The sequence below is a fragment of the Orbicella faveolata genome, unplaced genomic scaffold, assembly GCF_042242905.1.
Source record: "Orbicella faveolata isolate gen_17 unplaced genomic scaffold, um_ofav_v1 contig_34, whole genome shotgun sequence".
NCBI classification, from domain to species: domain Eukaryota; kingdom Metazoa; phylum Cnidaria; class Anthozoa; order Scleractinia; family Merulinidae; genus Orbicella; species Orbicella faveolata.
Genome location: NW_028301563.1, coordinates 26,840,351 through 26,912,439, shown reverse-complemented (window position 1 = coordinate 26,912,439; position 72,089 = coordinate 26,840,351). Strand labels below are relative to the sequence as shown.

At 39.6% G+C, this 72,089-nt stretch overlaps 1 protein-coding gene, 8 long non-coding RNA genes and 1 pseudogene across 20 annotated transcripts in view; 4 read left to right on the top strand and 6 right to left on the bottom strand.

Moving 5' to 3' along the window:
* LOC110055372 (uncharacterized) overlaps positions 1–1,843 on the bottom strand; it is a 5,819-nt gene extending 3,976 nt beyond the window's left edge. The window contains exon 1 of the mRNA XM_020761757.2: positions 1,537–1,843. Coding sequence (XP_020617416.2) covers positions 1,537–1,625 — 89 coding nt within the window. The 5' untranslated portion in view covers positions 1,626–1,843. The remainder of the gene's footprint in view (positions 1–1,536) is intronic.
* A 10,327-nt stretch (positions 1,844–12,170) lies between these two features.
* LOC149105516 (uncharacterized) lies at positions 12,171–13,513 on the top strand. Its single transcript, XR_016201557.1, has 3 exons — positions 12,171–12,334; positions 12,603–12,751; positions 13,139–13,513. It is a non-coding gene; the product is annotated as an uncharacterized LOC149105516 (long non-coding RNA).
* Positions 13,514–14,933: 1,420 nt separating this feature from the next.
* Positions 14,934–16,343, top strand: LOC149105515 (uncharacterized). Its single transcript, XR_016201721.1, has 3 exons — positions 14,934–15,026; positions 15,476–15,624; positions 16,057–16,343. It is a non-coding gene; the product is annotated as an uncharacterized LOC149105515 (long non-coding RNA).
* Positions 16,344–21,624: 5,281 nt separating this feature from the next.
* LOC110055460 (uncharacterized) lies at positions 21,625–22,499 on the top strand (annotated as a pseudogene).
* A 994-nt stretch (positions 22,500–23,493) lies between these two features.
* Positions 23,494–34,800, top strand: LOC110055461 (uncharacterized). Of its 3 annotated transcripts, none has more exons than XR_016201526.1 (4): positions 23,494–23,587; positions 23,664–23,806; positions 24,511–24,564; positions 34,460–34,800. It is a non-coding gene; the product is annotated as an uncharacterized LOC110055461 (long non-coding RNA). The 3 variants fall into 3 exon arrangements; XR_016201527.1 differs by lacking the exon at positions 34,460–34,800 and adding an exon at positions 25,215–25,666; XR_016201528.1 differs by lacking the exons at positions 23,494–23,587; positions 23,664–23,806; positions 24,511–24,564 and adding exons at positions 33,498–33,590; positions 33,677–33,834.
* A 2,758-nt stretch (positions 34,801–37,558) lies between these two features.
* Positions 37,559–42,745, bottom strand: LOC110055380 (uncharacterized). 2 transcript variants are annotated; one of them, XR_016201575.1, is made up of 3 exons: positions 42,614–42,745; positions 41,976–42,145; positions 37,559–38,498 (listed from the first exon to the last, which is right to left on the bottom strand). It is a non-coding gene; the product is annotated as an uncharacterized LOC110055380 (long non-coding RNA). The 2 variants fall into 2 exon arrangements; XR_016201574.1 differs by lacking the exon at positions 37,559–38,498 and adding an exon at positions 41,120–41,696 and having other exon boundaries at positions 42,614–42,714.
* An 8,329-nt stretch (positions 42,746–51,074) lies between these two features.
* On the bottom strand, positions 51,075–56,401 carry LOC149105514 (uncharacterized). The gene is made up of 4 exons (XR_016201519.1): positions 56,319–56,401; positions 55,906–56,043; positions 52,577–55,460; positions 51,075–52,130 (listed from the first exon to the last, which is right to left on the bottom strand). It is a non-coding gene; the product is annotated as an uncharacterized LOC149105514 (long non-coding RNA).
* A 5,800-nt stretch (positions 56,402–62,201) lies between these two features.
* On the bottom strand, positions 62,202–63,971 carry LOC149105513 (uncharacterized). The gene is made up of 2 exons (XR_016210103.1): positions 63,290–63,971; positions 62,202–62,795 (listed from the first exon to the last, which is right to left on the bottom strand). It is a non-coding gene; the product is annotated as an uncharacterized LOC149105513 (long non-coding RNA).
* A 3,498-nt stretch (positions 63,972–67,469) lies between these two features.
* Positions 67,470–69,126, bottom strand: LOC149105512 (uncharacterized). The gene is made up of 2 exons (XR_016201529.1): positions 68,861–69,126; positions 67,470–67,785 (listed from the first exon to the last, which is right to left on the bottom strand). It is a non-coding gene; the product is annotated as an uncharacterized LOC149105512 (long non-coding RNA).
* A 2,904-nt stretch (positions 69,127–72,030) lies between these two features.
* Positions 72,031–72,089, bottom strand: part of LOC110055462 (uncharacterized) — a 4,253-nt gene continuing 4,194 nt past the window's right edge. For all 9 annotated transcript variants that reach the window (XR_016201545.1, XR_016201546.1, XR_016201537.1 and 6 more), the window contains one exon: positions 72,031–72,089. This exon is cut by the window's right edge and continues 265 nt beyond it. This is a non-coding gene — a long non-coding RNA (uncharacterized LOC110055462).

The window sequence follows — 72,089 nt, the reverse complement described above, 5'->3', positions numbered from 1 at the left end:
ATATATAATACATAATCAGTCAAATTATTCTTGAACTTTTATTGGTTCTTATTTTTGATCTATTGGAGTCCTGACAGATGCATAGACGATGTCATTAACAATTTTTGTTTCTTTATGTATAAAACAGATAGATTCCATTTTGCCATGCGTCTGTTCAGTAATAGCTCACAGGAGACGTCAAAATGTGGTAAAAAAAAATACTGACACACTCTGCTATCGCCTGGTGTGCCACTTTTTCTTATTACATTTTGACGTTCTTATTTTGTGATCTATCAATGAACAGACACACGGCAACATGAAATCTATTTTTTTTTCTTTTTTTTCTTTTCATTTCACACTTATTAATATATTAATTAATTTATTAATTATTCCGAATACGTCAGCTAGCTACAAATTTTTCTGACAGTGAGTAGCTCATTTCAAATAGGCTTTCAAAGCAGCTTCATGTCGGCAATTTAAAAAATCAATTTTTTTTTATATAAAGTGTATATAATATTATGTTGTGGTTCAATTTTTATCATGGTACAATTTGTTTTAGTGTCTGGTATGTAATGTACTATAATGCATATGAAACAAAGGAAAATACCGAATTGTACCAAGCTTAACCACAACACCTCAGTATGTTGCATTAGAAAACAGCCCTAAGAAATTGCGTGGGAAGATTGGTTAAAAATCGTGCTTCTATAACTCGATGGAAACACAGAGCTAGCACAAGCTGTTGACGTAATGATGGCACGAGCAAAGAGAATTTACATTTTGATGAACAAAGTAAACAAGTTGTTTCCCTTTTTTTTTTTCGTCCATTGTTTTCTAAAAGAAATAGAAAATATGTTCTCTGTGTTTCTATTGAGTAATAGAAACACTCATGAAAGTTTGCGAGAGCTCGAAACACTCGCCCGTGGCTCGTGTTCCCACAGCATTTGTCCTTCTCCCAAACTTCCACTCGTGTTTCTCTAACTCGATAGAAACACGGTACGTGTTTTTTATTTCGTAATTAGTTCATTGTTAAGTACAGTGAAATGCGTCTAAACCACATAAACTGTACAGCATCAAGCATCTCGTGCATGTAGATGTATTAAATAACAGTTCATTTCAAACTAATTCCCTCATCCAAAAAACTAAACTAAAGCTCGTATTACGAACACTAAGCAGTTGATTATAGCTTACGTTTACCAAGGTCATCACAATTGTTCGATTGATTAAGCTTATATTATGCTCTCGCTTATTAATCGATTTTCCCATAAACATCAAAATCTCCGGCTATTATAATGATCAAACCATTTTATCCAACACAATGAGTTCGATAAACTGGCAAAAGGAGTTAAGCTACACACTACTCTCTCATGAAGGATGTTATTTTAAAACGACGGTTGCAACGAATTCAATTCTGTATCTCCTTTTTAAGTATTTCGCTCCTAATTTTTTTTTTTTTCAGACATGCTCATATGCTTACTGACGAGCATTAATAAAATGCAAGCCGTGTGTAAAGCTTATTGAAGACATCAACACATTTGGATTCGTCAATATTACACTCACTTCGAATCGTCGTTGAGTTCATCCTCGAAATCTGTTGTAAAGTCGAACCATTTTGGAGCTTCAAACTCGTAATCTGGATCGGTTTCCATCCAGTAATAGGTAACGCAACAGATATAATCACACTGGTTTACATCATCTTGCTGCAAAATGGAGTTTCAAATGAGGGAAGAAGCGTTCTATGAAGGTTTCTTCAAAAATGGCGCCTGAAGCCTGAGTAGATTTGGTAATTTGGGCCCAGGTTCCGCAACAGTTGTGGTTTTTCTCGGCGGGGGAGCATGGACAAGAGAGCAAAATTCAACGTTCTTGGTAATGACTGCGAACTACCAGGCTTTGCTACAAATAATAACAAATGGTTTCAGAGATAGATTTTAAATAAATATGCAAGTTTGAAAAATAGCGCAACTTTAAGCAACTGTTTTGATAGGTAACGTTTTTGGTGAACGTCGAACAACTCCTAAACAGCCTTACCCTAACAACATAGAGGCTTAACGAGGCGAAGGGACCGGTCATTATTTATCACCTGCAGGGGGGTCGGAAGAGTTTCGGCTAAAGACAGTAACATTTAACTGATCCCCCTTTAAATGCTATTTTATTGAAGTGATCCCCCCTCATAGCTATTGATAAATGTCGTGATACCCCCCCCCCTCCCTGTCCCATGCCTTCCCACACACATCCAGCTTTCGACGTTGTATGTTTAGTGCTTTTAAGACCTTAAACGGCGACATGAAATTATTCTAACTATGATTTACTTACAGTATAATGAACCCCCCATATGGTGCAGTCTCTTGGTCCGTGTCTTTTGCTAGTCTGGATCCCGATATCTGATCAGGGCTCTTAGCAGAAGTTTTCACAGGCATCCAATAAAGCATAACTGGCGGCGTAAATGCAAGCGAGGCCCGAAGGGCCAAGCCAACCTAGGGAGGTCCGAGGGCATGCCCCCTGGAAAATTTTGACATTGTAGGTTACCAAAGATGCGATTTCATGCATTTGGGAGGGCGGCAAAGACGGGCATAAGCGTACGGGCACCTACGGACTCGGGCGGGGAAGGGGGGGGGGGGGGGGCGCTGTGACTTCCTTGCCCGAAAAACATATACGTAACGCCCGAATACGTGAGAGTTCAGTGAAATCGGGATGCAAACGCACTCAAATTGCATGAAAAGCAAAACCGTTCACAGCGCTCACATCTAAGGGAACTACTATAATTCCCCCCCAAAAATAGTTCTATTGAAAGCTTGCTTACTCAATGAAAAAGGAAAAGATCTTCCTCTCATGGCACCTGATATGGCGTTCGTTCAGCGACATTTTTGTTTCAAAATGCACCGTTTGGACGTGATCAAGAAGCTGGGGACTCTATTCGACACGAGCGTCCCGATATACTCGAGAATTTCTAATAACGAAACGAGGCATTGCTAGACGTACTTCGAAAGAGTCTTCTTTTGGCCACAGGAGACTCGTAGCGTACAAAAGGCTCTTTTCAGAGCCACTACAAAAACCAAAGTCTTGGTCTTCGTTCGTAATTTTGTAATGCTTTATCTTAAGTGTCGTTGCCCGAATCATGAGCCTTTTGCCCGAAAAATTACATAATTTACGTAGCTGGGGGCTGCAGTCCCCCTCCCCCACCCCCCCCCCCCACCCCCAAGCTCGTACGCCTAGTGTTACGGAAAAAGAGTTGTTTATGATCATAAAATTAGACGTAGCAGGTAGCGCTGTTTCGATTCACCTTTTCAAATACTATTTTCCTCTTGAAACGTCTCAGTCTGTTATGTCTTAAGTTATCGTTGTGTGTGCGCAAGTTTTAATAACCGGAACAGGTGGCCAGCTACATTTGATTTTACAGCTGGTGGAATTCCGCCGTTCTACCTTGTGACTGATGTCAGTTGACATACCAGCAATCTAACCATCCCAAGTGCTTGGAAACTGCTAAGTTACTTTTTAAAGTGCCAAATAACCGTCCACTAAGCCTGTGTGGGCAAGTGGCATTTAGCGGTCGGCCCCCCTTTTGGGCTCTCAGTTATGACTTATCCCCCCTTCTGTTATCCTAAGAATCAAATGATCCCCAAGAATTCACTGACTGCCCCCCCCCCCCTCCCCTCCCCTTTTCCCGACGATAAATAATGACCGGTCCCTAACCTCGCCCTGAGGTCGAGATTTAACTATTGAGTCGCGGTGTTGAATCCACCAACTTGAATTTATAACATCACATCACTGTAGAAAAATATGAGCCAGTAGTGGAATTATAGAGGAAAAGGTTAGTTAAAAATCTCAATCCGACATCTTGTAATTTTTTTACAAATTTTGAGGCAAAAACTGACAATTCTGTCAAACATAGCTGTCTCAAACCATAGTTAGTTACCACTAACTATATGCTAACACCGGTTGGCACGAAACAACAAAATTTGGTGCCGAGGCACACACCAAACAAACGTTTAAAATTTCAAGACATTCCATTCAGTTTTAACTTAATCAGTGAAACATTTCACATCGTTTTTGTTTCATACAAGCTAAATGTGGCCTCTCTCTAAAAAAACCATGTGGATATCATGGCCGCTTCCATTCACTTCTGAGTTTTTCAGGACGTGGAAGGGGAGGGAAACTGAGAGGTTTAGTGGGTCAGCTGGACAGCTGTAGTCTAGTAAGTCACTGAAGACTTCTATAACAAATAAAACCTGCCACTTGTTTTTGTACACAATATTAGTCTCTGTACATATCTGACTGAACAGTTTCTTTGCGTGGGATACCTGTGGTATCCCACACTATTGTCATCGGCTCGTGTCCGTTAATGCAAATGAGGTATCCAACACATGTACCCTTTGGGTACCTATTATTTTAATTACCATATTTCTTCATCGTCTTCTTCATAAACTTCTGCACAGAATATGTGAATGGTCATGAATATATGAAAGACTTTTCTTCAACTTTCACTTTATACAATAACTTCCAATGTCTTAATAGGCTAATTTCGATATCTTAAAATTCTAACTTGTCTCCGAGACTCTGAGGAATAAACAAACAAACGTAGTCGCATCAAGCTGAAAGGTAAATAATTAATTTATTTTGTTTTATTCCCCCAAGCCTCGGAGCAAGTTAAAATTTAAATATATCAAAATAGCCCTTTTCACGTTTAATTTTTCTCATTTGCATTACAATGTAATCCAACGTGTATGCGAGGCAATTTCGGCCTAAAACAACAAAGTAGCCCGAAGTTGCCTCACATACACGCTAGATTTTATTGTAATGCAAATGACAAAGTTAACCGTGAAAAGGGCTATTGGCAACGCCTCCTATTTTTATTAGCAGTTATAAAATAACTGAGATACTACGCGCGCTCCGATTAGTCAAAAACCTATCGTCTTTTATACCGGTAAATGTATGGTTTCCGATACGCGGCACTTCGAGAGAACAATCGAAAAACTAGTAAACATAGCCAAACGGCTCAGGATTTACAAGGTTTTTTTTCGTGTTCTCCCAACATCCCGCGTACTTTATTGCGCCGGTAAACAAATAGAAACAGTGGTCTCACGTGCTGAGTTGTTCTGTGTTTCAGGATCACTTTAGCTTTGAATAAAACTCGTTGACAAATCATGCAGCAGGGACCTTGTACAAACCACAACGACAGCGAAGACGTCCCAAAACAAAGGGTTTAAATGTGGAGTGGTACAATGGCTCTGCACTCGTTATAAAGCTACATACATTTCTTAGCCAACCTATGCAAAAAAAGAAAAAAAAAAAACGAAAAACAAACAAGTACATCACAGGGGCATACTATTTTATTGGAATTAAACGCTTTGTTGACGTATCTAGCTGTGTTCCTCGACAGGCAAGTGTCAAGATTCTAAAGCAAAATGTTTATCCATTTTGGAATATGCGTCGCCGTCATCTTTGCGTGTGATGTCCAACTCGCTCCCCCGGATCGCGACCAGAACAACTAAAATATAACGCTGAATAGGAAAACTGCGAATTTTCATTATTTCTGAAAAAAAAAGGGTAACTTCTTGAGGTATACCCACATTTTTTAAAGAGATTTTACTAAAAAATTCCGTTTCATTTGATTTTCATTTGATTTTCATTTGAGTTTCATTTCATTTTCATTTTCGGTTAAATGGTTCGCTTCTCGGAAATTCAAGAATTTCCGGATTTTTAGGAACCTTTCCCTGTAAATTTCCGTGCCATTTGTCCCCGCGTCGAAAATTTCGGAATTTTTGGTTCAATGGAAAGCACGGACGTCCAGTGTTCGATTCTCTTCCTTAGCAATGAGCACAGATCAGCGTCTGATCATGCAATGCCTGTTTACCAGTCTTGTGATCACTGAAAAGGATTCTATTTATTCCCCAGATGCAAGAGAGAAGTTGCAAAGACAGCGAGTCAGCCCAGCAACAAGATTAAACGAATGCTGGTTTCGATGCTGCAAAAGGTTCATCACTCGATCCCTACTATAACCCGCTAGCTAAGTAGAAGATGACACAACTCCATTGAAATAAATCCGTGGTGATGGAAATTTACATTAAGGTAATTCCTCTGAAATAAAAGTGACAATAGATTTTTCGTCAAACTTTGTCCACTGAATATTTGTCATATGGTAACTTCAATTTTGAAATAAAAAAGGGGGGTGCCCATGCTCATTAAGGAGCAGTGTGGCATTGAAAATGCCCCATTTTGGCATTATTTAATGCTTATTATAAGAACACATTCCCAGTAATCGTAAAATCTTTGTGAACCCAGGCTTATAAGAACACGCATTAAACTACAGTCAATACATTGTGTCGGACACAAATAAACATTTTAAGTTTGATTCAGGCAGAAAGCTAAATCCTTGATTAAAAATTTGAACCAAATTTCTTGACGTGGTTACTGACTGCAAAATAGAAAAAACCCCAGTGTATCTGCTATTTTTCTTATTTATTCAATTTTCAGCAATAGAAATTAGATCAGTCTTTTCTCACGCAAAGCTTATGATTAGTTGATTACATTGACTGGAAAAAAAATTGGGGTGCCCGTGCTCGTTGATGAGCTAAAGCCATTTTTCAACTGACAGAGCTCAATATCAAGGCAAATCCGTCGTGTTTTCAATATGCGCGTGCACGAGCGCGCGCTAATGACGCCATAAATTATGCGCAGTAAGGATGCGCAATGCAAATGTGAGGAATGACCTTAAACCATCAGCCTCCGGTTATGCTTTAATTCTCTTTTGGATCATTGACATTTCTTGTTTTAACATTCAAACTGGTTATTTGATAGCCAGAAATTCGAGGATTCGCTTGCAGTATCAGTGTATTTCGAATGCTTTTCCTAAGTAAGCCCACACGGGTCCCTTCCGTGGCTATCGATAAACTTGGTTACTGGTAGCCAGCTGAAAACTAACACCTTTGGCGGAGTGACTTGCAGCTCGAGATACTGATATGTTCACGAACGGAGTGGCAGCAAATATGTATTCTTTTAGTCAGATTAGAAGCCTTAACCGCAACTATAACGAACTCAACATTTCTTATTTCAGAGCAGCCTCTAGCAAGCAAGACCATTTAAGATTGTTATCGCCATGCATTGGTTCAAGTTCTTCCTTGTATTTTCGCTGCTTCTCTGTTTAATGGAGCCGTGCTTCGTGGCAGCACAAGGCTTGCGGCACAAAGGCCACCGCGGCTGCTACCGTTGCGGAAGGTTGGCAATTTTTTTTAGGTTTTTTTTTTTCATACAAGTACTGTAGTTTACAGTAGTTTATTTCGTACCTAGTTCTAGTTTTCTTCCCTCAGCTCTGCGATACGTTTCGCTTCGCCCTCTCAACGAGTTGACCTCTTTTCTATAAAAATAACGTTTTTCCGGTCAAGGCTGAATATTCTTATTTTTCTGCCTATTTTAGACTGAAAAGTTCTTGTAAATATTCTTAAATTATAACATATGACACTTCTGTTTTCGAATGTACTTGGTGTCTCTTGAATTGATTTTGGAGCCAGTCTGCAAGTATTGAAGTCGGGAATCACGCATAAAATTTCTCGTAAAAATGTTATTAGCATCAAACATACGGCTGGCGCTGTTTTTGTTGCTTTTTAGCCAGTCTTTTTCTTATAAAGTTTAGTTTAAAAATATAGTTGTACTATATTTATAAATGTTTAGACGCAAAGCTATCTTGTTTTCAAAATCTCAGCCTTGGGTTTATTCTTAAAATATTCTTAGAATTGCAGAAAAAGTTTTACCTCGATATTCTTATAAAACATATTCTTATAAAAAAGAAAGCGTGTACATCCTATTAAGGCCTCTCAAAACAGTTTCCAGTGGTTTCCAGTACTTAGATTTACCCTATGTGTATAGGGCTCAGAGCCAACTTAAATTTCAAAACTTGAAGGTGACTCTGAACCCTATGTACAGACTTGTAAAACTTTGCCAAAAGTTGCGTCTTATCATGCTTATTTAAATTTAATAAAATTAAAAAATTTCACCGAGCCATTTTTGAATTATAAGCCCTTATAGCTGTAATTAAGGATGTTTTTAGCAGGTCATACTGTTGCTCTGTTAACCTATTGCGTCATGAAAATGAAAACAACGTGTTCACCAATGATTGGGCAGTTTTTTGATACCATGATTGTGGCATCAAATGATAAAGAATTGTTATAAATGACTAATCAAAATCTAAGTGCTGGAAACTGTTTTGAGCCACCTTAATGGAGGCGTTAGGACAGGAAGCCACAACTGTATTACATAAAGCGCTGGACAGAACTGTTCTTTATCGACATTTTAGAGTAAAAAGGATTATTTTTATTCCTTAGATGCGAGAGAGAAGTTGAAAAGGAAGCAGACAAACCCTACAACAAGATTAAGCGAATTTTACCCCCTGGATCTCATCGCTAAAGAGCACATGACACGATTCAATTCAAGTGAATTCATGGTGATGGAAAAGGACCTCGAGCTACCCATTTCTTATTATCTCTTGTTTTAGGACCATGAAATAGACTAGATGGCAATATAACGAATAATTTTCATTTTTTTTAAAAGTGAAGAATAGTTACTTTGAAAAGATAACAGCTATAATAGGTAGCAATCTTGCTATATTTTAAAGGTACATATGTGTTATTTGCCGGCTGGAAAGTCTGTATGGTGAAAAACTGTGACCGAGGTCCTGAAAATGCTGCCCGAGGCCGCAGGCCTCGGGCAGCATTTTCAAGCCCGAGGTCACAGTTTTTGCACCATACGCACCGACCGTAAGCCGCCAAATAACATGTTTATTTTTTTTTTTTCCTGCAGTAAATTGGTTTTACAGATTACAAATGGGTTTCTTTACGCAAATCTTGGCATTGAATCGGCTTGCGCGCCGTCTACCAACGATTTGTAATAAATCTCGGCAACGAGCGAGTAACTCAGATAGTAGACAAAGAAAGATGTATTAAAAAACAGACTTTTTTCGAACTACTTTGGGTTAGGTGCATTTATTTCACCAGTTAAGTTCTCCAAAATTGTTTTTGCGGTGTGAAATTTCGTGCGAAGTTTGAAGTTTTACTACGAAAACAATTTCTGTCAGTCGTTGCTTTTAAATTACTTCGTCACTTTTCTACCGTAAATTTAATAGCAGAAAGCGAGGAAATTCGTTGAGTGTATTCCACAGAAATTCTTCTAAATACAGCAACGATCAGAGAGGTAAGCTCGACTGAAATTGACTCAAATTTTACGGCGAGAGAAGGACAGGATTATGCGGCGTCGACAAAATCTGGATCGGACCGGACCGGACCGGATCACAGATCGGATCACGGATCGGATCACGGATCGGATCACGGATCGGATCACAGAAAAAAAAAAAAGTTTTAAAGAAAAAAAACAATCAAATCGTTTATAAGATCATAATAAATAAAAAAATAAAAGTAGAAAACTAAAATACGTTAAATAAAAATAAGAATCCCGAATTTGACGCAATGACATGTTAATTACAGAGAATGACAAGAGGTCATTTAAAAAGCCACATAAGCGCCTAATTTAGGACAAATTTAAATTGTAATGAACAGGCAGATGTAGTTATATTTGAACGTTAGTTGGCTCAAAGCTTGGGTGAACTTCCCATTCTCGTTTTTGAAATTGCTGTTAGTATCGGTAGCTAATTCTCGGCTACTTTTTCGTGTCAGATGTGAGTGTTACAGTTAACGTTACAGTTAATGAGAAAGCTTACGTACGAAAGCTTAAGGACATGACTTGCTTTAAAGGAGCTACGTCACGATTTGCGCATCTTGTAAAAACTAGCCTTGTTTTTCAAGTTCGTCATTTGCAGTCCTCGTTAATCTTTGCCATCCTTAACGATCCTCATTCCGTTTTGATTTGTTCTTGCCTCTTAAGTGCTTTCTATCCTAGAACACGATCATTTTAGGTTTTATTCCACATAAAGGCAACTCTTTACGACCCTAAAAATGACTCTAAAACACGTGACGTAACTCCTAAAATGTTGTTTATTCTCGGGTTGCGTTATCGTTCACACTATCGATGTTATTCCTATAATTTTTTGTAATCAAATTCGAGGATTTAGGATTCCGGCCCGCTCAGATTCTTGAGACAAAAATAATGTATATTACTACAGCCTTAGCTTTTAACGAAATAAAATAAATTACAATATATAGACAGGAAGTCACATCAGCCTTAGCTGGTTTTTATGCGTGTACTCTATCCTGGTCGAGTTGGAATTTAGAAATCGGTTGGTTTTGGTGGAGGGAGGAAGACCGGAGAACCCATAGAAAATACCTCGGGCAAGGCAAGAACCAACAACAAACTCAACCCACGTATAATGACACTGGAAAGAAATCAAATCCGGGACACATTGGTGGGAGTCGAGTGCCCTCACCACTGCGCCATCCCTGTTCCCCAAGTTCTTATGGAAATTACAAGACGAAAGAATCTAGAATATATGAAATTTTCGACAGGAAAGCTTCGTGGCCAAGTTTGAATTTTGATGCATCGATCCGTAAGCTATTACCACTAAACAGAAAACAAATAAGGCACATCTGGCCGAAGGACTAAGAACTTTTAAAACTTTCAAAAGATGGAGAGAAAAGAACTTTACTCGAAACAGGTCAATTAACGAGCCTATGCTTTTATCCTACATAGAATGTGCAAGAACAGGCCAGCTGGACAGCTGTAGTTTAATAAATCACTGAAGACCAGTAGATCTAGAACAAGTAAAACTCTTCACTTCGTCTCGCGAAATTAATCTTTGTGCAAATCTCTAAATGAACAGTTTTTAAATTACCACTGAGATATCCAGTTTCATTATATTCTTTATGAACTTCTGCTCAGAATGCATGAATAATTCTTGTATTCATTCTTAGACAGTAGATGACGATTGCTTATCAGTCCACAAGCCTATTTTTACCAGCAATTAGAGCACAGACGCACGAACAGTGTCAACACCTTTAGAACTTGAAATTTTGCCAAAATGTTTACAAGTTGTTTAGCTTCTTTAACTTTTATCTAAGAGAAAAACCGCAAAGCTTCAGGGCCAAGTGTGAATTTCGACGCACCGAGCGTAAGCTATTACTACTAAGTAGGAAACAAATAAAGCAAATTTGGCCGAAGGACTAAGATCACTTTTAAAACTTCCAAAACATTGAGAAAAAACTTTATTCGAAACAGCTCAAAAAGCCTCTGCTTTTACCTTATATAGGCTGTGCAAGAACGAGTACAACGAGTAGAACTTTTCACTTCTTCTCGCCAAATTAATCTTTGTGCACATCTCTAAATGAACAGATTTTAAATTATCATATATTTTCATTATCTTCTTTATGAACTTCTGCTTAGAACGCATGAATGACTATTCTTGTATTCATCTTTAGACAATAGATGACAATTGTTTATCAGTCCACAAGCCTATTTTTAGCAGCAGTTAGACAGAGACACACGAACTGTGTCAACACCATAAGAACTTGAAACTTTCCCAAAATGTTTACAGGTTGTTTAGCTTTTTAACTTTCATCTAAGAGAAAACGTGCATAACCGTACTGCTTTAGTGATTTACAACATCAACATCGGTTTAGATGTTTTTGTTTTACTTAGACTAGATTCGACTGCTAAGCGAAAAACACACATGGATAGAGTTTGTTTATTTGCAGTCCTCAAAAAACAGATGCAGTAGACCTGAACTCGGTAATTATTCAGTTGGTTTTTAATCATTTCCGTTAATACATAAGGACTGAAATATTTATAGAAACACTTTTCCTAGTCACGTTTTAGATATTTGAGTTCCTTCACGTACTTTGAATAAGACGTCATCTCGTACTGTGTGTTTCGAGATCATTTTGCCTGAATGAATTTAGAATCAACGTTCTCTCCAACTTTTGCCTAACGTTCTATCTCGTCTTATCTCAAGCGTTGGTCGTTTGCTTCTTTTCTGCTGTTGTGTACCAATGAAACATTGTTCAAGTAGTCGGCAGATACAGTTGACTGCGACTCGTTCTCCCAAGCCTACTTTGACAAAATAAATTTATTTTTCACTGCGCATGAAAAGCGACATTGCGGTGAGAACACCCACTTCGTAGAATATGATTGGTTTTCGCACCAATAGATGTTCAAGTAGTCTGTAGATACAATTGACCGCGCTTCGTGGTCCCAAGCCTACTTTGACAATGTTACGACACAATTTATCACTGCGCATAAAAAGCGACATTGCGGTCAGAACGGCCACCTCGTAATTCCATAATAGAAGTATATGATTGGTTTTCGTACGAATAGATAATGTTAGGCGCTGGATTATTAACAGTAGCTACTCCTCCCTGTTGGTCATTTCTGTGTGAAGCATTGAAATCGGTTTTATAGCCGAAGATTGGACTCATTCACTGCAGTAAGTATTTTTCAAATGCTCTTCGCAAGTGACCCAACATATACAGCTTCCTTCCTTGGCTAAAGATAAACTTATTTATTAGTAGACATCTAAAAACTGGTATATTTGGTTGCATGCATGGGTAGCTTGCAGTTCGAGATACTGAAGTGTTGTCTCTTGTAAATAAAATTCAGTGATGAAACAGAGTTACAGCAAATATCATTTTTTAAAAAGTTTAAGCCAGGGCTTTGACCCACTATTATAATGAACTTGAAATGTCTTATTTCAGACCAGCTTCTAGCAAGCAAGACCATTTACGCTTGTTGTCGTCATGCATTGTTTCAAGTATTTCTTTGTGTTTGCTTTACTTCTGTGTTTAATGGAGCCATGTTTCGTGGCAGCACAAGAAGGCAAGGATAATTGCCACGGACGCATAAGGTTTGAAGTCCATTTCTTGTCTTCATATATGTAGCGAAGGGTTCAGTTTTTAGATACGCATTATATTTCCTAGTTAGCTGGCGGTCTAATTCCAGGACTCTGCTGTCTGTTTCGCTCCGTCCGCTCAACGAGTGGTGCAACTAATTGGGCCGTAAGGTGACAGGAACGGCACAACTTGGCAAAGTTGCCTTTGATTCGGTTTAGCAATGAGCTTTTCAGTCCATGAAGTGTGCTTTCTTGTTGTATAGCGTTTCTAGTTTATTTGCCTGTAGTGACCATCTCTATTACGCGTGATCATCTTTCTCAATTGATTACCTAGAATGAATGTTCTGTTATGTCCGAGTTCTGTTCAGGGCATCATTGAAAAACATTATTTTTATTTCTTAGATGCAAGAGAGAAGTTGAAAAGGAAGCAGACAAGCCCTACAACAAGATTAAGCGAATTTTACCCCCTGGAACTCATCGCTAAAGAGTATATGACACAATTCGATTCAAGTGAATTCATGGTGATGGAAAAGGACCTCGATCTAGCGACTGCTCGTTATGCTTCATTTCTTATTATTTCTTGTTTTAGGACCACCAAATAGACTAGATGGCAATGTAACGAATAGGTTTCATTTTTTAGAAGTGAGCCAATAGTTACTTTAAAAAGATAACAGCTATAACAGATAGCAATGTTGATATTTTTTCAGGTGCTGTATATTACTATAACTACAGCCTTTAACGAAATAAAATAAATTACAATATTTGGACAGGAAGTAACATCAGCATTAGCTGGTTTTCATGCAGTTCCTTTAGCCTGGTCGAGTGGGAATCCCTCGGAACATGGCGAGAACCAACAACAAACTCAACCCACATATAACACTGGGAAGAAATCAAATCCGCGACACATTGGTGGGACTTGAGCGCCTTCACCACTGCGTGATCCTTGCTACCAAGTTCCTCTGGCCGGGAAATTACCAGACGAAGGAATCTTAAGCCCCGGCAAACGATCGCATTATATCAACACAGCATATCGCAACATTGTTGGCCTAGCATTTGCAAGCTCCGGCTAAACGATCGCAACATTTCAGCACAACGTATCGCGACATTGTTGGGCGCAACATGTTGCGTGCGTTTTTCCACCCTGTTGCGACGTTTTGTACGCGACGATTGCAACATTGTTGCACGAACCTAGCCAAACGATTGCAACATCATGAAACATCCACAAATGATGCAAGAAAAATTTGACCAGTTTGAAATTTAAGCCAACAACACCCAACATGTCGAAACACGTCGCAACAGTGTGGCCAAACGCACGCAACATGTTGTGCTTAACAATGTTGCCATATGTTGAGTTAAAATGTCGCCATCGTTGGGCCGGGGCTTTATAGAATATTTGAAATTTTTGGCAGGAAAGCTTCGGGGTCAAGTTTCAATTTTGATACACTGACTTTAAGCGTTTTGCTACAAAGTAGAAAAAAAAATATGGCCCATTTTACCGAAGGACTAACATAACTGTTAAAACTTCCAAAACATTGAGAAAAAATAACTTTACTCGAAACAGCTCAACGAGCCTATGCTTTCACCTTACATAGAATGTCCATTTGGCCGTTAATACATAAGAACTCAAATATTTATAGAAACACTCTTCCTAGTCACGTTTTAGATATTTGAGTTCCTTCACGTACTTTGAATAAGACGTCATCTCGTACTGTGTGTTTCGAGATCATTTTGCCTGAATGAATTTAGAATCAACGTTCTCTCCAACTTTTGCCTAACGTTCTATCTCGTCTTATCTCAAGCGTTGGTCGTTTGCTTCTTTTCTGCTGTTGTTTACCAATAAAACATTGTTCAAGTAGTCGGCAGATACAGTTGACTGCGACTCGTTCTCCCAAGCCTACTTTGACAAAATAAATTTATTTTTCACTGCGCATGAAAAGCGACATTGCGGTGAGAACGCCCACTTCGTAATTCCATGACAAGAGTAGTATATGATTGGTTTTCGCACCAACAGATGTCCAAGTAGTCTGCAAATACATTTGACTGCGCCTCGTTGTCCCAAGCTTACTTTGACAATGTTATGAGCCAATTTATCACTGCGCGTGACAAGCTACAGTGCGGTCAGAACGCCCACTTTGTAATTCCATAACAAGAGTACATGATTGGTGTTCGCACAAACGGTTGACGTAAGGCCTTTGATTATTAAGCAGTAGCTACTTGATCCCGTTGTTCAGTTGTGTGTGAAAAGTTTTCAAAACGGTTTTGTAGCCGCAAATTGGATTCGTTCGCTGCAGTAAGTATAGCACAAATGCTTTCCCTAAGTGATTCCATACAGGTCGAACCATTATCGTTACACTATAGCCGGACATAAGTAGGCATCCGAAAACTGACATATGTTTGGTGGGATGGCTTACAGATCGAGATACTATACTAATATTTTGTTTCTAGTACTGATAACATTCAGCCGATGAAAAGAAGTTGCATCAAATATGTTCTTTTAGATTAAGGGTCTTGACCCAGACTATAACGATTTTATATGTATACGGGTCGAACCATTATCGATATACTATAGTCACAAGTAGGCATCTGAAAACTGACATGTTTGGCGGGATGGCTCGAGGTACTAATATTTTTTTTCTAGTTCATAACATTCAGCCGATGAAAAGGAGTTGCAGAGAATATCTTCTTTTGGTTTAAGGGTCTTGACCCAGACTGTAACGAATTTAAAACGTCTTATTTCAGAGCAGCTCCAAACAAGCAAGGTCATTTACAGCTACTATCGCCATGCGTATGAATAAGTTCTTGTGTGTGTTTGCTCTGCTTTTGTGTTTAGTGGAACCATGTTGGGTGGTAGCACAAGGTGGAAGGCGCGATTGCGCTGGTCGCATAAAGTTTGCAGTCATTTCATTTCTTCATTCTCATATATGTGCCAAAGGGTGTTATGATATACGCATTATATTTCCTGCTAGCTCGAGTTCTCTTCCTTGAGCTCTGCTGTTTTCGCTCCGCCCGCTCAAGAAGGAGTGATGCAGTTAGTGGCGACGCAGGCGAGAGGAAGCTATAATAACATTACAAAGTTGTCTTCGGTTCTATGTCGTAATAAAACTTTACAGTGAAGTCTTTTGTCTTTGTTATATACGGTTTCTAGTTCATACGCTAGTTAGGGATCATCATTATTACATGAAAATAGTTTCTCATGTGATTATCAACAGCGAATAGTGTTGAAGTCTCCATCTTAGCAATGGTCACAATTAGGCGCCTGATTTTCCGATGTTTATATTCAACGTTGGTGATTACTGAAAATGATTATATTTATTCTCTAGATGTAAGAGAGAAGTTGACATGAAAGCGGGTGATCCCTACACCGGGATTAAACGATCGTTGTTTTCGATGTTGAAGAAATATCCACCACGGCCCTCTGCCTAAGAAACTGAGACGACGCAACTTGATTAGAAAGAATTCATGTTGACGGGAAACTACTTCAAGATACCAACTACCAAATGGTTTTGCTTCATTTATCGTTAAAATGTTTTTTCTTGTTTTTGGATCCGTAAAATAGAACAGATGACTTTATACCGAATAGTTTTTAATAAATGAACCGTTAGTTGTACCGTTGTAAATATTGTCAAAACAACAGTTGGAAGAACTATGCTAATTTATCCCTTTGAACAGCTTAGTTGACTTGTTACCCGCCGGTATTCTGAATAACCAATTGTCAAAAAGACTTTCTTTCAAATTTGCATTTGAAAATAGTTGCTGGAACCATGGCGGATTAACTGGTTTTCGCTGTAACGGATGACGTTAGCGAGCCGCTCACTGCAAAGCATATATTAGACACTCAGTCCCTCATGTTGTTCAGTTGCTCATGTTCCTGTCAGAGCATTGAAAGTGGTTTTATAATCGCAAATTCGGTTGGAATCGCTCGCAGTAATTATATCGCGACCTTTTTTTTTCTTTGTGATAGCGTGACTATCTTATTTCAGACCAACTTCTACCAAGCAAGAATAGTAACGATTGTTATCGCCATGCATGGGTTCAAGTTTTTCTTTGTGTTTGCTTTGCTTCTGTGTTTGATAAAACCATCTGATGCTCGGGCGGTCTGTCGTCTTGATCGAAAAAGCGGATTAAGGACGGTGCTTACTAAATACAAAGGTTTTTGCCCTAGGCAAGGACCACGAGGAAAAAGTAGACCTTTCCAAGGGCTATTGGAATCCACAAAGGGCTATTGGAATCCACAAAGAAAAATTGGGGTAGCCACACATTTTTCCGAGATAATTAGCCTTCAATCTCAAGAAAAATGCTGACATCAGCATTTTCAGAAAAAAGAAGGAGAGGATATTTCTTCGCAGATTTCCTTCGAATTCCCCTTTACAAACAAAAAAGCAAACACATTTAAAAAGATCTTAAAACTGCATGGTAAATGGTAACATGAAAACCATATTTGGTATGTTTTTAATAGCAAAATCGTTGAAAAAGCGCTTTTAGCGTCTCTGACAGCCTTCCTCTGGTTCAGCCAAAATACAGTCTAAATATCTTGTGCTCACAACTAGAAACTAATCACGTGTTGAAAAGGCCTGCCACTTCCATTTCATAACATAAAATATAGGGGTAACCACGCGTTTTTTAAAGTCATTGATCTTTTTTGAAAACTTTCATGGTCACCATGAAAGTCATGGTCACTTCCCCAGTAAGTAAAGCATTTGCGTATTTCGCACTTGCTTTGCGCGCGCACTACGCCATCTGCAGGTACATGTTTACAGTTGGATTTCAGTACAATTTTCGACAGATAACAGCTAGTTATTCAGCTGGAAGACGTTAACAGTTAGTGGTTAACGATATGCTGCTATTCTGGTGTTCCTGGTTTCAGTACGGGTTCATTAAACTTGATTTGGTCACAGTAGGAAAATTTTGCTTTCTTTTAGTCGTGTACTTAGTAGCGTAATTGATTGCATCAATGTCAACCCCAGCGCGCGCGTGGTGCTTGCCTTGCGTGATGCGCAGAAAGTATGCGCACCAACAATAGTAGGCACCGTCCTAAAGGTTTGTAGCCATTTCATTGCTTTTTCTGAAAGGTTAAGTGAACACATAGGTTTGGGTCGTTGCTGCATAGCTTTACTCTTTACACTCACCTATACATCTCGATCCGTCCACGTAAAAGAAAGATGCAGTTAGGGAACGCGTAATTATAAGCGGCAACGCGTTACAAAGTATTGGATAATTACCATCAATCTAATTTGTAAGCCTAAAGATTGTCCACTAAGTCTCACGTCTTTGTCGTACGTGGATTCTAATCTATTCGCTTGCAAGTACATGGCCATCATTATCCGTGAGCAGTAGGGATAAACTAATTAGCTTTTCCCCATAAATCCAGGAGAGAAGTTGAGAAGAAAGCCAATCATTCCAATGCTCAGGACAAAAGCTCGATACTGGGAAAACGGTTTTCCTTGGACACAAATCCTCGTCTTATTAAGCTGTCTTTCTTATATTCTAGAGATTACTGAAAATGATTATATCTAATCCCTAGATCCTAGAATGAAGTTAAAAAGGAAACAGTTCAATTCAACGCCAGGATTAAACGACCGCTCCTTTCGAAAACGAAGAAACGTCGTGGCATTATCCTCTCAGGCTAAATGGAAGACGACATAACTCAATTAAATTCACGGCGTTGAAAAAAATACATCAAGCCATCAGCGGCCGGTTATGCTTCATTTCTTATTTGGATGTTATTTCTTGTTTTTGGGACCAGGAAATGGACTAGAGGGCAATATCACGGATAGTTTTCAGTTTTAATAAGTAAACCGATGGTTGTTGTAAAACAGGTTGTCAAACGGTAGCTTAGCTAAATTAACTTCTCAAATAAAATCATTTCCTTCAGGAATAAATGATTTTATGCATCTTGCCTTGTTGCTTAACGTTCTATTAGTTAAGATCAGATTAAATACGGGACTTGTATATTAGGCTTGCAAAAGCAAGTACAGGACAGATTACGGCCTCTTTTTCCTCTGCTGCTCGACGTGAAAGCTTTCTTCCCACCTTGTAGCCTCCCCACAGTGAACAGATTAGTTGGGAACATAAATTGGGCGACGTTTTTTGTGGCAGGTTTGATGTAATTTGAAGATTTCATGTAATTTGGTTTAGGTGTTAGCAAATAAGCCGTCATGAGTAAACGAATGATAGTTTTAATCTATATTTGCCGACCCTTAGTAATGTACATTTGTAGTTGGTTTATAAACAATTATTGGATGAGGTTTTTGTGATATCTAGATTAATCAAGGTCGAGGTAAGTGTTATCAGCCGAAGCCGAAGGCTGAGGCTGATAACACTAACCGAGACTTTGATTATTTTGGATATCGCAAAAACCGAATCTCATAATCGTTTTTATTTTACATTCTTTTAAAGAAAATAACGACAAACGCATTTTCGCACCGAACACACTTTATTTTCGACAAGCCATGTTCTTACGTGAACTTGACATTGCTCTTGGAAATCATGCATTGCGCGCGCAACCTACAGATTATTTACTAATCTGCTTGCAGGTTAGTGAATAATCTGTAGGTTGCGCTGTTTCACAGAATCAACTGTAGGCTTTTAGCCAATGAGAAGACAGATGGTGACTATAATGTATAATAATATAGATGAAGCGAGCGAAAAGCTTGATCAGTTTTTAAAAATGTGTTGTTGGTCTATTGTTTGAAACGGTTTCTTGGAAGAGGAGTGATATCACATGGACACCAATCTCTCCAAGGAGTTAACTAAGAAATCGGCACGTTATTACGTAACTAGGGGTTCCATAGTGGAAGTGCAGTGCTACCAACCGGAGAAACAGAAAAAATGCATGGAAAACAAAAGACCCGAAAAGGCAATACTGACTACATTATATTGTATTCTTTATTTAATCTCTCGACCGCTATCTACTATAGCATAGTTTATTATATCTTATCCAAAGGACGCAGAAAAAAAACAGAAGAAGAAAAGAAAAAACGTCCGTATTCATGGAAAAATTTTTTTGTTATTATTACAAATTTAAATCAGTAGAATTTAGCAGAAATAGGTTATAGTGGAGCTGCTGCGCGCTGAAGGCGCACGAGCGGAGCCCGATACCTTAGAAAATTTGGTAAGTCATCGATCTCAAAAATTTGGGTTGTGACGTGACTGTCCGTACGTAGGTACGTCCGTCTGTACGTCCGTACGCCAAGTCCCAGATACCTTAAAAAGTAAGAGAGTAGCACCATTACGATAGGTACATCTTTTGATATTGGACATCGATGTTATGATTAATAGACAAATGTCAAGACAAGGTATCCGTTGAAGAACACAAAAGCAAAACCGACACAACGTAGGATGATTTTTGGCTGGTTTGGCCAGCCGAAATATAGTACACTTTCAAAAAATCATCCTACGTTGTGTCGGTTTTTGCTTTTGTATTCTTCATTTTATATGTAAAGCCGATTAGATCACTATTGATCCAACGTATACCAGCAGGATCATCGTTCCGGTTGCTTGCTTAAACAATTTATAGCCTGATATATTGCCTACGTAATTTCAATGATCTTGGGTACACTCATTAGGTATGGTTTTTTAAAATGTAACCAGAAAAAAATTGTGAAATCACATACTCACAATTAATCTTTTTTTGAGTTTCCGATCCAGGGAAAAAAATCCTCTTTTCATTTATGTTTAAATTTTGTAATCAGGAGCTCCGCTTTTAGGCCCGGCTAAATCTCTAGATTAAAATTTTTGAGAAACAAAAGGTACTGTAAAACGCTCTGTTGTTCGAATTTGATGCACGAAGAAAACATTGTCCTTGCTTTACGAGCAAACGTGCGAAATAAATTTCTTTTGTTCAAACGATTTGTTCCTTAAAACCTTCAAGACCTTTGCAGGCGGTTTTAAGCTCGTTCGACAGCATCTGACAGTGCCCGCCATTTTTACTTCAAAAGCTCGTCGGTTTCTGGGCTGCAAGGCATGGGAACTGCTAACAAACAGTGACACAGCGCAACAGCAAAACAGAAAAGGTCGACATTCAGAACGGGAATAGAAAGCTAGCTGCCCTGTATGGGTAGCAGACAAAATTTGCAAACAGTTAGAGACCGGCTCAGAGGCAGAATTTTTAACTCTTAACCTTCGGATATACAGTCAAACTCATACCACTATCGTGACACAAGAGGAAGGTGGATGGGGTTATTCCCTTTGGCTTTCGTCGGATGAAAAGACATCAAAATTGTTTTGCATTTAAAAGACATCCCTTAGCTTGCTCTCCAAGATGAGTAGTTTTTGCCCAGTACATAATATGATGTGGTTAAATCGAGGACATCGAGCAATAGGAAGCTTTCAAAATTTTAAATTCGCACCTGTAAAAGGGAGCTATCAAAAGCAGCGGCTGGACAGCAGTAATCGGTAAAAACTATTAGCAAGTCAAGTTTTCCACATTGGATTAGTTAACACTATCACTTCGGCACGTAATTTATTATATCTATCAGTTTGAAATCACTGGTTATCCTTGCAATCGGATTGGCTCTCAGGTACATGTACGATTCATTCGCTAATCGCGCTATTTTTTGCACAAAATCGCATCTTTTTCCCAGCCAATGAGAACGGAACACTTAAGAATAACAACCAATCAGGTTTCAAGACTTGTTTAAAGTAGTCAATCTAATTTGTCCAAATTGCAGTAATTTTTGTTTTGCATACAAAATAGGATGTAAAAGCGTTTCTGGTTCTTATGCTTAATAAACCAGCTAATGGGTCAGTAAAATATTGGTACTGACCAAAATCCTGTATTAAGGCGATTAAATTGTGTGATATCAAAATACGAATCAACAAAGTTTTAGAAACGGATTTCACTAAAAAAGTTAATGTTAAAAAGCAACGACGCACGGTTTAACATTGCACATGCGTTTATGTGCAATATTGAAGAAAAATTGGACAACCAAAACAAGATGCCTGTTTTCTATAGGAGCTATGTCGACGACAACCTCAGCAAAATGCCCGATGTTTCATCTGCCTCTGAATTCTTGTTAACACTGAATGAAACCCACCCCTCACTGCATTTTTTAACTGCATTACCAAAACCATGTTGACATAAGGTATAAACATTCACTACTGAAGACAATGTTAAACCACGCAATCAAACTCTCCTCGAATTGGCAGTTCTTCCATCAAGAATGTGAACGTCTTAAAATGGTTTTTGCTCGCCTGTAATATCCCAAAACCCTCGTAGAGAACACCATCAGACATTTTATTGAAATGAAAGTTACTGAGAATGTGTGTCCTAAAGAACAAGTATCCGATGAACAAGATGCATCCATCAGAATTGTCTTACCGTTCAAAGACCAGAAATCGGCGAATGCGGTAAGACACCAACTCGGTGATCTCAGTCGAAAAATTGATGCCGTTGTCCAGCCTGTTTACACAAGTCGATCAAAAGATCAAAGGGTAATTTAAACCAAAGGAACATAAACCTCCAATTGTGAATCAACAGAACGTTGTTTATCATTACAAGTGTGGTTTGTGCGATGCAGACTATGTCGGCTTCACGAGCCGACACCTACGTCAACGTGTGGAGGAACATAAGCGATCAACAATCGGCAACCACATAAAGGATGAGGACGGAAAGGATCCAGAGACCATTGGAAGCAATTTCAGGATTTTGAAAAAATGTCAGAGTAAACTCGACTGTTTGATTTTTGAAATGCTTTTTATTCGTTAACTTCAACCAAAATTGAACAAACAGAGTGAATCGATCCGCGCGAAGCTATTTACTTAATTATTTTATATATATATATAATGTGGGAGGAAAAACACAAATAAACTACAAGTTCATCCCTACAAGCCTGTTTCGTGGTTGCCCATTCATCAGGGGATTTAATAAGAATAATCTTTACCACCGTTTATATACAATATAATTTACATAATATATGCAGCGCGAAATTTAACGGGTTAGTTGCTCGTTTGATTTTGAGATCACGCGCATGATTTCAGATCAAATTGCATTGCACTCATTTCAGTTACCATTGTTGATCTCACTGGAAGTCTAACTGCAAAATATTTTAATTGTCTATGGGTAAATAATCAGCAAAGAATGAATGAACAACCTTTGCGCACTTTCATTTCATATGTTTGAAGCTGCGGTGTGGTTAATGATGCGCTCACTCAGCAATGTCACTGGGAGAGTATGTGATTGGTTTTTCCAGTATTGCATATCCTGCCGCAGATGCTCCCATCTCTACATCGGTGAAACCGGGCGAAGCCTCAGAAGTCGATTTGGTGAGCATTTGCGAAGCATACGCAAGAACACTCCTGGATTTCCTGTGGCCCAACATTTCAACTCTACGGGCCCCAGTATCACAGATGTCCAGGTGCGTGGTATGCGCTTGTGTAGTGGCACCAAAATCCAGCGAAAACAACAGGAGATGACGCTGATTTTTCGGCTAGGAACAGTGCAGCCGCATGGACTAAACATAAATTTCAGCTACATTTAAACAATGCACGCGCAATTTTTCTACGTGCGCGCGCCCATCTAACGTAGTTACAAATCTACTGCGTATTTTAACGGTTTTTTAACACTGAAGAAGGGTCATATACCCGAAACGTCTGTGTTCTTATGAACATTTTTGACACTTTCCGATATTTATACATCCAGTATCGCTTCAATCGTTTTTAACCAAGTGTCACGCATCAGCAACGACTTTTTAGTCTACCAATATACTTTTCCTAGTAGCTGTTGACCTGAGGATATTTATTGATTAAAATGCAGCAGACATGAGTAGTCCCTCCTGTTGTTTGGTTGCTAGCGTATCTGTTAGAGCAAATGTAGTGGCTTTACAGTCACCACTTCGTGCGGAATCGCTCGCAGTTAGTATATCCATTTTTTGTCTGTTTAATTTTTTAGCTGAGGTGCTTCTAAAACGAAATCTACATCTTATTTCAGATCAACTTCTAGCAAGCAAGGCAAGTAACGATTGTTATCGCCATGCATTGTTTCAAGTTCCTCTTTGTGTTTGCTTTGCTTATGTGTTTGATGGACTGGTGTGATGGTGTCGCTAACGGTGGTGGCTATGGAGGTCGCATGAGGTTTGTAGCCATTGAATTCCTTGTTATTTCTCATAGATATACCGAAGGGTTCAATATAGGCATTGTATTAGGTCTTTGCCGCATGGCTCTACTCTATACACTCTCCTATTCATCTCGTTCTGCCCCCTTAACCGGGAACACAATTAATGCACGCGTATAGGCGGCAACACGCCTCAAAGTATTTGAAAAGTACCGTCCATTTATATGACAGGGGCTTGTCCCTAAATGTGGTGTGTCATGAATAGTTGTTATTCCTTCGCTTCAGTTGTAAGTAGCCATCATTAGGGAGCTTAAGCAACGACGACGACTACGCCGAGGACGACGGCTAATAAAAAATGAATTTATATTTTACAAGCGAAACTCCCTGAGTCGCGATTGTCTAGATCTGTTCGGTACGCCAATGACTCTGAAAACCTGCTTAAGCTAAATATGCAACGACGGCGTTCAGTTCCAAATGAAAATACGAAAAATTAGCCGTCGTTGTCCACGTTCGGTAGACAACGCAAAATTTGGTCATTTCACGTCGTTGTTTTGCAGAGAACGGCAAAGAAATGCGCTAAGATTTATAACACACGTGCACGGTTATTGTTTGGCTCATTAAACCTTTTGCTTGGTGATGTTCTCGTTGCCGTCGTCGTGGTGGTTTGCTTAAACTCCCGAACATTATCAGTGAAGAACGTTAAAATTGTCGACTTTTTCCCTAGATCCAAGAGAGGAGTTGGGGAGAAAGCTAAATATCCAAATATTCGGGACAAAAGGTCACTGTTTTCAATGCGGAAGAAACGTCTTCCTCACCGAAGCTTTAAAGAAGAGGACAGAAAGCGATTCAACTGAGTCTATGTCTGTGGAAAGCTGCATTGAGCTACCGGCGACCAGTTATGCTTCATCAATCAAGTTTTTTTCTTGTATTAATTATATTAAAAATAGACAACACAGCTCTATGACAAATAGTTCATACAAGATGGATGCGGTGTTAATCAGTAACTCTGAGACCCTTAAAAGAAATAAGCACCAGCTGAACAGCAAATATATGATTTCTTTTGCTGAACTGTAACCTCTAAAATGATATGAAGTGACGTGGATCTACCGTTTGAAGTTTTTGCATTAATTGGCAACAGATAATCATTTATTTTTTGCACGTTCATTTTTCATAACATCCTTTAAGAATTAAAACTCGCCCGAATCGCAATATAAAACGACCTTAATTACTGTTTCGGTAAGACACATGCGCCACCATGTCATCTTTAATTAAGCTTATAATTAAACTTGGCATTCAACTTACGCAAAAGAGGTCACCAGTGTGCTGACAGCCTGTTAGCCTGAAGTGGCGGTTCTGATATGACTGCTTCCTGAGTAGCTACCCTTCTTATCCACTCTTCAGTTTTGCGTTTCTTCCCTTTTTTTGGAGGTGGGACAAGTTACTCGACCTCTATGGTGGAAATGTGCTTATTAAAGTCTGGAATGACAAGTCTGCCATGGGAGGAAGGATTGTGCTTTTTGATTTAAGCTGATCTGAGTCCTTTTCAACTTTTCTCTTCAATCTAGTGAATGAATATAATACTTTTCAGTGATCATCGGAGTAGATATTGCAGAATCGATCAGACGCAAAGAGTTTTGAATAAAAAATCATTCTTAATATATAATCAGATGAGAAACTAATTGCATGTTGTAATATTCTAGAGCCAATAAACCAGCCAAAACTCGAGAACGCAACTCTATTTTAATTCAAGCGACTGACAACGTGTTTCATCCGACCGAACTACTGGAAAACTACTGGAGGAGCGGTTACACAGCTCACAACATTCTACACTCTCCCACTAAGCCATGAAAACTAGTACAATAAATCAACGACAAAACTTAGCTTGGTGTTCTTAAGTGTCTCTGTCTTAATAACCTAAAAAGTCACTTAATGACAAAATCAGCCAAGTATCGAGGGGCGTGTCTGTTTCTAGTAGGGTAACGCTTCTCTGGAATGCCTTGGGTAGTTGACTGCACAGCAACAGCTGGCTCCTTTGGGGTTTCTTCCCACTGCAATTCTGGCTGTTCAGCTGCCGGCGATGCTGGAATTGGGTCTGCTGGACCCTCTTGATCAGCAATAGGCGCTTGGGGAATGCAGGATCGCTGTATAAGGTGATCTTGGTGACGTCTCAAGAGTCGGCCATCTTCTAGCTGAACTGCGAAGGAAGTGGGACCCGTTGACTCTTTCAAGATTCCAGGTAACCACCTTGGTCCTGTTCGGAAGTTGCTTGCGTAAACGGCTTCCCCTTCCTGCATGGTGCGTTCCTTAGCGTGCCAGTCATGTGCCTGTTTCTGAGAAGCTTGGCTTTGTCACACTTTCCTTCCGATTTCCGTGTAGACTAGGTCTAGTCTTGATCTGGGTTTCCTTCCTAGAAGTAATTCTGCAGGGGACACTCCTGTTGAAGTCTGCGGGGTGATTCTGTAACGAGCTAGAAATTCTGAAACTCGTGCCTCCACACTTCCTCCACTCATCTTCTTCATTCCCTCCTTGAATGTTTGTACCGCTCTCTCAGCCAGTCCGTTAGACGCTGGGTGGTAGGGTGCTGTCCTGATGTGGCGGATTCCGTTCTGTTTGAGGAAATCTCCAAACTCTTTGCTCGCGAAGTTGCTGCCATTGTCTGTGACGACAATTTCCGGTAGGCCGTGTGTCGCGAAAGCGATTCTCAATTTCTCAATGGTAGCACTTGAAGTTGATGTATTCATTGGAAACGCCTCAATTCACTTGGAGTGGGCATCCATCACAATGAGAAACATTTTTCCAAGGAACGGACCCGCATAGTCTAGGTGGAGTCGAACCCAGAGTTTATGAGGCCATTCCCAGGGATGTAGAGGGGTTTCTGGTGGTGACTTCCTGTTTTTCTGGCAGGGACTGTACTGGTGCACCTTCTGCTCTAAGTCTGCATCCATTTTTGGCCTCCACACATAACTTCTCGCCAACGCCTTCATACGGCAAATTCCAGGGTGTGTCTCGTGTAACTCTTCTACCACTCTTGCTCTTTCCTTAGGGGGGACCACTACTCGATTGCCCCACAGCAAACATCCATCTTGAACACTTAATTCATCTTTCCTAGTGAAGTAGGGCTTCAATGCTTCATCTGAGTTGTGATTAGGCCAACCATGCTGAACGAACTTGATTACTTGTGACAGTATTGGATCACATCTGGTTCCGGTTCTGATCTCATTCACACTCACTGGTGTTGAATTGAGGAGTTCCATTGCAAACACAGTTTCTGCAGGCAAAGGTGTAGTTGAAGGGCTAACCGGCAAGGGTAGTCGGCTGAGGGCATCAGCATTGGCATGTTCTGGTCCTGGTTTGTACTCAATGGAGTAGTTGTATGCAGCTAGAGTCAAGGCCCAACGCTGAATTCTAGCTGCTGCCATAGGTGGTGTGGCCTTCTTCTCATTGAACAATGATTCCAATGGTTTGTGATCAGTCACTAGACTAAAATGTCTGCCGTAAATGTACAAGTGAAATTTCTTCACACGAAATACCAGGGAAAGTGCTTCTCTCTCAAGATTGGAATAATTTCTTTCTACATTGGACAGTGTCCTGGAAGCATATGCGATTGGACGTTCTGAGCCATCATCCATTCGATGCGAGAGAACAGCTCCCAAGCCATATTGTGATGCATCGCATGCCAAGGTTAACTTCTTCTGACTACCATAATGGACAAGGAGTCTAGAGGACTTCAGGAAATCCGTAGACTTCTGGAAAGCCTGCATCTGCTCTTTACCCCAATGCCAGCGGGTCTCTTTACGTAGTAAATCATGCAATGGAGCCAACACGCTCGACAGGTTAGGCAGGAATTAATTTCTGGTAGTAGTTAATCGTGCCTAGGTACGATTTGAGTTCCGACACATTCTTGGGCGCTGGTGCATTGTTGATCGCTTCGACTTTGTCATCCAATGGTTGAAAACCTTCTTTGCTGACCTTGTGACCCAGGTAGGTTACTTGAGGTTTCATGAACACACACTTGTTTTTCCGAAGTCGCAAGCCAGCACTTGCTAGTCGTTTCAAGACTTCTTCCAGGTTGTTTAAGTGATCTTCATCGCAGGCTCCGGACACTAGGATATCATCCACCCGGACAATTACATAAGGAATGTTCTGCACTAGATTCTCCATGTTCCACTGAAATATTCCTGGTGCTGACGATATCCTATAGGGTAGGCGGTTGTACTGGAACAACCCCTTGTGTGTGTTAATGGTGGTGTACTGTTTAGATTCATTATCCAGAAGAAGCTGCTGGTAGGCTTGGCTCATGTCCAACTTCGTGAATTTTTCACCTCCTCCTAGTGTCGCCAGGAGGTCTTCAACCTTCGGGATAGGATAACTGTCCAGTTTTGAAACTTGATTGACAGTTGTTTTGTAGTCTCCGCAGATGCGAATTGAGTCGTCTGGTTTCAGAATAGGTATAATGGGAGCAGCCCATTCCGAGAACTGAACCGGTTCAATCGTTCCCTCATCTTGTAGCCTCTTGAGTTCAGCCTCAATCTTCCCTGTCATAGAATATGGCACTGGTCTCGCCTTCAAGAATTTTGGTTATGCCTCTGATTCCACATGAATTTTCGCCTTTGGGCCCTTGAAGATCCCAAGTCCTTCTCTAAACACTTCTGAGTACCGGTCAACCAATTTTTCAAGTGAAGACCCTTGGTTGTTTTGCATTTTGAACAACTCCTTCCAGTTGAGTGTCAGAACTCTCAACCAGTCCCTTCCCAGTAAGTTAGGGCCAGATCCTTCCACCACGAGTGTTTGCAGTTCCACTTCTTGTTTCTCATACTTCACAATAACATTCAAAGTTCCTATGACCTTGACTAATTCACCTGTGTACGTTCGCAGCTTCACTTCAGCAGTTTCCAATTGCTTTCGGTTCTTCACCAGATTCCCTGCAATAATTCTCTTGTAGGTTTCTTCGTTGATGATCGTAGCAGCGGCGCCAGTGTCCACTTCCATGCTCGTCTGAACTCCGTTTAGCTGTAGCTCGACTCGAAACGGTTCTCTCTCCTCGGCGTTTATGTGAAACATCGTGTATTCTTCGCATTCTTCCTCACCCGACTCGTCTGTTGCCTCCAGGTGATGTGTATTTCCAAATTTGCCGCTCTTTCGAAACTCCAGTTTACGCTTACCGAGACATTGGCTTGCCTTGTGACCCTTCTTACGGCATTTGTAGCACTCTTCGTTTTTATACCTGCACTTATCAGAATCGTGCAAGTGTCCTCCACGACGATAAAATTCTTTTGTCGGCCTTTTCGGATCCCTTGGTGGCTGTTTCGGTGGGTCTTGGGTCACGCGGTGAACTTGCGATTCTTCGGGTTTCTCACTCAGATTTCCAGCAATCAGATCACGTGTATTCCTGTCGGCAATTTCCATCGCGGTGGCTAATTCCATCGCGTTCTTGAACTCTAGTTGACTTTCAGCAAGTAATCGCCGCTGTATCCGTTCGTCGTTCAATCCGCAAACCAGTCGATCACGCAGCATTTTCTCCAGTTGGTCGCCAAAGTCGCAGTGCTCCGATAAATTCCTCAGTTCGGCGACATACTTTTGTATTGTTTCTCCCTGCTGACGAAAGCGGCTGTCAAACTTGAAGCGATACACGATAGATGATGGTCTAGGATTCAAATGATTCTTTACCAAATTAACCAGCTCTACGAACGACTTGTCGGTAGGCTTCCTTGGATTAACCAAATTCCTGATGAGTTTGTAAGTTTTCGCTCCACACGCACTGAGCAGAACCGCCCGTTTCTTGTTGTTGTCCGTAATTTCATTCGCCGCGAAATACTGCTCGAGGCGTTCGGTGTACTCAATCCAGCTGTCGTTCTCGTTGTATTCATCGATTTTCCCGATCAATGCCGTGGTTTTGTCCCACCTCGTCGCCAGTGTAATATTCTAGAGCCAATAAACCAGCCAAAACTCGAAAACGCAACTCTATTTTAATTCAAGCGACTGACAACGTGTTTCATCCGACCGAACTACTGGAAAACTACTGGAGGAGCGGTTTCACAGCTCACAACATTCTACACATGTAATAGCGATGATCACTAGAAGCAAAGAAGCTAGAAACAATACTTAACAAATGCAACAGACTTTATGACCGTATTACTTCATTACTGGATAAAACCGAAGGCAACATTGCAATATATTTTAGTCCTGTTGACTACGTCTCCTCTATTTGCATCACTCGTTGCGAGGGTGGAGCGAAGAGTGATGGCAGAGTCCAGGAAAGGGGGCTCGAGCCAACTAGGAAATACAATATCCAAATACCCTTCGGCAAATATATGAGAATAAAGAAATGAAATGACTGCAAACCTTTTGCCACCACCGCCTTGTGCTACCACCAAACATGGCTCCATTAAACACAAACGTAGAAGAAACGCAAAGAAGCACTTATTCACGCGCATGGCGATAACAGTTGTAAATGGTCCTGCTTGCTTGAAGGTGATCTGAAATAAGGCGTATCGAGTTCGTTAGAGTCGTGGTCTAAGTCCACAAACTAACTTAAGGAACACGTTTATTGCATCTCCGTTTCATTACTAAATGTTATTAGCTAGAGAGAACTTGCCAGGATCTTGAAATGCAAGCCACCCCGCCAAACGTGTTAGTGTTTAGATGCCTACCAGTACCTAGATTTTTTAATGGTCCCGTATGGACTCCATTAGGAAAGCACTTGGAATATACTTACTGCGGGCGAATCCAATTTCAGGCTATCAAACCAGTTTGAATGTCTTACAAAAAACTGAACAACAGGATCGAGTAGCCACTGCTGTATAATCAACGGCCTTACGTCATCCGTTTGTGTGAAAACCAAGCATATACTTCACCGATGAAATTGCTGAATGGAAGTCAAGAAAAGTCAGCCATGCATTCTGAGCTGAGTGCACGTTTAAGCTCGCTCCTCACCTGTGCAGCAAGCATAAGCGTACACATAAGCATAAGAAGCTTACGCGCTGTGATTTAAGCATAAGTGTTCTTCTTATGCTTATGCTTTTGCTTATGTTCATTGGGGACATGGTTGACTTAAGCATTAAGTTCTCGCTGATTGGCTATATGTCTTTCGCTTATGCTTATGCTTACGTCGCTAGTGAAGACCGGGCTTTGCGAAGGAAGATCATGAAATTATCTGGTAATAAAATAAACTGTGCAGTCAGATGGGCAGAGAGATTAATTGCGCAAGAACAATTGAGAGGTGTTATTCTGTCCCTGGTGGATTATTTCAATTACCAACAGCACCCAAATAAATAAAGCCTGGTTCTGATATGCCGCCGACATACCTGGCACGGCCTGGGACACCGCTACGGCATATGTGAACATTTATCGCCAAATCATCATCTGTCCCAGGCATTGACCGCCGGCTTGCCTGCGAAGTTGAGCTGAGTTCAACTTCGCAGGCAAGCCGGCGGTTGTCGGCGATGAAAATATTTCATGTGAACATCATCTGGACCATCTGCGGACGCAACGTATGACGTAACAACTCGAATTTTCCCACAATTGAATACTTTACAGATGGAATGGTTGAAAATTGCGCCAATTCGATTTGCATTTCACGCCAATTTGAGTACGTCGACGATCCATCGTAGGTGCGTCGGGGATCCACTGGAACAGATCGCCGAACGCTGTCACTTGTAACCGGCGACTACTTCGCAGGTAGGTCGGCAGCATATGAGAACCAGGCTTAACTGTGGAGCTCCGCTTTTAGGACTGGCTAAATCTATATAGTATGTTATGATTATCAGTGCCCTAGCGGAGCCCCTAAGCTAGGAAAATTGAGTTCTTAATGGAGCTAAAAAAAATCGTGGTTGTCACGTGGCTGTCCAGTGCGTACGCTTGTACAAATTCACGAGCTTTCAAGGTCTTGTTTTCTTAAAGTGGAAAGACGAAACAACAAAAAATATATAAGAGGCATATAAGAAGAAAATCATGTCATAGAGAGTTGTCGATAGACAGTCCACCACTAGCCACATACACTGAAGGGAATAACTGTTTTAGTACATATATGTACTGATGAAGGACTGAGATAAAGTACCCAAACAAGACGGCACAAAGCCCCGAAGATTCCCACTGAAGTAAAATACCAAATTGCGGTAAGCGACATTTTGTTGTAGAAACTGTCGTCGCGTTTTCTAAACGTTTGAAAGCACTAGTCAATTTGCTTTGGCATACATACATACATACATACAACCTTTATTTATAGACGATAAAAGACGTCAAAGCTAACAAGCTTGTGGGGTCGTGTACTAATAAGATACATAAAATAACTGCAATTAATAGATAAATAATTAATACAGTTAATAAAAAAATTAATACAAGAATTAAGTAATTCTAATAAAAAAATATAATTTTGATAACAACGAATGAGATCAATAGTTAAAAATAAATAAAATTCTCCGATCTTTTTTTAATTATTTGTGGGGCTAAAATTAAATTCCTTAAAAGTGTTACAATTAACAACATTCTTCAAAAAAGATTTCAGGTCTGTGCTCTCTAGTATCGATCTATTAGTTCGCCCTATAGCGTTCCAGAAGACAGCCCCTCTATAGGAAATGGAGTTTTTAACGTATTTGGAGGCAAAACTCGGTGCTATCAGCCCATGCTTCAGTCGTGAAGAAGGTCTGTCGCCGTGGATAATCAACTCTTCAGCCAAAGTGCTAGGGAGCATGCCATGATAACCCTTGAAAAAAAGTTTAAATAAAGAACGTTTATACATATATGTTAAAGTGTTCCACTTAACGGTAGCTAAAACGTCAACTGTTGGCATGTCCGGTGGAAAGCCAAAAATGTCTTTAAATGGAGTAGTAAGGTCTTCCTGATTTCAAACCATCCTGTGATATATTTTAACAACTTCATTGTTTTCATTTCGTTTGTCTCTAAACAACACTTGTGTTGCCTTTTGGACGTCTTAGTAAATTGCAATTGTAAACAAAATAGTTCTGTGTCGGTTGTCGCCGTAACCTCATGGCTAAATATAATTAATAACACATTATGTAATTTGTCAATACCGCCAAGCCCAATTTTGCAGTTTCTTCTTTGGGTGAATGCTAAAATTTCTTCTTCTGTTACGGTTGGAAACCAAGAAACCATTTTGCTTAAGACTCTCGCGAGCGGACGCAACTAATTAATAGTTTACAATTGGACGGAAAGACACAATTAAGTTTTGTTCTTCTTTTGGTGCCATTCAAGAGTTTTGACTCAATTGCATAAAACGAGGGAATGGATCGAAGGACAGTAACGACTTTTCGTTGCTGCCCTGTTGTCACACGCTTTCTCATTGCTTTCTTTTTGCATTTCTGAATTGCTTTGTCTTGGATCGGTACCACTGTAGTGTGACTTACGTCCCAGCATGGCTGATTTTGTACCATGTTACTGGGTTGTGCAAAGGGCCGATATTCCTTAGTACACGTACATGTTGTACCAATTTCAGCTCTTGTTTATGCGAAACATCCGTATGTTTTTTTTTATTTGATTGTTGTGCAAATCCCTGGGAAGCCAATCTTTAAGACTTTGGAAAACCCCACTCTTTTACTAACCGACTTTTAAGCGTCATCGCCCCTAGAGCATTGCGTGCCATTTATTTTATGTATGTATGTAGCAGTGATGTGGTCACTGAAGCGCTCACTCAGTAATTTCATCGGCAGATTATATGATTGGTCTGACGTGAAGCCGTTTATTAAGAAGCAGTAGTTACGTATTCCATCTTATTGTTCAGTTGCTTATTTATCTTGTAGAGTATTTAAAGTGGTTTCATCGTGTTAGAATCGCTTGAAATCGCTCACAGTTAGTATATCACGATTTTTTCCATTTGTTAACCTGAATTTACTGGCTTAACTACTCCTACAACGAAATCAATATCTTATTTTCAGACCGACTTCTAGCAAGCAACACTAGCAACGATTAGTATCGCCATGCATTGGTTCAAGTTCTTCTTTGTTTTTGCTTTGCTTCTGTGTTTGATGAAATTACCCTGCTTCGTGGAGGCACTGAGTCAACCAAGCTCTAAAAGAGGTTTAAGCCACAGAAGGTTTGTAGGCTTTTGAATAGTAATAGCAATAATATATACTAGTAGTAAATATTTATTCAAATTCGTGACACAGGGAGTGGTTTCCCATTCCTCCGAGCCAGGGGCTCGTCATAAAAGTGCTTGACGAAAAAAACTTAAGCCTTTCCTCACAGATGTACCTAAGAGTTCAGTGTACTTAGCCATATATTTCTTTGCCACATAGCTCTCCTCTTTGAGTTTCCTTATACATCTCATTCCGCCTGCTCAACAAATGATGCAACTATAGATTTGCAAAAGGTTTATGCGTGATTCGTGCTGAAGGCAAAAGATAGTGCCTGACACGTGAGACTATAACATTGTTAAAAGCAGTCGCTAAATTAAAGTATCTATGTTAAAATTGGGATTGTGATCACAACTCCTTCCTCGACTCTTTGTTACCCTCTAAATAGTGAGGGCGTAACATTGGAACCATACTACAAAGTATGGAAAGAAGCAATCTATTTTATAGGACTAAGGCTTGTCCCCGGAGTCACATACTGGCTTTTACTGTCTTACATGGTTTCCAATTTCTTCGCGTGCAAGTGGCCATCGTTACTGATAAACAACAGCAACTGATTAAAAGAATATATTTTCTTTTCTCCCGTAGATTTGGGAAAAGAGCTGTGGGAAAAGCTAAATATACCAACATAGGCAAAAGGTCGCTGTTTTCGTTGCTGGAGAAACGTCTTCCTTACATAGGCTTTAAAGCAGAGGACAAGAAGCGAATCAACTGAATTCATGGCGAAGGGAAGCTACATATTAATTAAGCTACCAGTGACCCGTTATGCTTTGTTGATCAAGATGATCTTTTCTCGTGTTTGTGCCTATGGTTCAGTAGACTAGATAACTATTTCACCAGCAGACTTGAAGACGGTGCTTTTGTAATCAGTGAACCCCGCCCGCAAATGATGTTAAGAAATTATTAAATAATACTTGTTGCTAGCAACACTGGTGACCCGGTGGTCTTTGGCAGTACCGCGAGCTTTCAACTTGTATTAAACCTGTTTGTGCATGCATTGTTCGAAGTTGTCGTTTGGTTCAGAGTTTGGTTCAGAACAACAGACCTTCACGATCGTTTAAAAAAGTATTTCATAGGATCGGAGAGGTGTATGGCAAAACAAAACATCCGTATTACTTCTACGCTAAATTTGTTTAATAACCTCCTTACAAGAACTAATCGTTTAAGATATAATGGTATTAGTCTACATGCTCCTTGATATTCTTAATTGGACTGTAACCTCTAGCTTGCATAGAACAGATCAAAATTCTTGAAATCGTGATGTAGGGCTGAAAAGGGGGAAAACGTTTCTGTAGCATCGAAAACAATCTACGAAATACATTATATCATTTCAATCATCACTGAATTGAAGTGTGGAAAAATGAAAGCAGATACACCTTACAGTAAGACATCCAAGAGAGCAACTTCATTGTTCACCCTTGCTCCTCAAATGAACATGAAAAATAATTTATAAGCATGTATACTTCTAAACGAAGAAGATAAAAATCCGTGTTCAAGTCAACACAGAAGCAAACTTTGGTGTATGTGCGAGGCGTGTTATTTCTCAAGAGGAAAAGATGATGATTTTCGAATTTGACCAGCATCATTATAATCAAAGGTGTTTCTCGACTTTGCACCTATATAAATACAGAACGACTCATACGAAGTTGTTATCCACAAAATTAAAACCAAAAATAAATTTTGATGTAAGCTGGTTTCCACTAGCGTATAAACACACAGGCGGCCCAAGCTCTCAATGTTACCAAAGAATACAACACAGCAACAGGGTAAGCAGATTTTATTCACAAAATATAAGAATAATTGACTTTTCAAGCAAAGCCGTTGAATTCCCGTACAAACCTTTATAAATTCAAACCGTTGTAACACAACACCTCCATATACTGCAAGGCGAGAGTCACGTTTCGCGTAGTCAAATTCAGTCGTTATGTAATAGTATATGCCATACGTCAAGTTAGCCTGAACGTTCGCATAAAAGTGAAAAAAAAAAAAAAAAAAGGATAACTTTGAGAGCTTGGGCCGCCTGTGATAAACATAGCATAAACAGCATCCGCAGGTACATTCAACTGATGTTAAGTAGCACATTCTGCCAGGGCAAATTTCCTAACAAATAGCGCACTATAGTACGTGTGGTCTTGCTTGTCAGAAGATGATTTCATCATCATCATCATCATCGTCATTTATTTGCATTTAATAACAAAAGATATTGACAATACTCAAAAAGCGGCGAGGAGACCTCCAAAAGAAACCACCAGGCTTATAACGAGGGGCACCTCAGAAGTTAATATGGAAATCCCACATTAGTTTTGTATGTGAGCAAATCTCTAAATCAGTTGGTATAATATACAGGTCTAGATTCAAAAGAAACCACCAGGCTTATAACGGAGGCCACCTCAGAAGTTAATACGGTAATCCCACATTAGTTTTGTACGTAAGTAAATTTCTAAATCAGCTGGATGAACAGGAAAATTGATCTAAACGATGAACAGGAAATTGAGTTCGTTGTAGTCATCTTCAGCGTTACTAAACTAGACAATCAAAAAGTATACCCCATTTGCCACAACTATACAGTGATCTGGTTTAAGTACATACAACTCTATTTCATCATGACAACATTATCAGTCACATCATTCATTCATTCTAAAAGTACTGGTCGACTGATATCGAAGCGAGCCCCCCAACCAAACACGTCCGTTTGCAGCTTAATCTAAACGCTAAAGGTGATGTCAGTGAACATGAGTTGAACTCTTCACCTGAATCGAGTGTTGTTCAGGTAAATATATCGAACAAACAGAAAACCAGACATTGTTTACGTACTAGATATGCTCAGGTGGCCAAGGCAGCCATACTGACGAGCGGAATCCAGCATTTATAGCTGTAATTATTGTCGCAATAGTAGACCGTGTGAGACACAGCTTTTGGAACATGGTAAATAATCGCAGCCTACTTAAATTGCGCGAATCCAATTTGTGGCTATAAAACCGACTGTTAAACCCTAAACAACTAGACAGTCATTCTAATAACTGCTTTATACTGAACGACATCACCAGCTCAAATGTAGCGAACCAATCATATACTCCAAACGATCGATAAATAAATATATCAATCATTCAAACAATTAATCTATTAATTTCAAAACGTGGGATGGTGTTGCTCTCCGTATCCGAGACAGATTGGCCATGTACAAAATGCTTGACAATGAACAAAAAAATACTAGGAACTTCTGTAAACGAGAGCGAAAAAGGGAGCAAACAAAATTGTAGGGTTTTCATTCTGACCGCAGTGTTATTATACCTACGTACATCTACAGAGGAAGAAAATAACGCTCATTCAAACATTATGAACAGACGTCGTTTTCAATGTTCATTATGAGCGCATGCGTCATCATGCACTCTGAGCAGAGGTTTCTAATGTTGATTAAAATTGCATGTGTCATGCATTCTGTGAAGAGCAGAAGTTTTCAACGTTGATTATGACTGCATGCGTCGTGCATTCTGAACAGAACTCTACGGTTTTTAATGCTGATTATGAATTGTCCGACGTTCATTTAATATTATTCACTGGAGTCAAACCCAGAGCAACATTTGATGTAAGCTGACTTTTCAAGCGAGCATTACGCTTGATCATGAAGTGCTGCTATGATGAAATTCGCATCTGTCCTCTCTACGCCGTTTTTAAAACGTTAACAAGTTGTCTGTGAGAGAAAGAAAATAAATTTTACTATTTTCAAATATCTCTTTCCGTTACAATTTCATACGTGAAATGATTCGAATATTACTGAATGCTACCGCAACGGAAATTAACATGTTTGCTACGGAAGACAAAAATCGTTTTAGAGAGTATTTACACTATATATACCTGATTGGAAAAACGTTGTCGGATGAAAAGTATAAACCATAAACGATACGACTTCATGGAATTATCGGAAGACTGAAGAAGCGTGTGCACAATCATGAATATTCAAGATTGTTTCCTCGTGGCATTTAAATGACACAGTCACAGATCACAATCCTTTAGAAAAACATGGAAACTGTTCATGTCTTCCTAAGGTTCCTAATGGTTGCTAAGTTAGAAAACAAAGGGAAATTTACATTAATTGCAGATGCGAGCAATCTGCAATTTCTTCAATATCATAAACAAGGTAACAATAAACCGTAAACCACTTTAAAGCATGTACACGGTGCGGATGCAAATTAGTATCATTTCGCAAGTTTCCCAGGTAAACGACTGTGTCGTATCGTTCATGGTTTATAATTTTTTCTTGACAACGTTTCCTCAGTTAGGTGTATTCAAAGAGAACGTGATCATTGCTTTGACGTCTTGACTGATTCAATAATCCCAATGTCCACGGGTTTAAAGTAACATGGAGTAAAATATGATATCTAGTCTATTGTTCCATATAATCTTATGCCGCTTTCAGTTCCTATCGCATACAAAAAAAGAACATCAAGTTGATAAATGAAGCACAAACGATCAAAATGTCTTGAAATCTTGATTTAGTTTTCCACCCAATGAGTCCTTTGCTGGACCTTAGTCCTTGGTAGGATGACGTTTCTCCAACATCGAGAAATGCGATCTTTTCTCCCTCGCATTGGGGCGCTCAGCTTTCTCTTCAACTCCTCTCTTTAATCTACAAAATTAAGATTATCATTTTTGAGTTTTTTTTTTTTGTAAAAAATACCTCTTAGTCGGCGCGTCGGGTATGTTATGGACGGGTCAATGGATGAGTGAGTCAGTGAGTCAGTGAGTGAGTGAGTGAGTGAGTGAGTGAGTGAGTGAGTGAGTGAGTGAGAGATGTATGTATGTCACACCAATCAGATTGGATCTACTATAAACAGCCAATCAAATTTCTTGTTGTAAAGGTAAATGGTATGCGAGAAGATCTGATCCCGATAGAGTTCAGAACGGCCGTATTTATTCCTCTATAAAAGAGGAGGAAGTATTCATATATTTGGTTTACTTCGACATTTTCTGTGGGTTAGGCTGAGGATTTCAGTTAAATGAACGAGATGAGCCTTGAGGTTTGAAACAGTTCGTGAGTTAGTAGTATGCAAATGCAACGAGATATTTTTATTTTTAGTTACAAAGGTAACTTGATACTTTTGTTTTTCACAAGGAGTAAATTCAATTAGAGGTCACGATTCGTCGCGTCTAGTTCTTACGACATGTTTTAGAGGGGACGAGACTTTAGATTTGAAACAGTTCTAACGTTTGCAATAGTAAGTGCGGGTAACGATTGTTTTGTTCTTGTTGCATGCAAATTTAACGAGATATTTTTTTTTAGTTACAAAGTGTAATTTGACACTCTTGTAATAATCAGATGGGAGTGTGGACGTATAAAGCCAGACACACATCATAAAACACATATTAGACACAGCAACCAGGATGACTATATGGGTTCCTAAGTTTAAAGCAAAATGGTTCTCTTCTTACAATTTTTGTTTCTGACTGCCATCTACCTTCACAATACAAGTGGAACGATATGCATAGGAGAGCTAATTACCTTATACTATGTTTAGGAAACAATTATGAAGTGCCTACAAACCTGATACCACGGGAAATCCTTCACCAAAGATGCAAAACGGTGGGCAACGTTGTGCTTCCACGTGGCAAGGTTCCATCAAACACAGGAGAAAAGCGAACAGAAGAAAGAACTTCAGCAAATGCATGTTGATAGCGATCGTAAAGGGCCTTGCTGGCTACAAGTTGATCTGAACAATGAATAGCAAGATGAGATCGTTGTAGCCATGCTCAACGGTATTAACTGAAGCTAGAGAATATTCTAATTTTTTTCCGATACAGCTATTTGATTTAAGAAGATGACCTTTCTATTTCGTACTGGCTAAGTTTGATTACAAATTACTGGCTAATGTATTCATTCACCCTAAAAGTATTGGTGGATTGCACATCGAAGCGAGCGCACCAAGCTTGTCCGTTCTCACGTGAATCAAAAAACTAAAGGAATGTTAGTGAATATGAAGTAAGCTTCCCTTAAATTGAATCGAACGTTGTTCAGGCAAATATGACTAAACAGAAAAGCGGGCAAGGTTTACATGCAAGCTATGCTTAGGTAAACATGTGGTTATACTAACGAGCGGAAACGGTTTATTGCAGGTGTAGACGATATAGGTTCACTTGAACGAAGCATTTATAATATCGCACAGAATTCCTTATACTTACAGTACAGTGAGCGAATCCAATTTACGGCTAAAAAACACAACTTCAATACTCTACACACAACTTAACCACAGAACAGACTAGCAACTACTTTATATTCAGCGGCCTCAAGTCATCCGTTAAAGCGAACCAATCTTAGAGTCCTCCGATGTAATTGCGTGATCGGCGTTCTGACCTCGACGCCGCAGTTACAAATATCTATCTGCTGGCCAATGTAAAACAGTCATTAACTTATCCTATCTATCCTAGCGCGACACAAGAAATAACACGTTTGGTATATCCACCATCGTTTGATTCTTCCTTTGAATCGCGTAAGTCATTGTCCATCTCTTAGAATTCGAGCAGGTGATCGTTGCGCACATGACTCATCTTAATGCATATCTCTGAAGCGTCGAAGACTCGCGCAACCCTAATCTTACCTTCAATTTTCAAGGTCGAGACCTCTAGTTTGGGATTAAAGCAAAATTATTATTATTGTTGTTGTTATTGTTGTTGTTTTTTGAAACCTTGATATGTTTTCCATTTCCATAGTACTGAGTCATAATCAAGCAATTCATAGCTCACGGTTGACGGGGTACGACCTTGCTGCTCACGTTAGCAGAATATAAATAGAGAGCTTAAGCAATGACAACGGCGACCACGCGGACAATACCTAGTGAAAAAATGAATTTTATGTCTCATTACTTTTACAAGACATGTACAACTCTCACTCGTTGCGTCGATTGAGCTTCGGTTGCTGGGAAACTAAATGACGTGACACACTCTGGCATATTTTGACCACACAGGTGGCCGTTTATTGTTGGTTACACATGTAACAAAAAACGAACAGTGTTAAAATCTGCACGACACTGCTCCCAGCAAAGGTGAGGGGATACCCAAAAATCTGCGACTAGTCTCGTAGAAGAGGGCAATCGGGTGGGTGCCAATCAGGGTCCCGGGCAAAAGAGGACAAAAACCTGTTCTGCATGAGGTTGAAAGGCGGTTTTCTGCTAATAGATGTCGAATCGCGATCACCTGTCCAAAGCCAGGACAGATTCATTATTAATAACTAGGTAAATAAGGAGCATAAAAGGATTTCATAGGTAAACAAATATCCTTTATTTTACCTTCGAGAAAGGAAGAAACGACCTTCGCTACAACCACGAACACCAAGTTAGCAGCATATCGCTAACCGCTAACTGTTAACGGCTTCCGGCTAAAAAAAAAAGACTTTCTATTATCCGTGATACTGAAGTCCAAGTGTAAACATATGTAACTGCAGGTAGCCTTAAATCGTTCGAGAAGGTATTCATACTATTTTAAGTTAGGGTTTATAACCAAAGAGTAAGTGATCATTGCCTCTATATACCTTTATTTATTAATATATTCCGTGGTTGATTGGTTCAAAATATAATACCCTCGATCGTTAAATGGTATCCAGTATATTATTCCATAATATTATACCTCCATTACTTTGATTCACATACAAGAAATAACACCAAGTTAACAAACGGAGCATAACCGATCAAAATATCTCGAAATCCTGATGTAGTTTTCCACCCTTGCTGCTATTCATCCCATGGAAGGTCGACGTTTCTCCAGCATTAAAAAATGCGATCTTCTCTCCCTGGTATTGAGGCGCTCGGCTTTCTCTTCAACTCCTCCCTTTAATCTACGAAATTAAGGTTATCATTTTAATCATCGGATTAGAGTGTGGACGAATAAAATCAGACACACATTATAAAACACTTAATAGACACAGCAATCTGGATGACTATATGGGTTCCTAAGTTTAAAGCAAAATGGTTCTCTTCTTACAATTGTTGTTCCTGACTGCCATCTACCTTCAGAATACAAGCGGAACGACATGCATAGGAGAGCTAATTACCTTATACTAATTTAAGAACCTTTTAAGCTATATTTGGGAAACAGTTATGAGATGCTTACAAACCTGATATCACGACCTAATCCTTCACGAAAAACGCATGACGGTGGGCAACCCCGTTGTGCTTCCACGAGGCAAGGTTCCATCAAACACAGGAGAAAAGCAAACAGAAGAAAGAACTTCAGCAAAATCATGTTGATAGCGATCGCAAAGGGCCTTCTTGACTAGAAGTTGATCTGAACAATGAATAGGAAAACGAGATCGTTGTAGCCAGGCTCAACGTTATTAAGCTAGAGAATATTCTATGTTTTTCTTAACAATACAGCGATTTGATTTAAGAAGATGACCATTCTATTTCATATTGACTACGTTTGATTACAAATTACTAGCTAATGTATTCATCCACCCTAAAAGTATTGGTGGATTGCACATCGAAGCGAGCGCACCGAACTTGTCCGTTCTCACGTGAATCAAAAAACTAAAGGAATGTTAGTGAATGTGAAGTGAACTCCCCCTTAAATTGAATCGAACGTTGTTCAGGCAAATATGACTAAACAGGAAAGCGAGCAATGTTTACATGCAAGCTATGCTTAGGTAACCGTGTGGTTATACTGACGGGCGGAAACGGTTTATTGCAGGTGTAGACGATATAGGTTCACTTGAATGAAGCATTTAAAATATCGCACAGAATTCCTTATACTTACAGTACAGTGAGCGAATCCAATTTACGGCTAAAAAACACAACTTGAATGCTCTACACACAACTTAACCACAGAACAGATTAGAAACTGCTTTATATTCAGCGGCCTCAAGTCATGCGTTAAAGCGAACCAATCATAGAGTCCTCCGATGTAATTGCGTAATGGGCGTTCTGATGTTGACGCTACAGTCACGAATATCTATGTGCTGGCCAATCTCAAACAATGATGAACTTATCCTATCTAAGCGCGACTCAAGAAATAACACGTCTCGCATATCTACCATCGTTTGATTCTTCCTTTGAATCGCGTAATTATTTAACAATTATTCGCCAAAGGCGAAGTGACCTGGTGAATATTCACCTCGACTTCGTCTCGGGAAACATTAGGACTTTCGGGAAAACAAAACTAACTGCTTCCCTCGGGACCATACATTAAGTGTATATTAATGTTCACTGAGCCTGAGGCGAATAACTGTTTCAGTATAATTCTCAGAGGTGAATATAAAGGACTACAAATTAATGGAATAAAACATAAAAACACAGACGTAACTGTTCGTGGCATACACGTATGCTGCCGTAGTTTTAATAATAAGCTTAGATGTACATCGATTGTCAATCAATTTACTCATGGAGTTCGGCAGTAAAACAAATGAGCGAAACACTATGCCGGCGAAGCGAAACGTATCGCAGAGCAGAGGGAGGAGAGCTAGAGCTAGCTAACAAATAAAATATGTATAAGAAAGAAACCTCGGTAGTTATAGGAGAAAAAAAAATACACAAAATAACAGTAAATCTTCTGTGGCGGCCGAGGCATTGGGTCGCTACGAAACACGGCTCCATTAAACACACAAGCAGCGATTACACAAAGAAGAACTTGAACCAACGCATCTCAAGCTGCAAGTCACCCCGCCAAACGTTTTCAGATGGTTACTAGTAAGCAAGTTTATCGATAGCCACGGAAGGGACCCATCTGGGCTTACTTAGGAAAAGCATTCGAAATATACTTAATGCGAGCGAATCTTCGAATTTCTGGCTATCAAAGCAGTTCGAATAATGCTAAAAGAAGAAAAAATTAAAAGAATGATCCAAAAGAGAATTAAAACATAACCGGAAGCAAATGGTTTGAAGGATATTTCCATCACCATGGATTTATTCTAATCAAGTTGTGTCGTCTTCTATTTAGCCAGCGGGTAACCTAGGGAGTGGTGAAGCTTTTGCAGCATCGAAACCAGCTTTCGGTTAATCTTCGTGATGTCCTAACCAGGCCGCTTTCTTTACAACTTCAAGCTCTCTTGCATCTTGGGAATAAATACAATCTTTTTCAGTGATATCAAGACAGGAAAACAGGCACTGCATGATCAGACGCTGAACTATGTTCATTGTTCAGAAAAAGACTTGTCATTGGGTGCTTCCCATTGAACCAAAAACTCCGAAGGGACAAATGGTACGGGAATTTCGCGGGAAAGGTTCCAGAAAATCCGAAAGTTCTTGAATTTCCCGCGAATCGAGTCATTTAACCAAAGATTCCAGAAAGTCCACGATGAATAGCAATGAAGCGGAAATTTCCATGCATTAATTTTTTCCCAAAGATTTTGAATATACCTCTTTTTCGGAAATTACGCAAATTCGCAATTTTCTATTCAACGCTAGTTGTTTTGCTCGCAATCACACTGAGCGAGTTGGACATCTCACGCATAGCTGACGGCCACGCATATTCGAAAATGGATAAATATTTTACTGTAGAATCTTGACACTTGCCTGTCGAGGAATACAGCTAAATACGTCAAGAAAGTGTGCAATTCCAATAAAAGAGTATGCCCTGTGTGGTGTACTTGTTTGTTTTGCATAGGTTGGCTAAGAAATTTACGTGGATTTATTTATGTTTTGGGACGTTTACACTGTCATTGTGGTTTGTATAAGGCACGTCCCAGCTGATTTGACTGAAAATCTCAGTGTTTTGTTTGCTTCTGCATGTATATTTTCGATTTAAATCTCCAAGTCATTGAATAATTCCAAGCGAACAAAAGGGCGGTGGAGTCAGCCATTTTCATTTTAAGAGAGAGAGAGAGAGAGATAGAGAGAGAGAGAGAGAGAGAGAGAGAGAGAGAGAGAGAGAGAGAGAGAGAGAGAGAGAGAGAGAGAGAGAGAGAGAGAGAAATGAAACGGGCCTATCGATCGTTTTCTACTCTGGTGCAGTCAGCCGAAAGATTCTGTTCCATTTCCCCCCGCCCCCTTCCCCAAGAAATTTCCGGAAATTCACAGTGGAATATTTCAGTCCAATGGAAATCGTCCATTGTTCACTCTCATAACCAGCGAAACATAGGGTGCTTACCATTTGGCCAAGAAATCCGGAAGTTTCTGTTGAAAGTCAAATGGAAGCGTAATTTTCCGGAATATTCGTTCGGAAATTGTAGACCACCTCTAGAGGTAATCTGGCTTAATTTTCCAATACCAGTCTCTCAACAGCCGAAAAGAAATTACGGGAAATTGTAATTGCTAAGCTCCATCTCGTTCGGTTACTGAGTTTTCCCAACCCGTTTATTCAAACAAATGGTAAGCACTCTTGAGATTCCCCTCTCTATCTGCTCGGTGAGAGACGAGAGAGAAGCAGGCGCTTTCTCGTCTCTCGCCGAGCAGAAAGAGAAGGGAATGTCTGTCTCGCAGAGTATAGCTCTTGATAATGAGACGAGAAACTAATAACACGTATTATTATTTTTTTCTCAGTTGGTGAGGGTGCGGAACCCAATAAATCTTACAATCTGATTGGCTGCGGGAGGTGGAGGGGGGGGGGGGGGGGGATTTTCTCGTCCGGCAGGCCACAACGGGCGGAATCGCCGTTGTGATCTATTTTCGAGAGCGAATTAGCGGTAATCGTCATTTTTTTTTTTTTTTTTTTTTTTTTTTTTGCCTTTTTTACACGCCGGGAAATACTACCGCTATTACGGACCCTCGCTATCACGGAATTACGGACACTTTCGTGGTACCAAAATGACAATTTTATTGTTTTGACTCTGGATAAAGCGGACACCAGTAATACTTCTCATATAACATAATTATGTAAAATTACAGTCTGCTCTTCATCATTTTTCAAAATGCACTTCAAAAGTCTTCTGATATGTTTATTTTCACATCAATTCTTGTTTTGTCGTCACAATAGTCCTTGCTTCTTCACGTTAGCTTACGCTTTTTCCTTCCCGGCTCTTTAGGTTAAGAGCACTCTTCATCATACATCCCGCTATCACGGACTCTCGCTATTACGGACACTAAACGTCGTTCTCGCTCGTGGCCACTATAACGAGAGGTGACTGTTCTTGGACAGAATTATGGCGGAAAACCATAAGGAAAAAAAGATAAGTGGTAAAATCGTACTTGAGAATGTTCAACGAGTAAAAGAGTGGAAGAACCCGAGATTTATTTACAGCTAAAGCGATTCCGAAACACAGTACAACTTGGCCCATAATTCAGTTTTATTGAACTCGGGAATGATTCGGGAATGAATGAGACTAACTGAATTATTACCGAGCTTAGCATAGTTCAGGCTTGATCCTTCGATATATGCATTTCAGGAGCATTGTTGGCTGTTTCTGACCGTCAGTACAATCTTGCCACCATTGTTTTGTTTTGTTTTGTTTTGTTTCCTTTTCTTGCTTACTTTAAAACTAGAGATGGAATAACCATCCACGTTGCCTTCCCCTAAATACTTAAATACTTAGTTTGTGTTTACGGGTAGATACGAAAATGCCATACGTAAAAAACTCTAGAGAAAATATCCATTGAGGGTTTCTCGTCGCGCAGGAAAAAACTTGAAAGTTCTCACTGAGAGAATATATGCAAGGTTTTCAAGAAAATTTAGAAACTAAAAAATATTTGGATTATTTATATATATATATATATATATATATATATATATATATATATATATATTTATCTATTGGTTTATAAATAGATTGAAATGGTTTGTTTCCATTGTCTTAAAGGTCACTCAGTAGTGTTTTCCAACTGAAAAATTCCGCAGCAAAATTTCTCCTGTAGGTGTTGTCTTGCAAAGGTTTCATTCTTTGGATGTTGATCATGGATGATTTCGTTAACAATTGGCCAAAGATGTTCGAGTATGATAGAACTAAATCATACGTGTAGTTGTGGTTTAACCAGCAGATTCCTGTTTACGATACAAGCTCACGAGGTAAAAAATAAAATGCAGAAGATATGATTTTGGGTCTTTTTTGTCTTCTTTGTGTCTCTGTTGTGCCGTTGGTTTGTCTTCTTTTTGACCAAAACGCCGTGCCAAGTTTAATAATGACACACCGCTCAAAAAGCCAAATATTCGGGCCTGAATTCGCCTGATGACGGATCGACGCACGCAGAGTGTACTGAGATAGTTTGGAAGTTTATGCACAGATGTTTTTCAAACGGACGTCGACCGGAAGTCTAGTTTTCTCTTTTTGTCGCATTTGATCAACCTTTCTTTAAAAAAGGTAAGCGGGTTGGAAATGGGAAATTACGAACTTTCCAACCCACTGGTGGAGGGTGAACACACACCAGGTGTAGGTCACGTTCGCGTATTATGTGCGCCTTACCGGGATACTCAGAATGTTGGAGTGAAACCTGGACAACAAACTCGAGAACCTCCAAGTCAATCCTGAAAGTGTTGAAGAGAAATGGGCATCATTCAGGGACGCAGTTCACTCCGCTGCCCTGGAAACTCTTGGCCCTGCTACCAGACACCACCAGGACTGGTTCGACGAGAACGACAGTGAGATACACTCTTTGCTAGAAGAAAAACATCGTATGCTGCGGGCCCACCAGAACGACCCGACCAGCGTGGTGAAGAAAGCTGCCTTCATCAACATCCGCAGCACAGTCCAAGCTAAGCTCCGCTCTATGCAGGACTCCGGGCTCAGCGCCAAGGCTGATGAAATCCAAGGATATGCCGACAGACACGACACAAAGAGGTTTTATGATGCACTGAAAGTTGTCTACGGACCACAGTCCTCTGGATCCTCTCCCCTACTTAGTGCAGACAGCTCAACCCTGCTGACCGACAAGAAGCAGATCCTGGATAGATGGGCAGAGCACTTTAACAGTGTGCTCAACCGCCCTGCAGCTATCAATGACCAAGCAATCGCACGCCTCCCCCAACTGGCAATTAACATAGAGCTTGACACCCCACCTACATATGAAGGGGTCAACAAAGCCATCAAGCAGATGACCACAGGGAAAGCACCAGGCCCTGACGCCATTCCTGCTGAGCTATACAAGACAGGTGGCGAAACCATTCGTAGTCAGCTGACAAGCCTGTTCCAGTCTATGTGGTACCAAAAGCACCTGCCGCAAGAATTCCGGGATGCCACAATCGTGCAAATCTATAAGCGAAAGGGCAATCGCCAGGCATGCGATAACCACAGAGGAATATCCCTCCTGTCTATAGCAGGCAAGATCTTGGCCCGTGTCCTGCTCAACCGCTTGCTGCAGCACCTGGAGCAAGGCCTCCTTCCTGAGAGCCAATGTGGTTTCCGTGCGGGTCGTGGGACCAGTGACATGATCTTTGCTGCTCGTCAGCTCCAGGAGAAGTGCATGGAACAGCATCGCGACCTCTACACGACCTTCGTTGACCTGACCAAGGCCTTCGATACAGTCAGCCGGGAAGGCCTCTGGAAGATCATGGAGAAATTCGGCTGCCCGAGCACTTTCATCACAATCGTCCGCCAATTCCATGACGGCATGATGGCAAGAGTCCTCGACGATGGTGAACCATCCGAAGCCTTCCCAGTGACCAACGGAGTCAAACAGGGTTATGTCCTGGCCCCGACGCTGTTCAGCTTGATGTTCTCATCAATGCTGTCTGACGCCTTCAGGGACTGTGATCCTGGCATCAACATCAGGTACCGGTCCGATGGGAAACTGTTTAACCCTAGGAGGCTGCAGGCCGTTACTAGGGTGAAGGAAACTATTCCTAGAGACTTTCTCTTTGCTGACGACTGTGCCCTCAATGCCAGCAATGAGCAAGAAATGCAAGCGGAGATGGACAGTTTTTCCACAGCCTGCAACAACTTCGGCCTCACCATCAGCACCAAGAAGACAGAAGTAATGTACCAGCCAGCCCCGAACAAGCAGTACCACGAGCCGCAGATAACGGTGAATGGTCAGATACTACAGGCAGTAGAGACTTTCACATACCTGGGCAGCACACTCTCTCGCAATGCGAACATTGACGCTGAGATCAACAACAGAATCTCCAAGGCAAGCAGCGCGTTCGGGAGACTGCGGCAGAAAGTCTGGGAGAGAAGAGGAACCAGCCTCAATACCAAGCTCAAAGTCCTGGACTGCGTACAGAAGGCATGAGAAGCTGATCAACCATTTTCATCTGCGGTGCCTCCGAAACATTCTCCACATTCGCAGGCAGGACAAGGTCTCGGACACAGAAGTCCTGAAGCAGGCAGACCTTCCTAGTACCATCACTGTCATGCGCAAGGCCCAGCTGAGATGGGCAGGCCACGTCTCCCGCATGCCAGATGACCGCATTCCAAAGCAGCTCTTCTACGGGGAACTCTGCTCTGGCAAGCGCACAGTTGGAGGGCAGCGAAAGCGCTACAAGGACAGTCTAAAAGTCTCCCTATAAGACTTCAACATCAGCACTGAGTCCTGGGAGTCTCTTGCCTCCGACAGACCCTCCTGGCGCCAACTCATCACCAAAGGAGCCCGCGCAGCAGAGGAACGCAGGTCCCGTCAAGCCGACGAGAAGCGAGCAGTACGCAAGGAAAGAGCCGCTAGCACTAATAGCACAGCCCCTACCCACTTCTGCCCTACCTGTGGGAGAGGCTTCCTTGCCCGGATTGGTCTCATCAGCCACCTCCGGACACACCGTAGAAATTTATTAACAAACTAGATGTCTTTGGTCATCTTCGACTACGAAGGACGAACAACAACAGCACCGGGATACTCAGGATGTTGGAGTGTCCATGTATCCACGCTTGATTACTTTTGAATACTCCAGGACTACATCACGCATGGTGTGCTACTTAAATATTCTAGGGGTCTAGGACGTTACGATTGCATATTCGAGGCTGGAAGACTCTGTGAATTTTCCCTTTGGAGCGCGGTTAGAACCTAGTCTACAGTGCATGGAAGTGGTTTAAATTTTCACACATTCCATATAAGGGAAAAGCGAAAGCGAAAGTTCTTTCCTTTCTTTCTTTGTCAAGAAAATTAACGATATCCCTCGTAAATTAATAGACCTTTCTATCATGCTTCAATAGCCTACGTTTCATACATAAAAATTCTAACTTCGTCCTAAGGCTTTCTGCTTAAAAGGGCTAATTTTCAAAGATTCCTCTGTTTGTTTGTTAATTTCCATATGAAACGCGACATACAAAGAAAACAAGACGAAATGCAGAAGTGTGTTTAAAAGCCTCTGTGCCATGAAAGGCTATTAACCATCTCGTACATACGCTGTCACCTACGAGCTTTTCACAGCAATCTGCTCTTTATCTTCGCTCTCACATACTAGTAATGCTATACGTAATCAACCTAACAATACTCTTGAAACACTTGTTTCGTTTTCTTCCCTTTTGTGCCATCTTCATTGTCTTTTTTTCTTTTTATTGTAACGTGTTAGATTTATTTTTGTGGATTAAAAGGTGCTGTAAACACTATTAGTGTGAACATTGTAAGTATAGTATTGTAAGAATAATAAGTTTCGTCTAGTACAATAGTTAATGTCAGCTCTGTAAGTAGTTATTCCCAAGTAGTATCTAGTACTGTAATCATTTATTCTGTGTTCTGTAAGGCAATAACATTAAATAAAAAAAAATAAAAAAAAATAAAAAAAAAATGAAAGGCTATTAACAACACGTATAGAATACTTGTATGGCCTGCCGATCTCAGAAAATGGTGAAATGGTAAAGTGAAACCTTTCCAAATCTTTGGCGAAGGGTGAATACACACAAGTTGCACCTATTACGTGCGCCCTTTTGGAATACTTAGGGCTGGGCTAATTGTTCAAAGCGCGATTATGCTAACCTGTCCCTTAGTTTTGCATTTAAATAATCTCAAAGTACATAACATATAAGCAGTAAAAAATAGTTTGTACAAGAAAAAATTCATCACACTTTCTCGTTAACTTTTAACCCTAGGTTAGCGTCAACCAGCTTTCGAAAGGAAAAGGATTTGGCACTGGATTCCATAATCTCTATCGACTTGAATAGTTCACGTGTTCGTACGTGAATGCTCTTGATCATTAACACTCCAGGCCAACATCACGCATTGCGTGTATTTTAAATGCTCTGCGATTCTATGGCGCCACGATCGCATATTTGAGGTTAGAATACCGCGGAATTTTTCGCTTTGGCGCATGGTTAGACCTCGTTAAACGTGCATAAAACTACTTTTGCCTCGCGTAACGATCTTTTTTCTTCTATCCTTGTAAAGCATTTTCCTAAATTCCCTCTAAATGGGCCTTACGTCTGTTTTTGTTTTTGTTTTTTTTTTTTTGTAGTAATAGCCTACGTTCGATGCATCAAAATTCTAACAGCCTCGAGGCTTTCTGCGCCCAAAATTGTAAACTTCCTAAGATTTCTTTGTCTGATAATTTCCATAAGAAACTTGATATATATAAAAAAAGACGAAATGTAGAAGCGTGGCTAAAAGCCTTAATGCCACGAAAATCCATTGACAACACATCTAAAATACTTGTGTAACCTGCCGCTGTCAGAACTTTCTAACTTACTCATGCCAATAGTTTGACTAGCCCAAAAGGCAGCATCTTTGATTTTCTTCAACGTTTTTATTGTTGTTTTTGTAGTTGTTTACATATATTCCAGTCACTCTTAGATAACACTTTAAAACAATGCAGAATAAGGGTGGCATTTGGCAATTCAATTAAACTTGTGTTGCCTGCATGAGCCCTAAATTAATTACCTTACAGCTCAGTGAGTTCATGACAACAACAACAACGACATTTATTACTTATATATTGCACCTTTTCTATAAAAGTAGTCAAAAGCGCATTACAATTAGATAAATTCTTACAAATTACAAATTGAGAATTCATGAGTGACTAGAGACAGAACTTATCATAAACAAACACTTCCAATAATGAAAACACAACCAATTTTATACTTTTGGAGTGCTTGCAGCATACAGGACACTGTAGCTAAAGAAGCATCCCTATGGCTATCTTCTGATCTATGATTTGTATGATTTGACAATCTGTTTGCAACCGTTCAACTATCGGTTCATTTATAGTAAGCTTTTCGGTATATAAAGTCATCAAGTCTATATCATAGTTCCAAAGACAATAAAGAACATCTAAACGATAAATGAAGCATAACCAACCGGTGGTTAATAGCTTGAAGTAAATTTCCATCAACTTGAATTCACTTTAATCAAGTTACGTCGTCTTTTGCTTAGCCAGAGGGTTTAGGGGTACATGTAGTTTACGTTTCTTGAACATCAAAACTGACAGCGACCGCTTAATCCTGGTGTAGGGCTCACCCACTTTCATTCCAACTTCTCTCTTGCATCTAGGGAATAGACATAATCATTTTCTGTGATCATTAGCGTTGAATACGAACACACCGACCTGTGTCCTTTGCTAACTTAAGATAGAGACTTGTGCATTATTCGCTTTTTGTAATCGGATGAGAAACTATTTCCATGTACAGTAATATTGATGTTTACTACCAAGCGTAGAAACTAGAAACCGTCTATAACAAAGACATCAGACTTCAGGGGCTGTAAAGCTTCATTACTACGTAGAACCGAAAGCAACTTTGTAATTTTATTACAGGTTCCTGTCGCTTGCCTCCCTTTCTGATTTCACCATTCGTTGAGCGGGCGGAGCGAAGGAACAGAGCTCAGGAAAGAGAGCTCCAGCTACAGAAGCTAGGAAATTATAGTGAATCGGCGTACCTAGGAAATTGAAGTCCTCGCTTCATACACAAGAACAAAAAATGGAATGACTGCAAACCTTATGCGACCGCGGCAATTATCCTTGCCATCCTGTGCTGCAACGAAATATGGCTCCATTAAACAAAGAAGTAGAGCAAACACAAAGAGGAACTTGAACCCACGCATGGCGATGACAGTTGTCAACGGTCTTGCTTGCTAGAAGCTGGTCTGAAATAAGACATTTTAATTCGTTATAGGTAGTGGTCAAAGCCCTAATTTAAACAAAAGGAACATGTTTGGTGCAACTCCATTTCATTACTCAATGTTATTAATATCACAACTAGAGTCGACAGCATGTCAGCATCTCGAACTACAAGCCACCTCTCCAAACATAGCTAGACATGTCAGTTTTCAGATGCCCTTCTAGTAACTAAGTCCATCTCTAGCTGCCGAAGGGACCTAGGAAAAGCATTTGAAAAATACTTACTGCAGCGAGCCAATCCAATTTGAACGGCTACAAAACTGATTTGAATGTTTAACATTCAACAGAACAAGAAGAAGGAGTGGCGACCGTTTTATAATCAGGGGCGTTACGTCATCTTTTTGCGCGAAAACCAATCACATACTATCGTTACGAAATTACGAAGTGGGTGGTCTGACCGCACTGTTGCTTTTTATGAGCCGATTCATAACGTTGTCAAAGGGCACGCGCAACTACGTACGACACGTGGCCGAGAATATCTGCAGGCTACTTGAGCAATGTTATGCTGGAATACAATGGCAGAAAAAAAAAAAAGAAAGAAAGAAAAATAAGACATCAAGCTTAGAGATGAGACGAATGAGAACGTTAGATAAGTGTTCGAGAAAATTTATTCAGGCAAAATAATCCCGAAAAACACAGCACATTTTACGACAGCTTATTCCAACTACGTCTAGTAACTCAAATACAAAACGTGCCGACGAAGCGATTTTCTATGAATACTTCAGTTCTGTTCTATTTTGAAATGAGTTAAACCCCACTGAATTAACAGAGTTCGGATCATGCAACTCATCTTAAAGGACGGTAAAATAAACAAGCTCGAGCCATCCGTGTTTTTCGCTTAACAGTCGCATCTAGTCTAAATAAAAAATAATCATCTCAAACGATCTTCATAATGTAGGTGGTCAGCAAAGCAGTCTCGGTATGCAATTTGGCTTTTAGATGGAAAGTTAACAAAGCTAAACACCGTGTAAACATTTTGGCAAAATTTCAAGTTCTGAAGGTGTTGACGCAATTCCTGTGTTTCTGCCGTAATTGACGGTAAAAATAGACTTATAGACTTGCAAATAATTGTTAGCTATTGTGTAAAGATGAATTCAAGAATAGTCAGACATACATTCTGAGTAGGAATTCATGAAGAAGACAGTGAAATATATGATAAGGTAAAACTGTTCAATCAGAAATGTGCACAAAGATTGATTTCGGAAGACGAAGGTAAAAGTTTTGCTCTTTTTATTGGTCGTCAGTGACTTACTCAACTACAGCTGTCCAGCTGGTTAGCTAAACTCTTGTTTGACTTATTATCAAAGAATAGAATATGGAAGAATTGCAAATTCTTCCATATTCTATAAAAAATAAAAGCAACTGAAGCCTCGATGAGCTGTTTCGAGTAATGTTCTTTTCTCTCAACTTTTGGAAGTTTTGAAATTTTTCTTACCTGTCCTTGTAAATGGGCCTTATTATTTTCTATTTTGCAGTAATAGCTCCCGCTCGGTGCATGAAAGCTCAAACTTAGCACCAAAGCTTTTAGCCCCAAAATGCAAATATCCTAGATTCCTTTGTCTGCAGGTTAGTGTTAACCAGCATTTGAAAGAAAACAGATTTGGCACTGCATTCTATAATCTGTATCGACTTGAATAGTTCACGTGTCCGTGCTTGAATGCTCATGAACATCACGCATTGCGTGTACCTTGAACGCTCTACGATTCTATGGCCCCACGATCGCATATTTGAGGTTAGAATAGCGTAAATTTTTTGTTTTTGCTTTGGCGCATGGTTAGACCTAGTTAAAAGTGCATAAAACTACTTTGCCACCTCGAGTAACGATCTTTTTTCTTCTATCCTTGTAAAACATGGTTCTAAATTCCTTCTAAATGGGCCTCAAGTCTTCATTTTTGCAGTAATAGCGTAGGTTTGATCCAACAAAATTCTAACAGCCCCGAGGCTTTCTGCGCCCAAAATTGCAAATTTTCTAAGATTTCTTTGTCTGATAATTTCCATAAGAAGCTTATAGAAAAAACAAGACGAAATGTAGAAGTGTGGCTTAAAGACTTAATGCCACGAAAAACTATTGAAAACACATAAAGAATACTTGTGTAACCTGCCGATTTTAGAATTTTCTAGCTTACTCATACCATCAGTTTGACTAGCCCAAAAGGCGGCATCTTTATTTTCTTCACAGTTTTTGTTATTACTGTTTTTGTTGTTCTTTACATACACTCCAGTTATTCTTAGACAAAAATTTAAAACAGTGCAGAATAAGGGTAGCATTTAGCAATTTTAATAACTTGTGTTGCCTGCAGGAACCCTAAATTAATTAGTTTACTGCTCAGCAAGTTCATAATTAGTGACTAGAGACAGAATTAGGAATTATCATAAACAAACACTTCAATTAATGCGACCACAACCAATTTTATACTTTTGGAGTGGTTGCAGCACACAGTACACTGTAGCTAAAAAAACATCGACATTGCTATCTTCTGATCTATAATGTGACAATCTGTTTACAACCGTAAAGCAGAACCAACTAACGGTTAATAGCTTGAAGTAGTTTTCCGTAAACATGAGTTCACTTTAATCAAGTTACGTCGTCTCAGTTACTTAGCCCTTGGCTGGTATTTCATGTTTCTTGAACATCGAAAACAGCGATCGCTTAATCCTGGTGTTGGGCTCACCCGCTTTCATTTCAACTTCTCTCTTGCATCTAGGGAATGAACATAATCATTACCAGTGATCACCAGCGTTAAGTACGAACACACCGACTTGTGTCCATTGCTAACTTAAGATAGAGACTTGAACATTATTCGCTCTTTGCAATCAGATGAGAAATTATTTCCATGTACAGTAATATTGGTGTTCACCGGCAAGCCTAGAAACTAGATACCGTCTATAACAAAGACATCAGACTTCAGGGACTGTAAAGCTTCATTACTACGTAGAACCGAAAGCAACTTTGTAATTTTATTACAGCTTCCTGTCGCCTGCGTCTTCCTTAATGTCACCACTCGTTGAGCGGGCGAAGAGAAGGAACAAAGCTCAGGGAAGAGAGCTTGAGCTACAGAAGCTAGGAAGTTAAAATAAATCGGCGTATCTAAGAAATTGAACTCCTCGCTACATATACGAGGAGAAGAAATGGAATGACTGCAAACCTTATGCGACCTTGGCAACCACTGAGTGGTAGTTGTGCTGCCACGAAACACGGCTCCATTAGACACAGAAGGAGAGCAAACACAAAGAGGAACTTGAGCCCACGCATGGCGATAGCAGTTGTAAATGGTCTAGCTGGTCTGAAATAAGACATTTTAATTTCGTTATAGTCGTGGGCAAAGCCCTAACTTAAACTAAAAGAACGTGTTTGGTGCAACTCCTTTTCATTACTCAATGTTATATTAATATCACAACCAGAGTCGACAGCATGTCAGCATCTCGAACTACAAGCCACTCCTCCAAACATAGCTAAACATGTCACTTTTCACATGCCCTTCCAGTAACTAAGTCCATCTATAGCCGATGAAGGGACCCTTACGTGGTCACTTAGGAGAAGCATTTGAAAAATACTTACTGCAGCGAGCAAATCCAATTTGTAGCTACAAAACCGATTTGAATGGTTTACACTCAACTGAACAACAAGATGGAGTAGCGACTGCTTTATAATCAACGGCGTTACGTCATCTGTTAGCGCGAGAACCAATCATATACTACTATTATGAAATTACGAAGTGGGCGTTCTGTCCGCACTGTTAATTGCTTTTTATGAGCCGATTAATAACATTGTCAAAGTACGCGTTCAATAATTGCAGGATACTTGGGCAATGTTATGGTGGAAGTAGGAATACAATGGCAGAAAAAATAAGACATCAAGCCTGGAGATGAGACGAGTGAGAACGTTAGATAAGTGATCGAAAAAAAATTCATTCAGTCAAAATGATTCCGAAAACCACAGCACATCTTACGACGGCTGATTCCATCTACTTTTAGTAACTCAAATATCAAACGTGCCGAGGGAACGATTTTCTATGGATACTTCGGTTATGTTCTATTCGGAAATCATTTAAACCCCACTGAATTATTACAGAGTTCGGATTATGCAACTGATTTTAAAGGACGGTAAAATAAACAAGATCGAGCCATCCGTGTTTTTCGCTTAACAGTCGGATCTAGTCTAAATAAAAAAAAAAAATCATCTTAAACCGGCGATCTTAATGATTTAGATGGTCAAACAGTCTCGTTATGCAATTTGTTTTTTCGAAGGAAAGTTAGCAAAGCTAAACACCGTGTAAACATTTTGGCAAAATTTCAAGTTTTAAAGGTGTTGACGCAATTCGTGTGTTTCTGCCCTAATTGCCGTTAAAAGTAGGCTTATGGACTTGCAAAAAATTGTCAGCTATTGTGTAAAGATGAATTCAAGAATAGTCAGTCATGCATTGTGAGTAGGAATTCATGAAGAAGACAATGGAGATATATATGATAAAGGAAAAACTTTTCATTTAGAAATGTGCACAAAGACTGATTTCGTAAGAAGAAGTGAAAAGCTTTACTCGTTGTATCGGTGTTGAGTGACTTACTCTACTACAGCTGTCCAGCTGGCCAGCTAGACTTTCGTTTGACTTGTTAACGAGAATTTTAAATTCTTACATATTCGATAAAAAATAAAAGCAACTGAAGCCTCGAGGAGCTGTCTTGAGTAAAGTTCTTTTCTCGCTACCTATCCTTGTAAATGGGCTTGATTATTTTCTCTTTTGCTGTAATAGCTCACGGTCGGTGCATTAAAGCTTAAACTTGTCCCCTAAGCTTTTCGCCCGAAATTGCAAATATTCTAGATTCCTTTGTCTGCTGGTAATTTCCATAAGAACTTGGGCAGCAGAGATGGCGCAGTGGTGAGAGCGCTTGACTCCCACCAGTGTGTCACAGATTTGAATTCGCCATGTCGTCATATGTGGGTCGATTTTATTGTTGGTTCTTGCCTTGCTCCGAGGGATTTTTTCTGGGTTCTCCGGTTTTCCTCCCTCCACAAAAACTAACATCTCCAAATTCCAACTCGACTAGGAGAGAGGACCCGCATGAAAACCGGATAAGGCTGATGGCGCTTCCTCTTTAAATATTGTAATTTATTTTATCTATTTAACTTCATATACAAAGAAAACAAGACCGAATTTATAAGGTTGACAGAAAGCCTCGGTACCATATAAGAGGGGTTTTTTTATATTGATCGTGGGCTAAACAACATGTACCCTCTGAGGATTCGAGTGTTAACGGCCGATTTCCGAGCTATCTGGTCTAGCCAGATTCAAATTTTAGCTTGCCTTAAAAGCCACATATTCAATTTTCTTCAGAATTTGTACAAAAAAGAAAAAAAAAAAAAAAAAAAAAATTAAAAGATTGCGATAAAAGTGGCGTTATTTGACAATTTAATTGGCTTGAGCTGACGGACCTCTAAATTACTTAATTTACACCTCGGTAATTATTGAGTGGCCCGAGATCAAGACAGAAATTCCCTTATACAAAAACTGCAAATAATGGAACCACCAAAAACTGTCTTTCTCGAAAATCCATTACTATCTCCTGAGATATTATTTGACAATCTGTTTACAACAAAAATCGGATCACTTAATAGAAATGAAAGTTGTTTATAGTCATCTAGTGTATTTTTTTTTTTTTCCATTCTTTCAACAGTGATAAACAGATGAAGGAAAAGAAGGGATATTTTTCGAATGTCAAAGTTTAACCGGGCGTAGAAACCAAACCAGGCAAGCAATCAAAATTCGCCGACATGGTTTTTGAGACAGAGGTTTTAAGAACTAGGCGAAATGTTTGTCTCTTCCTCTAGATCACTTTCAACTACACAGGAACTGAGTATTGCAAGCCATATGCCTTTGCAAAACGATCACTATATTTTCAAGGCATTTATTATTTTTCTTTCCATAAATATGGTATGGTAATCTTCATTTATTAAGTTTCCAGAAAATATATAGTTTGTCGGGTACTTTTTTAAAAAACGTGTCGCCTTAAAACGGCGCGAACGCAAGGCGGTCATTCCGGGTGGGATGCTACCTGAAACTGATCTGCGTCCTTTTCGACTTCTCTCTTGCAATCAATAATAATACATAGATTTAGCCAAGCCTAAAAGCGGAGCTCTTGAGCTGGGTTGATTAAAGCCGGATTAAGTTAACCCAGAAAAACAAGACTGAGTTTTGTAACTTTGCAGCGATGTTTTCTGTTAATATTCTTCTGAAACTGCACAAAACAAAAGCAGTGAAAAGCATTTGTACACAAGAAACAGTTACATTTAGGCTAGCTATTAACCTTGGGTTAGCGTTAATCGACTTCCGGACAATCTGGCCTTGATTTCAACAATTTAACCTGACACGCGCCAGCGATCTAATCGAAAACCACTACTTAGTCAGCGGTCAACTTAAAAAAAAAAACACTTGACCTCGAGGAGCTCTTAACCTGAGCCCTCGATATGGTCACGTGATATAGGTCAGGGGATACCTTGTTTTGACAGATGTCAATTGACCATAACGGATGTCCATGGATGTTCAATATCAGAGAAGTCTTTTTACTCGTTGTTTGTATTTTGACTCGCCCCACGGGTTCCTCAAAATACGGCACAACTCGTAAAAATATACAGCAATACTACACACCAAAACATGTAATAAGATATGTGTACGTTGTAAACCAAGGTTGCGTGACTTGCTATTAGCTAGATCATGGCTGCCATGTTGTGCGACGTCGTCGTCGTCGTCTTTGGGCGCACGCAACCGCGAGCCATGCCGCTAGTCGTGTCGACCATTAAAAAAAGCTGCTTGGTTTTCTATCTATATGGATGCACATAGTTCTGTTCCTATCATGGTACTCCACTCTGGTGCTCTGTTTGCCAGAGTAGAATACACACATTGCAGAATTAGACGCTGATTTTTGTTCATTGCTAAGACAGTTTTGAATAAAAATCACTCTTAATAATCAGATTAGAAGCTAATTGCATATAATAGTGAAAGCCAATAGTGAATTGCCCGCAGAACTTAAAATTATCAATATATTAACCTCTGTTATAAGACTGACAGTTTCTTTTGGAATTCTCTCCGCCGCTTTTTGAGTATTGTTAATATCTTTTGTTATCATTTACTTGGCAAATAAATGATGATGATGATGATGATGATGATGAAGGCTTTGAAGTCCGTTTTTCTCTGTATTAAAAACCGTAATTAAACGGGATTTAACAGGCTTGAAACAAGCTTAATTGAGACCAAGTTCACTCCTCTTTTTTTTTTCTTTCTTTTTCTTTTTTTTTTTTTTTTGCATTCACGCATTGAACTTAATAAAGTTGACTATACATGTACAACTTTAAATACTTGTCGAGATATGAAAAAAGGAATACGATGTGGTCAATTTTGCCTTTTCGGCGTTTTTGTTTTCTCCGTTTCTCCGGATGACAGCACTGCGCTTCCATTATGGAACCCCTAGTTTCTTAACTTGACAATTTATTAGCTGACTTCCTAGCGAGATGCGTGCCCCTTGTTCTGAACAAATCCGCTTCAAACAATGGACTGACAACATATTATTAAATACTGATTACGCTTCTCGCTTGCTTAACCTATGAGAGTGGTTGAGGTAACTAATCACAAACGTTCACTAAGCCCGATGCGAACTGTTGCATAAATACAACAGAACACTTAAAGACATAACTCAAGTGACCACTTTTAAGGCAGCATGGAAATACCAAAGTTTAAGAGCTAGTGCAAGTGTCAGCACTTTGGAAATATTCAGTTTAAAAAGCATAGTTTGTAATTCAATTATTATTTTCACGTAGACGTAGGTCAGGTTTTCTTTTTCACATCTCCCTTCTGCAAGTTTAGTTGCAACCACTATAACTAGTATGAAGTATATTATTTGTCCAAAACATTCATCTCATGCAACTCAACCAGGCCTTCTTTCCATTGAGCCCAATTTTCCTTTTACATGGCCTCACATGTTCTGAGAACCCAGGAACGGACACTTGGAGCAAATACAAGTTACACACAACGCCTAAGCACTGGTTGAAGAGAAAACTAACTCTCATTAGTTGAAACATTGATATTGCCAGTGGCAATGTCTGAGGCAAAGTCATTAGTAGGCCTTTTACTTTAAACATTCATGGAAGTTGAGCAGAATCAAAATCGTGTTTATCACATTGACTACTGCAAAATAGATACACACAGTACATATTCAATCTTGGATTCAGTGGTAAGTTGAACAAGAATTGGCTGAAAGTGTGACCTGGTACAGGGGACTAAAACAATTATTTTTTATCGCTTACATTGATTGCCCTCACCTTAGGGCTTGTTGAAGCAAACCATACCCTACTTCCACAATGATCAATTTACCATTACATTTTTTTTTTACTCCATTTATTGCAATTTATTTTTGTTATTTTGAAATAGCCATCTCTCAATAGCAAGCTGTTTATGATTCCTTTTGATTAGTGAGGAAGTACAGCAGATAAAACTCGATTAATCAAGCTTTATACAAGTTTTGAAGAACGAAACATTGCTTTGATTTCGAATTATTCAACACTTTTCTTCGTAGGTTTTACTTCTCAGCTCTCTTAGCGTCGAACGAAACATAATATCTGTGAACAGCCGTTTTGTTGGCCAACGATACACTGATGAACTTCACACACAAGTCAAGATATCTAAGAAGGAAAGTGCCGAGGGTAACTTCAATTCCGGCAAGTTAAGATCGAATTAGAAGATGTCAGAAACGGAAATAATTTATCTTTCAACCGCAGAGATTCGACAAACCGCGAAGCTTCAATTCCTAAAATCAGCTGTTCCGCACTGAAAATGGCAGCTTTGTAAATCGAGTGGAAGACATCTACAGCTGTAACTTGGCCTGTGAAAAATTAATATGGATGTCATTCCAGATATCCTTCAGCATCGGAAGCGAGCGAGCCCCCTATAAGTCATAATTCCACATCACTTCCGGCGGGTGGAAATGTTTGCCGTTCGGCGATCAGATGAAAATGAGCTCCAATCTCTTCCGGCACGCTTTGGCAGTCGTGTCCAACATCGCGTGTTTGACCTCTAAAAAGGTTTGCTATAGCACAGCCAAACGACTCCACTTTACTTAAAATTCCTTCTCATAAGAGAGCATAAAGCACTCTTCGGAATCACTTGTGAAATAATGAAAGGTCGAGACGGACCGAAAATTAAAACACGGAACAGCAAATGCACAATGGTCATGAACCGTAAGAGTCGAGTAGGGCGGTCAAACTCATATTTATAAAGATCTGTCAAGTATTTATCTCAAAGACGTCAACAATCAGCGATTTAACCAATCATGTCATGATACCAGGAGCTAGTATCATGGAACGGTGGCATCAATAGAATGTTTACAGGCTCCCTCGCTTCGTTGGGGCTCACCGGGAGCCTGTTCGCAGGCTATGTCGACTTGTGTCGACTCGTGATTTGATGACATTTCAACCGTTTATTTGATAACGACTGAACCAAATTACATGAATTCTAAAAGCAAATTGATTTATGTCAACAAAAGTGATATCAAACCCACCAAAAAAAATCGCCTTATTTATGCTCTCAACTAATCTGTACGTTAATCTGTACTTGCTTTTGCCTAATATACAACTCCCATATTTAAACTGATTCAAACTATTAGTACGTTAACCAATAAGGCAAGATGCATAAGATCATGTATTCCTTAGTGGAATGAATTTTCTTGGAGAAGTTACCGTCGCTATGCTACTGTTTGACAATCTATTTACAACAACCATCGGTTTACTTATTAGACCTGAAAACTATCCGATATATTACCCTCTAGTCCATTTCGTGGTCCCAAAAACAAGAAATAACATCCAAATAAGAAATGAAGCATAACCGGCCGCTGATGGCTCGATATACTTTTTTTCCAACGCCATGAATTTGATCGAGTTGCGTCGTCTTCCATTTAGCCTGAGAGGACGCCACCACCTTTCTTCAGCTTTGAAAAGATCGGTCGTTTAATGGCGTTAAGTTGAACTGCTTCCTTTTTAACTTCACTCTTGGATCTAGGGATTAGATGTAATCATTTTCAGTAATCTCTAGAATATAAGAAACACATAGCTGAATAAGACGAGGATTTGTGTCCAAGGAATACTGTTTCACCAGTATCGAGTTTTTGTCCCGATTATTGGGATAATTTGCTTTTCGTCTCCACTTCTCTCCTGGATATATGGGGAAAAGTTAATTAGTTACTTTATCGCTGCTGTTCACAGATAATGACGGCCACTTACAAGCGAATAGATTAGAGACCGCGTACGACAATGAGACATGTGACTTAGTGAACAAGCTTTAGGCTTACAAAAGAGATTGAGGGTACTTTTCCAATATTTTGTAGTGTGCTGCCGCTTATAATTACGCCTCCCCTAACTGCATCTTTTTTTTTAAGTGGGCGGATTGAGATGCCTAGGTGAGTGTAAAGAGTAGAGCCATGCAGCAACGACCCAACCCCTATGCGTTTACTGAGCCTTTCAGTACATCTGTGAATGAAATGGCTACAAACCTTAATCCGTTTTTTAGACCCCTGCAACAGACCGCCCGACCATCACATGGTTCCATCAAACACACAAGCAAAGCACACACAAAGAAAAACTTGAACAACTGCATGGCGATAACAATCGTTACTAGTCTTGCTTGATAGACGTTGGTCTGAATTAAGACACTCAGGCTATCACTCGTAAAATATTTTTCAACCGACTTTGCGATTATAAAACAACTTTTGAGTGCTCACACAGAAACATGAGCAGCCAAACAGCAGGAGCGACTACGTGTCCATTACATGTTTTTCAACGTCATCCGTTACAGCGAAAACCAGTTAATCCGTCACCGTTCCGGCAATTCTGGTTTTCAAATGCAAATTTGAAAATAAGTGTTTGGGATGATTGGTTATCCAGAATACAGGCGGGTAACAGTTCAACTGAGACACTCAAAGGGATAAATTAGCATAATTTTTCCAACTGTTGTTTTGACAATATTTACAGCCGTAAAACTAGAGGTTCGTTTATTATAAACTATTCTGTTCAAAAGTCATCTGTTACGGTTCCAAAAACAAGAAAGAAGATGTAAACGATAAATGAAGCAAAACCAAGTGGTGGTTGGCAGCTTGAAGTAGTTTTCGGTCAACATGAATTCACTCGAATCAAGTTGCGTCGTCTCAGTTACTTTGCCAGAGGGTCCAGGGGGTGGTGGATGTTTCTCGAATATCGAATATCGAAAGCATCTAGAGAATAAATATAATCATTTTCAGTAATCACCAGTGTTGAATATCAACAATGGAAAATCGGGCGCATATTTTTGACCATTGCTGAGATGGAGACTTGAACATCATTCGCTCCTCATGATCAAATTAGACGCTCTAAGAGCGTTCACTCGGGCTTCGAACCGCAGTATCAAATCGTGCTTTACAATTTGAAAACGTGTATTGTAGACACAATGCAAACAAAAGAATCAGGATATTTTAGCAAAAGAGGTCCGCTTATATATTTACTATTCGAGTTGTTTCGTTGAGTATCCTCCTAATCCAATCGCACGTTGTGAGTTTAAGCCATTTTGGTTCAAGAATGAAGCACAGCTATCTACGCATTTAGAACTTGTTTGCAAAGAATTTTCCAGGTCTTTTTAATTTCAACTTATGGCTATTACATTGTACATGCTAGCAGAAATTGTACGAAGTTTGTTTACTCGTCGTGGTGATCCGAGTGAATTGTGCAGCTGAACATCTTTGCCTTGTTACAATCCGTGTTGCCCTGTTGCAATCTTAAACCCTTTTTTCCTTCGGAGAGCGAATAGATTAACTCCTTCACGAAAACAACAGTCCTAAGAAAAGGCGCAACTTGAATTGCACTTAATTTGCATTGTTACACATTGTATTCACCATCTGTCTTCTCATTGGCTAAAAGTCTGCAGTTAATTCTGGGAAACAGCGCAACCTACAGATTATTCACTAATCTGCTCGCAGATTAGTGAATAATCCGTAGGTTGGCGCGCAATGCATGATTTCCAAGAGCAATGTCAAGTTCACTTAAGAACATGGCTTGTTGAAAATAAACTGTGTTCGGTGCGATAAAGCGTTTATCGTTACTTTTTTTTTTTTAAACAATGTATAATAAAACAATTATGAGATTTGGTTTTTGAGATGAAATGAAATGGCTGCAAACCCTATGCGGCCACCGCATTGTGCTACCAACTTACATGACTCTATTAAACACAAAAGTAGAACAAACACAATACCGAAAGAAGAACTTGTTCACACATATGGCGAAAACTTACTGTGAAGCTCCGGTTTTAGGTTTTGCTATCTCTATATATTTGTTATCTGTGCTCGTTCCGTTAATACCCATCTTCAAATTCTAAAGTTTTATTTTTCATAACTTAGTTCTGAAACCATATTCTGTTGTACCTTGGGCCCCGACTACGCTACGCTGGAGAAATTAAATTTGGAAACGAAGCCTTATTTCTACGGTTAGGACTAATTTCCACACTAGTCCTTCACGAGACGGAGCTTTTTGAAAACGCTCTTAAAACCAAAGGAATTTTTAACGCCCGTTTTACGTTTTAGTGTGGACAGGAAACATTTTGAAAACGCAGGTTTTTGAAAACGATAACCTCTTGCACTTAAGTTTTTCTACTGTCGATGATTTTAGCGGTTTTAAAGATCTCAGACATTTAAAATGCGTTTTCCTAATGCATTCCTTCCACACTTGTACGCAAAGCCAGTGTTTTTAAATTACTCTCATTTAATTTAAAGAGCGTTTTCGACAAGCTTCGTTTTCGGGGGACACTTTCTCTGAATTAGTGTGGGAGGTATGTATGTCTTACCGTAGAAATATAGCCGGCGTTTTCAAATTTCTCCTATGTAGTGTGAAGGACAGATGCAAATTTTATCATGGTATCAATCTTTTCCTATCTAAGCACGACTCAAGGAAAAAACACGCCTCGCATATCCGCCAAGAAATGCGTAAGGCATTGTTGACTCCGTAGAAACTGAGTTCAAGTTCATTGCGCACATGACCCATCTTAATGCATATCTCTGGAGCGGCGAATACTCATGTAACCCTAACTCTACGTTCATCCAGTTTTCGAGGTCGAGACCTTTTGATTTCCATTATGGCACATTTTTTTTACGCCTTGATATGTCTTTTATTTCTATGCTTTTCGTAATGAAGCAATTCATAGCTCATGGTTGACCGGCAACGACCTTGCTGCTTACGTACGGTAACAGAATACCATTAATGAAAACGGTGCTCACTATTATCGGTACCTTGGTCCCACGCAATGTTTTGAGACTCTGACCGAGAGCCGACTCACATGTACCAGGAATTTTACAAGGAGACCCGTCGAGACCCGGGTATATGCGTTCATAAGCAAATTAAAAACATTTGCTTAGAATGCATGAATGACCCCCTTCTTTTTCTTCCATTGTATATATGGAACCACTCATACGAAGTTCATTGTTATCAACAGGAGTTATATCCGTGGTAACAGTTGATGCAACCTGATTTTCACTAAAGGATAAGAGCATAAACAACATACGCTGGCGCACTCAAATGCTAGTAAGTTGGGCTTTTTGTTGGCAAAACTTTCTAACAAAAGACTCCTTAACAGCATCTCATGTGCTAGTGAGAGCCAGCCTTCGAGTGCTACTATGATGAAGCAGTTTTGGAATATTAAAAAAAGATGTCCGTAGGAGGAGAAAAATACAGTTTACAGTTTCCAAACATCTCTTTTCGGTGCGAGAAATATTCAAGTTCTTAAAATACGCAAATTAGACAAGGAATTCGACCAAAGTTTAATCAAATCTGAATAAAATGATACCTCAGAAACTCAAAAACGCTTGTTCTTTGGCCGTCGTAGCTTGACTAAAAATATCACACAAACAGGGGTAATAAACATTATTTTCCAACGTATGTTTATTACATACGTTTCGTATGCATACATTTTTGAAAAGTAACCGTTGCAAGTTTTAGAAAACTATTTCAATATATCATAATTATTAGAGGTCTGAAATCTAGACTCAAGAAAATGATCTGCAGCAGTAATTTAACCTGTCTAAACATCATGAGAAGTAACAGTGGTAAAGCAACAGCTTCATCTCACTATAATGACGTAGCATTCAGAGAAGGTTTTAGCTCTTGAATGAACAGAGGCTCCATCATTAGTTTTGCCAGAGGCTGAAAAGTTAAATGATCCATTTTATTTTGTGACTCGCAGTGGTTTTCACTCGAAGTGGTTTTCACATGATCAGCAATGGCTGTTGAATGGTCATTTTTAGCGAGGGACTTAAAATAAACAGTTTTTCAGTCATGGAGATCTGTTGAGCATGGAAAAAGTGGTTTGAAACTCCAATCAATCAATCAATCAATCAATCAATCGATCGATCGATCGATCGATCAATCAATCAATCAATTAATGTATTAATGTCCAAAGTTGGGATCAGGTTGCCTTCCATCAGTCCTAGCCAGAGGTTCATGTATAAAACACTTGTCAATTCAGTTAACAAAAAATTAAAAGGAACTAATGTAAGAGAAAGCGAAAAAAGAAGGACAAAATTTAAAATGATAGGGAGGTACGTTCTGTCAGGTTTTTTTTGTTTTTTTGTTTTTTTTGGAAGATATTTGTTTACAAACATTGTTTTGTTATTTGAATATTCAAAACGCTAAAACCAAAGAGAACGTGATCATTGCTTTGATCCATACACCTTTATTGAATAATCCCATTGTTCACTGGTTCAAAATATAATACCCTCGAATGACAGCCCATAGGTCCAACATGTTATACCGTCTTTAGTTAGTTCCACATACATGAAATAACATCAAGTTGATAAATCAAGCCTAAACAATGAAAATATCTCGAAATCTTGAGGTTGTTTTTCATCCGATGTGTTCCATGCTGGTAATCAGTCCATGCATGGGAGATTCACGTTTTTCCGGCATCCTACCCAGCGATCTTTTCTCCCTGGTGTTAAGCATTTCAGCTTTCTCTTTCATTGCTCTCTTAAATCTACGAAAGCAAAATTATCAATTCAATCATCAGATTAAGGTTTGTGCGTATGAAACTAGATACCCTGGTTCCTAAAATAAGAAATATCATTACGGGTAATTGTAATCGAATTGCGGTCCTTTCGATCCAGGTCCGTTTCGCCCCGAACCTTTTCGCCCCAACTCAAAGTCGTTTCGCCCCTAAAAAGAACTGATTTGCTTCGACCAAAAGTTACTTCCCCCGAAGTTTTAGAGCGCAAATCAGGCAGTAGTTGGCGCCCAAATGTGTTTCGTTTTCTATAGTTCCTTCCTCAATATACCTGTTGAGGTGGTAACCAGTCGTTTCGCCAACGTACATGTATCACTGGTTCGCGACGACCAATTCGCCAACGCATCAAGTCGATTCGCCAATGACCTGGATCAGTTCGTATATCTCAGTTCGCCAGCAATAATGTTTGGAAAAAGTCGGAAATGTATTTGGAAATTGCCAGGGCAATAAAATGTCACCTTTGTAAGATGACATGATTGTTTATAGGTTGTTAGTGTCATTTGAAATTGTTCATTTAACTTTCCCCAATCTACCCTGTAGAGTTTGAAGCGTCTACAAAACCTTTTTTTTTTTCAAACATTAGCCAAGAGCAATGGAGTCTAACTATGTTTCCCTTTGTTTTTCACAGCAACAAATACTATTTTATGATCATCTGGCTGGTTAGATGAGAAAGGGTGTCAACATTATTTGTTTTGTTCAAGTTAACCATTCATTGCTTTCTAATTCGTATGAAAAAACTTCGGCCGAACTAACGTTCGGGTCGGGGTGAGTCGACTTTTTTGGGGGACGAATCGACTTTGAGTTGGGGCGAAACGACCTGTTATCGTTATAAAAATTAGAAGGTAAAACCAGTGTTTGATAGGGACAGTCATCAGACCGGCTATTTGCGCCCGAGTTTCAAGGAAAATGGCTGCCGCTTACGTCTCGTCCTCTTCGGATACAGTCAGAGCGACATGCATATTCGAGTGAGCCAAACTATATTAAAAAACTCGAAAAGACCCCTTTGAGCAATCATGATTTGGGTGACAGCTATGAAATGTCTACAAACCTGATAAGACGATCAATTCTGTTCTCCTTCATTCTTGCAATTGGTGGCAGTGGTCCAAGGCAAGGTTCCATCATGCACAGGAGAGAAGCAAACACAAAAAAGAACTTCATGAAATGCATTTTTATAGGGATCTTAACTGGTCTTGCTGCGAGTTGATCTGAACTATAAAAAGGAAATTGTGTTCGTTGTGAGTCGTGGTTAATGCTACTAAGCTAGATGATATACGCACACGTCCATTTGCCTCAACAATACAGAGATTTGATTTAAGTAGTGACAATAAAAGCACTGTGATTGTACAATTTCGTGCATAGTTAATGAACAGTTAGAAAGCTGTGCAAGGTCAAGGACCTTGTTTGTTTGCTCCACTGATATATACCGGTCTTAATTACTAACCATTTTCCTCTATTAACTATGGAAAACTCCACCCCTTTATTAACAGGCTTAAAGCATCATCGCTCTACGTGCTTTCCGTGTACTCAATGTATGTATGTATGCAGCTGTAGTATAGCTAGTCACGGAAGCTCTTACTCAGTAAGGGTGCGTTTCTTTAAGAAAATCCAAGATTGGATTCTTAAATCCGAAAACGGATTGTGCGTTCCTTTACTAAACAGATCAATTTCAGATCACTCGGATCATGGGGCATCAACTTAGGAGCCGCAGAATCCTTGCCCAGAGTGGATTCTTCGGTTTCTGTGACGCACCATGATCAGAGAGATCTTGGATTAATCTGTTTAGAAAAGGAACGCACAATCCGTTTTCGGATTTAAGAATCCAATCTTGGATTTTCTTAAAGCGACGCACCGTATGATTTTTTGATTGATGCGCAAATCCCTGGGAAGCCAATCTTTAAAACTTTGGAAAACCCCACTCCTTTATTAACCGACTTTTAAGCGTCATCGCCCCTAGAACATTGCGTGCCATTTATTTTATCTCTGTATGTAGCTGTGGTGTGCTCACTAAAGCGCTCACTCAGTAATTTCATCGGCAGATTATATGATTGGTTTGACGTAAAGCCTATTGTTCAGTTGTCACGTATCGTTTGCAATTGGAGTATATATTAAGAGTGGTTTTATGATTATAAAATCGGCTGAAATCGCTCACAGTTAGTATATCACGTTTTTTTTTTTTTTTCTATTTGTTAACCTGAATTTACTGGCTTAACTACTCGTAAAACGGAATCAATATCTTAATTTCAGACCAGCTTCTATCAAGCAAGACCAGTAACGGTTGCTATCGCCATGCATTGGTTCAAGTTCTTCTTTGTGTTTGCATTGCTTCTGTGTTTGATAAAATTACCCTGCTTCGTAGAAGGACAGAGACCACTAAGCCCTAAAAAAGGATTAAGCCGCATAAGGTTTGTAGGCCTTTAAATGTTTATATTTTTTCTTTGTTCTTTTTTCTTTCTCTTTTGTCACAGATGTCTCTAAGGTTTCAACATATATTCTACGCCCTATATTTCGTTGCTGCATGGATCTTCTCTCTGTCCTCATTATGCATCTCGCTCCGTCCGCTCAACGAATGATGCAATAAAAGAGTGGCAAAGAGTTAATGTGTCTGACTAGTGAGACACATATGTGTGACATACGTGATTCTTAAATTTATGAAAACAAAACTACCAAATCCTGACAAGTCACCGTCACTAACGAGATGCAAACTCTACTTGTCAGGCCACGAATAAAATTATTCATTCTCACGAATACCGTAAAATCGCACGTTAAAGCCCCCCGGTTATAAGCCCCCCGCCCGGATATAAGCCCTTCTGTTAGCTAATCACACTTGAGGAAATTGCCATTGTTACGATTAATAAATATATCCATCATTCAAACAATAATTAATTAATCTATTAATTTGAAAACGTGGGATGATGCTGCCCTCCGTATCCACAGAGGGTCATGTATGAAATTCATCACAATAAATCAAAAATTAATAGGATCTAATGCAAGCGCGAGCAAAAAGAAGTGGGGGAGGGGGGGGGGGGGTGTGGAGAGAATGGAAAATTGCAGGGTGTACATTCTGACCGCAGTGTTATACCCACAAACACATACAGAAGCAGAAAATAATGCTCATTCAAACATTGAGCAGACGTTTTCAATGTTGATTATAAGCGAATGCGTCATCCGGCACTCTGAGCAGAGGTTTTTAATGTTGACTATAATAGACCAATTTCGATATATTAAAATTCAGCTATAAACAATAAACCTCAGCACGAGGCTCTGGGGAATAAACCACACAAACTCTGTAGTTATTCCCCAAAGCCTCGTACTGAGGTCTATTGTTTATGGCTGAATTTTAATATATCGAAACTGGTCTATTGCATGCGTCATGCATTCTGAGCAGAACAGAGGTTGTTAATGTTGCCATAAATTATACGAAGTTCATTGTTATCATGACAGGAATCAAATCCAGAGTAATATTTGATGTAAGCTGGTTTTCACAAGCAATCGAGTAACAGCATTGCGCCTGAAGTGCTACTAGATGAAATTCGCATCTGTCTTCTCTAAGCCGTTTTAAAACGTTAACGTTAAGAAGTTGTCTGTAGGAGAACGAAAATACATTTTACTTTTGTCAAATATCTCTTTTCGGTGCAATTTCACACATGAAATTCTTCGTATATTACTGAATGCTACCGCAACGGAAATTAACATGCTACGTAAGACAAAAAACGTTTTCAAGAGTATTTATACCATGTATACATGACTGAAAAAACGTTGTCGGATGAAAAGTATAAACCATAAACGATACGACTTCATGGAATTATCGGAAGATTGAAGAAGCGTGTGCACAATCATGAATATTCAACACTGCTTCCTCGTGGCATTTTAATGACACAGTCACAGATCACAGTCATTTTGAAAAATCATGGAAACTGTTCATGTCTTCTTAAGGTTCCTAAAGGTTGCTAAGTAAGAAAACAAAGGAAAATTTACATTTCCAGAAAAAGCGAGCAATCCTCCAATTTCTTCAATATCATAACCAAGATAGCAGTAATGTCACACAGCCACCATGTTGATCTTGTAAATCGCTTTAAAGCATGTGCACGGTACGTATGCAAATAATTATAATTTTGCAAGTTTCCCAGGAAACCACTGTGTCGTATCGTTCATGCATGGTTTATACCATTTTCTTGACAACGTTTTTTCAATTAGGTGCATTCAAAGAGAACGTGACCATTACTTTTACACCTTTATTAATTCAAATCCCAATGTTTCGGGGTTTAAAATAACATGGA